The sequence below is a fragment of the Amblyomma americanum genome, chromosome 4, assembly GCF_052857255.1.
Source record: "Amblyomma americanum isolate KBUSLIRL-KWMA chromosome 4, ASM5285725v1, whole genome shotgun sequence".
NCBI classification, from domain to species: Eukaryota; Metazoa; Arthropoda; class Arachnida; order Ixodida; family Ixodidae; genus Amblyomma; species Amblyomma americanum.
In genome coordinates, this window is record NC_135500.1 from 84,913,805 (window position 1) to 84,985,893 (window position 72,089).

The window sequence follows — 72,089 nt, forward strand, 5'->3', positions numbered from 1 at the left end:
CGCTACTTGCACTAATGTTCTCCTGTATCATTCTACAGGACCAGAACATGCAAGAAAGCCCGGCTAAAGCACCACTGCAGAATAAATTTTCTTCCACCGCCACTTATTTTGTATCGCTATGTAATGGCGTACATTTATTTTCAAATTGCCTGCTTCTATGGACTCTGGAAGTGTGCTGCAGTTGAACGTGAGGACTGTGTTTTGTTGGGATTTCTTTGTCCTTTTTTCTTACCTTTGTACGGTGTACGTTTATGACGATTTGGTCCTTGAGGCCCTCCAGCATCTCTTCCTCAGTGAGGTGGATTAAATGTGTTTCAGAAATCACACCACGGACGGTGTTCAAGGATCGGTGTGCAGTGATAGACACAATGTTGTCCCCAATTTGCACTTGGTTAGAAAGTTTGGAGTATTGGACGATGTCTTTTAGTTCAAGTAGTAGGTCACCATTGGGCATTTTTGATAGTTTGTAGCCTGGACCGATGGCATCAGTCAGACATTTTGAGACTAAGAATGGGGACATAGTTCTTGCAGATTTTTCTGTTTCCTCACTATGGAGGACATGAAATTTTGGAAATGATTCCTTCGTTTTCCTGAAGTTTCCTGAATAGTCATATCTTCGGTCCGCCCTCTTTTATGAGAGCGATCAGGTTTTGAAAGGGCGGGAGCCATAAAAAAAGTTTGGTGTTCTGCAGCGGTGCTAGCCGCACACCGCCACTATAACCTAATACGGCATAACACAGGGTTGTCAGCCACACATGGTTAACCCTCGCCGCCTATTAAAAGTGAAAAAACCGAGAACGGAGGGGACAGGAAAGTTGTAAGAAAGAGATAGGAAAGTGAAAGATGGAGGGCAGGACAGGAAAAGGCGACTGCCGATTTCCCCCGGTCGGGTCAGGCAAAGCCTCCTCGAATTTTTTAAGGCCTCCGCACTTTCCTCCTTGCACCCTTTGACGTCACCCCACCTTGACCGGTCTGGCGGTAGGGTGACTGGTCAAACAAGTTGGTGCACTACCGCCTAGGCTTGTCAGTACACACGTGCAGTGTCCTGTCACGGCAGCTTGACTCTGAAGCTAAGCACGTGTTTCTTTTCGTAGCGTGGTCCGATTTCCTTCTGCAAACGTGTGTTGTGTGCTGCATATCTGCGTCGTGAAAGTGTCAGTGAAAGTTCCGGCAGTCCAGGATGGGCCGCTGTTGCGTGCCGAACTGCCGTGGAAATTATGACGGCGGTCCGAAGGTCCGTGTCTTCTCATTCCCAAAAGACGACCGGAGGATAAAATGGAAGCAGGCCATCCGGCGTGATGATTTGGACATCGACACACTGCGGGATCCAAAGGTAATATAATTTTCCCATATATCAATCACTGTTAATGTCAAATGATAATATACATTCGGATGCATTAAGCATACGGCATGCAACCAGTTCGATACACGGCGTGCTGCAGTTGATGGCAGTTAACTGACATACAGCAGCACTTATAAGCAGCACCAATAGCAGTAATTAGCCAATCTGTGGTAGTAACAACAGCACTTACATCGCAAAAGAAAAAAAGAAAACAGGACGTAGAAAAATTTCATATACTCAAAGGGAACATTCCTCTTTTATGCTGGTGTGCGAGCTCCATTTTAAGCCCAAATACCTCCGGTCTACAACATCGTACACAGGTGCTGATGGAAAGACAATAGAAGTTGCGATGAACCTCACCCGACTCACTCCTGACGCGGTACCTACGATACTGCCAAATTGCGCATCATACTTGTCTAATTCTGCACCGATTCGCGAGGAGCCCGATGCAAAACGGAGACGACGCGAAGCAACTCGTCTGCAAGACGCCATCGAGATGTCACTTGCGACACATGAAGAAGAGGAGCGCAGGAACAAAGTCTCGTCGTATGGGCAACTTCTGTCTCTCCTTGAAAATCTTCACGTCTCAGACTTCTGGGTGATGCGAAAAACTGACGCCGCCGTAGCATTCTTTCACGTCAACGAGAATTCAGCGCCCCCAGAAATCGAACGCTCCGTGGTAGTAAATAATTCGTTGAAGGTGTCAGCCTTTTGGAGAAAAGTTGAGCTGCGCGGTGATGAAATGACAGTTCCCGACAGACTTGAAGACATGCGCAGTTTGGAATCCGTCCTGAAAAGTGTGCAGCAGTTCAAAGCACCCGACCGTTGCGAGAAAGACGAAAAACTGAAAGCCTGCTTTCAATTACTTTTTTCTCTTCTTGATGATCTTTCAAGTGATGACCTTCTGCCAGTGGGAAATATGGAAACCCTAAGATTTCTAAAAGAACAGCTTCATCTGCTCAACAGAGAACGGACTGCATTTAGATATTCTTCAGAGCTTGTCATCTTGTCAAGCATATTTTTCACAATTTCCCCACATGCGTACAAATTTGTTCGCAGCTCTGGAAAATTGATCTTGCCTCATCCCTGTACAATCACCAGACTCTGTAACAAATACAACGTTAGCCCTGCGGCAGAGCAAAGTGATCAGGGTTTTTTAAGTTATATAAGAAAAAAAGCAAATCTTCTGAAACCCCATGAGAGGACGGTAACACTTATGATGGATGAGATCCATATACAGCAATGTTTTGAGTATAAGGGAGGTTCCCTCACGGGAACAGCATCCAACTCCTCTGAAGCTGCCAAAGTTTGCGCACGTATTTATGACGCAGTCGTTGCTTTCTGGACACAAAGATGTGGCACATATCTTGCCAGTTTTCAGCATTGAGGCAAGTGACTTGCATGAAGTCCTCAAAAAGGTTATTTTAGGGCTTGAAAAAGCCGGTCTCAAGGTTATTGCGGTTGTAAGCGATAACAATTCTATAAACAGAAAAGTAATGTCATTATTTTCCAAGAAAAAAGCAATTGACATAGTGTATCCTCATCCGGCAGACAATGCACGGCCGTTGTTTTTTTCGGTGGATCCTGTGCACCTGTTAAAGTGCATTAGGAACAATTGGCTCAATCAAAAAAATCCAGATACATCTTTTCTTTATCCAGAGTTTAAAAGCACAGAATCAAAGCTTGACATAAAAAAAGCTTCGTTTCAGACGCTTCGGGACCTGTATACTTCAGAGCGACACAACCTGTCTAAATTTGCCTATGGACTAACATACAAGGCCTTGCACCCAACAAATATTGAGCGTCAAAATGTGAAACTTGCGCTCAAAGTAATCAATCCTTTTGTAGCACAAGCTCTGAAGACTCCCGGTACGAAACCCGGCTTTCCTTATGCCGCTGATACTGCGGAGTTCATTGATTTAATACACAGGTGGTGGTGCATCGTGAACACAAAAACACCATCAAAGGGCCGACACCTCAGAGATCCTTATCAGGAGCCTGTCAGAAACATGACTGGTGTGCAGCTGCAATTTCTTGGTGAATTTGTAGACTGGTTGGACACATGGAATGACCTGAAGATGAGTGGCAGCCGTTCTGGTTCACTGACTCCAGAAACTCATGCAGCACTCCGGCTGACATCATATGCGTTGATAGAACTCAGCAGGTACTGTCTCGAAGAGCTTAATTTTGAATATGTCTTGCTGGGGAAATTTCAAACAGATAGTTTGGAGAGCAGGTTTGGACGTTACCGCCGGCTTGCTGGATCCAATTATCATATTTCTGTTCAGCAAATATTTGAGTCGGAAACCAAACTGCGTCTTCAAGACTCACTGGTATTTCCAGATATGAAAGAACTCTCAGAGTCCAGCACCATCACATTTGAAGGCAGAAAATTGCAAGACCAATACAACATCACGGTTACATGGGATGACATCAATTCAAAGAAACAAAGTTTGCCCGCAATAATTTACATAGCTGGTTTCTGCGCCCACGCCGCCTTGAACAAACTTCCTTGCGAAGCTTGTGCAAGAAACCTGACTAGAGAGGACAGGGACATTCCACCGGACGAGAACTGTCTAATTCAAGGGCTCACTAGAGGAGCGCTCAAATTTCCGCAGCCTGTCGTTGTGAACGCTGTTCTGCACACAGAAATTGTGCTTGAAAAATTGACGACAAAAGAAAACGCCGCGCAGTTCCATTCCACACGCCATCAGAGAGAGCAGCTCCTTTGCTTACTGAAGCACTTCTTGAGCGATGACGAAGAGTTGGATGTTTGCTGCAAACGACATCACCCAGACAAAGTGATTTCCAACATTTTGTGGGCTGCCACGAACACCTACATGAAAAATTACGTCCAGATGAAGACGGACCTGCTAACGGCTAAGAAGGCCGCAGCTCAAGAGAGAAAATTAAAAAAGTTTAGATGTTTAGAGCTATGCGTGCGACGCCGGCAGATGCTTTCCCGCACTGCTCGGTCAAGGTGCGTGACGTCACGGAGCGAGTGCGCAGGCCTGAAAGTATTCTAGGAGGCTTTGGGTCAGGCCGGAGGTGCCGTGTACAGGAAGCTGGGGCCAAAGTGGTTTGTTGCCTCCACCGAGGGGCCTTAAAGGTCCAAACGCTCCGCATCGGCTCAACCACCAGGATCCCCTTTTCCCCGGACACGGCGATGCCACGCACAGCGAGGCGCGGGTGCTCGGGTCCGTGGTGATGCACTGTTCACCATCATCCCCCTGCGGGGATGTCCCTGCGGATGCTCGGGAACCCGCGGTGTCGCCACTCGCCGACGCCTGCAAGCTGCAGATGCCCCCCTGCGGGGTAACTAATAAAATGAATTAATCCTAGGAAGACATCAACCGACACTCAAGCTTGAAGACTTCATCAGCCGACGCGCAAGCCTTCGACATAGCATACAGACTCGCTGGGTAGAAAACACGTTCGAAGCGCCGCGGCAGCCTCGGACGGCCCGTCATGACACGTGACGCGCAGGCCTGAAACTAGTTTAGGAGGCGTTGGCCCATCACCCCCTCCACACTTCCTCAGGCGTACGCGCTATGTCACCGTCGTCACGTGATTATGGCTAACACTATTAAACTCCGTAGCATTTTTTCGAGCCACGTTTCGTTAGCTAGAGTGACAATGGTTCAGTTCGAGTCCAGCCTCTCCGGTTCCAAAATGACGCACTTGCTTGTCAAATGGCAAGAAAAGGAAAAATGGGATGTGTACGCGATCCGCGCCGTAGACGCTGACGTTGGTATGCAGCTTTTAGCAGGAGAAAGCGCCATAGAAGAACTGCGCGGCAGAACGGTGATGGTTGATTGGGAAGCCGGCCAGCCACCAGCGTCGGCAACCCTTCTGGGTTTCGGTGTCATCATTTACTTTTGGGTCACATTTATGAATGCCAGGAATCTGCCATAATTTAGTGCGTCGCACTAAATAACGGCACGAAGCGCGCAATGGAGCGGCAAAGAACGCGGCTTGCTCTGGAAGCAGAAGTAGGCGCCGTCCCGAACTCTCCCGATACAGAGACCGAGAACGGAACGCAGCCGCCAACGAAGAGACCAAAGGTATGTGTGGTTTTCGTCATCCCCAACTTTGTCTTCACCTATTTTGCTTCGGTAACCTGTAACGCTGTAATATATCGTGAACAAAGCATGGTGTCTGCCTCAGAAAGAACATTAATTCAATGTTGAGACAAATAGACAACCAGTTTTTCTGGAATGGTAAGCAATGTGGACATACGATGAACAAAAAATTGCTACTGGCTGACGAATGGAGCGAGTAAATCGCGATAAGTGGAGGTTAAGATTGCCCTGGACACCGGCAGCAGAGTAACCCCTCGTATAAGAGATATCATCGTCATCAGGCAGACTACACCCACTCCAAACGAAAGCCTCTCCCACATTCCTCCAATTAACCTGGACCTGTGCTGCATCCACTTGACCCCTGCAAACTTCTTGTATTCCAATGAGGTTGAGAAATGATGAGGTTAAGAGATGATGTAAAGGTAAAGAAAAGTTCGAAGTAACATGCAATACAGAAAACACAAAAAATGGTAACTCTTCAAGAGCAGGATTTCAGGAAAGTGTATATTGTATTGGAGGCCAGCTGAAAACCTGGGTTGAAATTCGTCTTCTTGTTGTCTACTGAGGATGCCATAGGAACAGCTTTCTTGTGATTTTATTTTGGCATCGATTCTGCCGAGAAAGTTCGTTTTGAGCGATGCCGGCAGCAGTACGGGACTGACCCACCTCTTTGCCAGAGATCGGCAGCAGCCCAAGAGTCGTCCATCCGTTATTTCTTTCGGTCATCCTGGTCTAGTGACAACTTCGGAGTGCTGAGCTTAAATTACCATTGCGCCTGGAGACAGCCAAAATGGAAGAACAAATATTAGTCTGGGCCAAGTATGACAAAGCGTTCAGGGTAGTGGTCAAATGTCGAGAGTAGTGCAAGTCTGTAGCCCGATAATTAAGCTAATTTTGTAGGTTGTTCCCCTTCCTCGTTTTCTCTTTTACTCTTTATATTGTCACCGGCGAAAATACAGAGAACCAAACTGTTCACTCGGGCGAGGTTTGCCAACACCGCCGCGCTCGTTCTGGACAAAAAAGACGTTCGGCCACGCGCTCGGGAACACAGTTCGACCTCCAGGTGGCGCCGGCAGAAAGTCAGCAGCGTGGCATTGCCCCTCCCATCTAAGAGGCATCGACTCGATGCCGCACGTGAGGGGAAGAAAAAAAAATAAGGCGAAAGGTAATGGCGGGGTTCGGTCCGGGGCTAACGGGAATAAAACGGCTTCATTCGCGCCACGTGGACGACCTCGGACGTCGGGTGTCGAGAGGACCGGGCAGTTCCTTGAGGGAGCACCTCGTAGGTCACCGCGCTGAGGCGGCGTAACACCTGGTACGGACCAAAGTAACGGCGAAGAAGCTTCTCGGAGCGCCCTCGCAAACGGATTGGGCTCCACACCCAGACTTGGTCACCGGGTGTGTAAATCACCTCCCTGCGGCGGAGGTTGTAACGCTCGGCGTCGCGTTGTTGTTGGCACCGGATTCGCTGTCGAGCAACTTGGCGAGCAACTTCGGCGTCACGGACAAATTGGTCGGCATCCACGACAGAAGAGGGAGCAGGATCCGGAAGAAGCATGGCGTCCAGCATGGTCAAGGCTTCGCGACCGTGCACCAAATGGAAAGGAGTGAAGCGCGTCGTTTCGTGAAGCGCAGTGTTGTACGCGAACGTTATGTAAGGAAGTATCCGGTCCCAGTTCGCGTGGTCATCGGCGACATACATAGAGAGCATATCGGCAATTGTCTTGTTAAGCCGCTCAGTCAGTCCGTTGGTTTGCGGATGGTAAGCCGTTGTCTTTCGATGACTGGTGCCACTGAGTCGAAGTACCTCGTTCGTAAGTGCCGACGTAAACGGGGTTCCCCTGTCAGTTAATACGACCGTTGGAGCTCCGTGACGAAGCACAATGTTATGAATGAAAAAACTTGCGACCTCGGCGGCGGTACCACGGGGAAGAGCCTTGGTCTCACAGTAGCGGCTGAGATAGTCAGTGGCAACAGCAATGTACCGGTTACCCATGGAAGACTCCGGAAACGGACCGAGTAAGTCCATGCCGACCTGATGAAATGGGAGGCGCGGGGGATCGATAGGCTGCAGGAGCCCGGCTTGTTTGGTCGGTGGCGTCTTCCGGCGCTGACATTCTCGGCAGGTTCGGACGTAACGGCGGACAACCGCAGCAAGCTTGGGCCAGTAGTACTTGGTGCGTATGCGCGCCAACGTGCGGGAAAACCCGAGATGGCCCGAAGAAAGGTCGTCGTGGCACGCGCGCAGAACTTCGTCGCGAAGCGCAGCTGGCACTGCAAGCAGATAGACAGTGTCCGTTGGGCCGTAGTTCTTTTTGTAGAGTACCCCATCGCGCAAGCAAAACGATGACAGTCCGCGCTTGAAGAGCCGAGGTGGAGATGGGGCGATTCCTTCAAGGTATTCTATGAGGGGCAGCAGGTCAGAATCGGCCCTTTGTTGTTGGGCAAGGGTGGACGTGGTGAGAGCACCAAGAAAAGCGGAATCGTCGTCGGACTCGTCAGTGGGGCACAGGATTGGGGCGCGGGATAGACAGTCAGCATCGCTGTGTTTCTGGCCAGACTTGTGCACGATGGTGACATCAAATTCTTGTAACCGAAGACTCCATCGAGCAAGCCGCCCCGAGGGATCCTTCAGGTTCGCCAACCAACAGAGTGAATGGTGGTCGCTCACGACCCGAAACGGGCGGCCATACAAGTACGGACGAAATTTCGTAACGGCCCACAGCACAGCTAGACATTCCTTTTCCGTTGTGGAATAATTGACTTCTGAACGGGACAAAGTGCGACTGGCGTAAGCAATCACGCGTTCTAGACCATCCTGCCGCTGAACAAGGACCGCGCCGAGGCCAACGTTACTAGCATCAGTGTGCAGTTCAGTGTCGGCCTCTTCGTCGAAGTGGCCAAGCACAGGCGTACACTGCAGACGGGACTTGAGTTCTGTGAAGGCGCTGTCCTGGTCTTGGCCCCAGATGAAGGATTCAGAATCCTTCGTTAGGCGGGTCAAAGGCTCTGCTAGCCGGGAGAAATTGGGAACAAACCGGCGATAGTACGCGCAGAGGCCCAAGAAACGACGCAGGCTCCGTTTGTCTGTTGGCTTAGGGAAGGCAGCTACGGCGGCCGTCTTTTCGGGATCTGGACTAACACCTCGTGCGCTGACAATGTGACCAAGAAACTTCAGCTCTTGAAATGCGAAGTGACATTTCTCTGGCTTGAGAGAGAGACCAGCGGAACGTATGGCCTCGAAAACAGCACGCAAGCGTTTCAGGTGCTCATCAAACGTGTCAGAGAAGATCACGACATCGTCAAGATATACGAGGCATGTCTGCCACTTCAGACCGGACAGCACGGTGTCCATCATTCGTTGGAACGTGGCAGGGGCCGAGCACAAGCCAAAAGGGAGTACCTTAAACTCGTATAAACCGTCTGGCGTAATAAAGGCGGTCTTCTCTCGGTCGCGTTCGTCGACCTCTATTTGCCAATACCCACTGCGGAGGTCGAGGGATGAAAAGAAGGTGGCATGGCGCAGGCGGTCTAGCAATGCGGGGCAGAGGGTACACATCTTTTTTCGTGACGGTATTCAGGCGCCTGTAATCGACGCAGAACCTGAGGGTGCCATCTTTCTTCGTGACGAGAACAACAGGCGATGCCCAGGGGCTCGTGGAAGGTTGGATGACGTCGTCCTGGAGCATCTGTGTAACTTGGCGGCGGATGGAATCGCGTTCTTTGGAAGACACGCGATAAGGACGCTGGCAAATTGGTCTTTGGTCGTCAGCAACGACAATTCGATGCTTGGTAAGCGGCGTCTGTCGGACCTTGGAAGTTTCCGCAAAACAGTCGCGGAAGGAATAGATTAGGCTTTGCACGCAGTTTTTCTGACTGGCCGAGAGGTGCGGGTTCACGTCAGTCGGAATGGCTGTAGCCGTCGCGTCGGCGAGGTCTGACGTGGTGGATAAAGAGCACTGCCTCGTACACTCTCCAAGCTCGTCAAAATAAGCGACGACTTCTGACTTCGTCAAATGTTGCGGTTCACGAGTAAAGTTCGTGACTAAGATTTCGGTACGACCATTGGCAAGGTCTACTAGGCCTCGGGCGACACAAACTTGCCGAGCGAGTAGCAGGGACATGTTCGCTTCAGCAATGCCAAGAGCGCCGGTGCTGTCAGTACACTCGACTGTGACGAACTTGCTGGCTCGCGGAGGGATTGTTATGTGGTCGTCACATATGCGCAACATTACTTTACAGGGCTCGGTGGTTGTGTTAACGGCTCGCTGGGCGGAAAAAGATACCATGAGTTCCTGAAGGTTTATGATCGCACCATACTCGTGAAGGAAATCCATGCCCAGTATGAGGTCCTTTGAACAGTCAGCTAACACGGCAAAGGAGCCGGTGAAAGTAAGACCACGGATTTGGATGCGGCAAGTGCAGACGCCGATTGGTGTCACGACATGGCCACCGGCAGTGCGGATCACGGGTCCACACCAAGGCGTCAGAACCTTACGGAGTGTCATGGCTAGCTCCCTGCTCATCACAGAAAAATCAGCGCCGGTATCGACGAGTGCGGTCAGTTCATAACTGTCGACGGTTACTAAAATTTCAGCGGAAACTAATCGTTCGCAGCACGTCGGTGGGGTCGTCGGATCGGGTCGTTGACGCTCGGGCCGTCGCGTCCAATCGTCGGGTGGAGGCTGTTGACTTCGTGCAGCGGCGGCGGCCCTACCCCCGGAGGACGCCGTCTTCAGTTTTCCCGCCGAGGGGACGTGCCTCCGAACTGACCGGAGGTTGAGGGCCGACTGGGCGTAGCAAAGCGCCTCGAGGATGGCGATCGCGACTGTCGCCGCTGTGAGGTCGGGGGCGGCACTTGAGAGTTCAGGTACTCCTCTATGTCCCGCGGTCTTTCACCATAGCGCGGTCGAGGCGCGTCCGGTGGGAATCCTCTCAGACCCATCCGCCGGTACGGGCAATTCCGCAGAACATGGCCGGGCTCCCCGCAGTGGTAGCAGAGCGGACGATCGTTGGACGTTCGCCACACGTACGCTTTGCGGAATGGAGGGCACGGGTCCTGCTGCTGCTCGATGGGACGCACGTGACGATGGGGTGGTGGGGGTTCGGCAACGGGGCGAAACGCTTGCGGCGCCGGGGCAGGTCGGCGCAGGGCATCGCTGTAGGACATTACGTGCGGCTCCGAAAGGGGTGCTGGGGGTGGCTGCACCGCTCGCCGGATTTCGTCACGGAGAACATCGCCTGTCGAAGGTACGCTTTCTGACGGAGCACTCAAGTGGAGGTGTCGCAGTTCTTCGCGGACAATGCTCCGCACAAGCGCTCGCAGCGCCTCATCCCCGGGGCCTGGCAAGGACGTGCAGTACTGAGCGGCCGCTACATTTGCCTCACGGCCGTATTGGGCACTCCGTTCCTGCAAGGAACGTTCTATGGTCGTCGCTTCCTTGGCAAAGGCGGCGACAGTTCTCGGAGGGTCGCGCATGAGGCCAGCGAACAGCTGCTCCTTTACCCCACGCATAAGGTGCCTCACCTTTGTAGCTTCGGGCATGGCTGGGTCTGCCCGATTGAAGAGGCGGGTCATGTCCTCAATAAACATGGCCACGCTCTCGTTGGACTGCTGTGACCTGGAGCGAAGGGCAAGCTCGGCATTCTCCTTTCGCTCGCTCGATCTGAACGTGGCGAGCACCTCGCGGCGAAAATCTGCCCAGTTAGAGAAGGACGCCTCGTGGTTCTAGAACCACGTTTTCGCCGAGTCTTGCAGTGCGAAGTACACGTTCAGCAGCTTTCGCTCGTCGTCCCATTGGTTGAACGCGGCCACACGGTCAAAACCGGCCAACCAATCTTCTACATCCTCGAACCGGTCGCCGTGGAAGGATGGTGGCGACCGAGGTGCAAGAAAGACGAACGGCGGGGCACTGCCGAAGGACTGACCTCTCTGGCTGCCAGTGGCGGAAGTCATGGCCCGAGCAGGAATCGTGAGTGGCTCAAATTCGGGTTGCAGGCCTCGCAGGCGACGGCTAGCTTTGTGGACAGGTGTGGCGTCTGCTCGTCGGGGAGAAGCGTCAGGGCTATCGTCCCGGTCAGCGTACATGGGATGATACCCAGCACCTCCACCAAAAATGTCACCGGCGAAAATACAGAGAACCAAACTGTTCACTCGGGCGAGGTTTGCCAACACCGCCGCGCTCGTTCTGGACAAAAAAGACGTTCGGCCACGCGCTCGGGAACACAGTTCGACCTCCAGGTGGCGCCGGCAGAAAGTCAGCAGCGTGGCAATATTATTCTTCGGTTAGAACGCAAACCATAAACCGAAAAAAGTAACGTGTTACCGGTAACGCCGTTACATTTACCGCGTTACCACCAACACCGCTTTTAAATCACTTCCGAAAGCATATCTGACAAGCTTGAAACTCGATGGCCGCGACAACAGGTTTAGGGCGGAAGGAGCTTGTTAGTCAAGATGGGCAACCTGCTTACATACTTTCAATCTTCTATAGTCGGGTACAACTTTAGAAGACAGGAGAGGCCCTGCCCAGATGACCGAAGTGCAGCAGCCAATTGCCTCCGCGACTAAAGAAATAGTCCCGCTCAAAAAATTGTGACTGCTTCTAAAACGCGTATTTCTCTGTATAAATAAGATTTGTGTATCTTGATGAGTGGTTTAGTAAAACTATCATGATGCAAATGCTTCAGCACATGCCGGATCGCGAGAGAAAAATAACTCCGTGCCTTCTACAACGCTGTGCGTCGTCTGCTACGGAGCGAGATCAACGGCACCGGGCGTGTAACTACAAAACAGTCTGGCTCAATAGCATAGGATTCACATGTACTTTTTGTTTGTCTCCACAAGCTAATTTTTTTTAATGTGTGAGGCTTATTTTTCAATTGCTACTTGTTTCTTTTTTTTGCGGTTGCGAACCTACAATCTCGTGAGTTCACGCACGTTCGCGCACGGCATTCCGTACCTCTTTTCCGCCATGGAGCCCAGCGAGGTGACGTCGGAACGCGAGCCTTTGTTGCCGAACGAGCCTTGTGTCGCATCGATGATCACACCACCAAGGAGCCTCGGCAAGAGCGGCCGCATCCTAAACAGCGATTCACGCAACATGATCTTCCACTGCTACACGTTTTGGCGTAACAGGGAGCCTGAACGCAGCGTAGAGGAGACGAGCAAGTTTGTCGCTGACATGCTCGGTGTCAGCGAAAGGACTGTGTTCAGGGTGAGTAAGGAAGTTAAAAACTTCGCATTTTTCGGGTGGAAAGCTGACGACGCCGTCCCGAAAGCGCCCACGCAATGCGGAGAAGAGAAGACGCGGCGCGAAGTTTGACAGCTTCACGTTGTGCGCGCTGAGGTCATGTGTGCACGATTTCTTTCGCCGCAACGAGATACCGACGGTCGAGAAGATCACTTACGAATTCTCGGAACGTATGGAACTCCCATCACTAAGGCGGTGGACTGTGCGTCGCCTGCTTGCCGAGATCGGCTTCAAGCACGAAAAGAGAAGCCGCAACTCGCTGCTTATCGACCAGGATGACATCACTGATTGGCGGAATAGCTACCTCCGTGACGTGGAGCGCTACCGAGCGGAAGGCCGAAAGATCTTCTACCTGGACGAGACATGGGTGACGGCGGGACACACTCGGTCGATCGTGTGGACAGACACCGTGGTGCAGAAGCGCGGACGCCTGTTCGCTCGAGCAAATGGCCTAACGACGGGTCTAAAACAACCTTCTGGGAAAGGTCAGCGCCTGATCGTCACGCACATCGGCTGCTTGGATGTATTCCGAGGCCAAAAGACAGGCGACTACCATGAGGAAATGGACGGCAATCGCTTTGAGGGCTGGTTTAATGGCGTTCTGCAGAAGTTGCCAGCTGGTAGCGTCATTGTTTTAGACAATGCACATTACCATAGCCGGCGAGAAGAGAAATTGCCAACGACGGCCTGGAAGAAGGAGAAGCTACAGGAGTGGCTCACAAGCAAGAAGATCACCTACGCTGAAAGGATGATAAAGAAGCCGCTGCTTGAGCTGGTGGCATCTGTAAAGTCACACTTTCTCAGCTAGATCGTAGACAATACAGCTGTAAGCGCCGGTTGCATTGTACTCAGGCTCCCGCCGTACCACTGCGAATTTAGTCCCATTGAGCTTGTTTGGGCCAAGGTCAAAAATGGCATCGCTGCGGACAACAGAGACTTCAAGCTGTCCACGGTCGACGCCATCTTGAGGGAGAAAATCAAGCACGTAGCGGTAGGAGACTGGGCGAAGAGCATTCAGCACGTGATGGACTTGGAGGCAAACAAAGTTCAGACTTGACATGTCTGGGAGTGAGCACATTCAACCCATCATCATCCAGCTGGGTGAAGATGAGACTGAAGAAAGCGACTCCGACTGCGAGCTGTCTGGCATTGAGCCACTCGACGAAGCATAACGGCTTCTTTTAACGAAAAAACAGCCTTTATTAGGGCTACCAAAATTTTTCCCGTTGGTTCGCAACAGACAACCATCCATTCCGTGACCTCTGAAATAAATAAGCAATTCCATTTATGGCGTATTCCTTATAACAGAAGCTCAATTCTGATAAGCAACGTCCAGCACACATTGTGCTCGATTTAAGAAGTGGCACAGAAACATGTTTAAATGCTGGTATACCTGAATTGAAACACAACTGTTAACTCTGATTATCTTTGGCGGGCTCAAAATGCAGATCAAAAGTATACGTATCAACTGAGGCGCTACGCGCCCACTGTTGCTATGTGCTTGCTATAATGTGCTAACTTGGTAAGTGTTTTGATCAATTTGGCTTTCATTGCAGACAGACCCGGCCTTGACAAACGTAGTAGCAGGATCCAACGCTGTTAAAACAATTATCACATGGCCCACCTCGACTACCAATACACAAAAGCCGGGTAAGACCAAGTTCGGGACGCATCACCTCGAACGCTGTACGACGAACGGTTGCACTAAATTGTTATGGGAATGTAGTCGATAATACCACCATCACATTTGAGGTCAGCCAGTGATGACATCGCTTGATTTAATCTACAGCTTCTTGAATTACGGGGTGGGGATGGAGGACACGGTACGACGTCACATTACAGCGTTGCCATACCACCTGATATGACGTTAAATTACACTTTTGTCACGTGAGAAGGTATAATGTCACATAACATCAATCTCGGCTATCATCATTCTCATCGCTTGATTCGTCGGCTTGCGACGTCGCATGATGCCGTTTCGTGTGGAAACTTTTTTTTGGGGGACATGACTTTGAGATTAAGCTTTCTAATCCTTCGGCATTAATAATAAATTAACCGGCTGACGCGGAGGTGGTGAAACCGTCCGTGCCATGCGGTTATTCGAAAGTCTCGTCTTTTGAAGAACTACAGACCAGTTGCAAGAGAATATTTGGGCTTGGCTGGGTATCATCAGGAGCCCGGGCGTTTCCTCCACGGGCTACGCATGAACGCGCCGATTACCTGCGATACCACTTGGTCCAAGGATACGGGTAGTGTTGAACTGGGCAAAAGTGTAGGGCGGAGCACTTTCTCGTACATGTGCCACCATGGAGTACTTCTGAAGTTGATAGATTGGCGACAGCGCGATGAGACGTCAGTAAAAAGCAAGACGGCCTGGCGCAAACACAGGCAGGTAGGAGCACTGGTGCGGAAAACGGGAATCATTTTCGGGTTGGTGTTTGTAGGTTCTGACATAGGATGCACGTAAAAGACGTTGGCAGCCTTGAGCGTTTGTCGCTAATCAAATCAGGACAGCCTTAGAACTCAATCAACCGAAACACTGGGGATGCTTTTGTAAAGGCTACTAGGCAATCGAAATGAGCTGTGCCAAATACGCAGAATGTATCTCACCACTGCATATAACCTTCATAGATTACAAGAAACGATTTGGTTCAGTCGAAACCTCAGCAGTTACAGAGGTATTCCGGAACAGGGGGTTGTAGAAGTGCCATATGGAAAAATATTGAAAGATATATCTAGCAGACGCAAAGCCACCATTGGCTTCCATAAATTAATGTAAATCTATACATGGAAGGACATCACGCTAGGAGACGCGATCTCTCCGATGGCGTTCACCACTTGTTTACAGGAGACTGGGAAGTACTGGGGATATGAGTTTATTGATAATACCTTAGCAATCTGCAATTCACTGATGACACTGACTTGCTAAGCACCTTAGGGGACAAATTCCAAAGCGTGTTAAATGACCCAGACAGGCAAAGCAGAACGAAGAGTCTAAACATTGCTAACTCTACTTCGATACCGGTGCTAGCCGCGAGTTTCGGTTCAGCAAGGACACCCACTTTTGGGTACTGAAGGAAAGCGACAGCCTGACTACTAAGTAGCCTATATGTTCTAGCGATTAGCGGTGCGGCAAGGTGGGCAGCTTCGGGACTAATAGTGGTCTTACTCTTTCAGGCTGCTATCGTTGGTCACAGAACTGAAAAAGTCCTGTACCGTGGCGTCAAGAACAAGATATGAGGAATGTGTGGTCGGGCTCCACAAGGTGCCGCCCCAAAACAGCGTCAGTGCCACAAGAACTGGCGGGGGAGCTCAACGAGCATGGAGCAAGGTATTGTTGTTGAGGGCTTGAAGGAAAGCGTTGAGCTAAATGGCATCAATTATACAAAACTTATTGTTGATGCTGATTCCAGCACTTACCGGTCTATTATAGCAGCAGCACCATATCGCAAACAGCGGGTTGAAAAAATTGAGTGCAGAAGCACCTACTTTGACTCGAAACTATAACAAAAATCGCAATATCACTCGGAAGAAGCGGCTTGAAACTATTCATTCTGAAGTTAAAAAACTCTTCAAGCAGCTGTGCGCCTAAGGCATGGAGTTGCAACAGCAATAAAAGCTAGATCTGAAAACACATCGTTTTCTGAAAAACTAGACCATCTTTTTCGTGGCACTAATAAAAGTGTAAACCATAGGTTTTTTAAGCCACACCAACTTCTCTGATTACTTCTCTTCCCGAAGCAAAGCGGAGAAAACATATTTCCTGAAATAGTTCAAACAAGCATCATAGAAGAAATTTGTTCCGATGAGCACAGTGGCTGCAAACGCGCCGAGCCTAATAATGGACGTTGATAACAATGCTGCCGAGCAGTACAACTCCATTGCGGCAAAATTTGTAGAAGGAAAGAGAATAAACTATTCTTTGAAAGGATCCTTTAAGACAATGTGTTTTGCTGCCTCCTTATCGCTGAACTGACAAGGTACCTACCGCTAAAATATCGCGCTCAGGATTTCCCCAGGGAAGCTTAGAAAGTGCACAGCATCATTTTGTGAAGGCATTAAATTCTAGGGGGAATTCAAAGCGAAATGCACCGAAAAAGAAGCTATCAACCACCCCACGGTGCCAGCGCGGACAATATGAGTAACATATTTGTGCTGATGCTGATTACGGTGTACGAGACATGGAGCATGATGCTTTGCATCTGCTTCCGGCAACTTCCTGAAATCGCTTTGCTATCGGCAACAACATTGAAGATCAGCAGCCAGCATATCAAATCAGAGTGGATGCAGTCTGTAAAGAGCTTGACAACATCATTGTTTGGTGCTGTTTGTAAAATGAAACCAACGACGGTATGACGACGGATAGTTGGCGACATCCTGTAAATGGAAATAGCTTCTAAAGCCATTCGGTATGGCAAAGAACACGAGTGCTTGACACTCAAACAAGTCGAGAATGAGTGAAACATCGTGGTGAAGGAGCGCGGCCTGTTTGTTGACCAAGAAAACTTTTCTTGGCTCTTGCTCGGACGCACTTGTAGGGGCGGACATTCGTGTTGAAGTCAAGTGCCCGTAGCAGGCAAGAAAACTTGCTCAACTAAAAGGATTTTGCGCAAGAAAAAACGTGCTCTGAAGAAAACGAGGATGAGAGAACTGAAGAGAAACAGTAGTTATGGGCAACAAAGCGCAAAGATAGCTCAATATTGCTTGCCGTGAGAAGTGCCTATTTGTGTTGTGGACTCAAAAAAGCTCCAACACTGAGATGATTTCAGGCACCAATCGCATTAGGAGGACGACATCTTGCTGCGGTTCAAAAAATTTTATGTATACTGCTTGCTGCCAGAGCTAGCGGACCCAAGGATGAGCTGTGGCCTTCCAATTTGTGAGCCTTATTACACTGTCGAAGCAGAAAAGACTTGCTTGCTCAAGCAATCTTTAAAGGAAATATCTACAAATGACAGTAGCCAAGAAATTGCCTAGCACACCCATCCTGACTTGAGCGCGTATTTCGTTTTTCCTTCTTCCCCTGCCTCCATTACTCCGTCCCGCACAACACAGAGGGACTGCGTTCACTGCGCAGCTGACACAAGCCACCCTGCACTATAGAAAAGCAGGAGATACATATGCGAAAACTTGGCCGGTTCGCCGCACCGGAGGCAGCATGCAAACTGCAACCCCAATGCAAGCAGGGACGCACGGAGCAGCAAGCGTCGATGCACCGCTGGACTCGAGCAGCCTTCGAGATTAAGGTCCGCCATCGCTGTATCAGAGGAGTGACGGCGCACGTGAAGAGAAAGTCCACTTTTATCCTCTCCCCTCCTACTGATCCTACTTATCGACTCAACACCGTTTACAAGCACATTGGGTCAGGGTCGAGTGAATCAACCTACCCCTTGCGGCGGAGTTAACTGGACCAGACCCGTCGACTTCCGACCCAACTCGTCACGCGATTACATGAACCCCAGTACCAGTTTTCGGCCCGATAACTCAACAAAAAGGCCGTGTTGGATTCATGTAAGCTCCGCTATTGGCTCAAGGGCCTCCTATGAGGAATATTTGCAGCTGCATTTTTTACTTGTACCATCACCTGGGTCACTGCGCCCTTGCGCTGGGGAAGGAAGGAACATTGTTGTTCTAGAATCTTCTGAATAAGGAGCCTCCTTCCTCTATTTTGGTACTACAGTTAAACCTGTCTATAACGAACCTCCGTACAACGAATTCCTCGATTTTACGAAGTTTTTCTATTCCCCGTCTCCAGTCCCATAGAAATCCATGTATTTGTGACCTCAAAGTAACAAAGTGGCCGTGCGAGAGAACCTCCAAATAACGAATTTGCCCCGTCGACCGCCTCGTCTTTTTTCCCCATATTTTAAGAACATAGAGCTAAATTGTGCCAATTGCTTCGTTAGTTAATGATCAAGAACGATGAACGCCTCAAAAAAACATTCGCAGCGGCGGCGAGCGAGCATCATCACCCGTCCGCTCGGTGGTGATGATGATAATGCACAGGCGCCGCTTTATTGCTTCCGCGCCGGCAGCGCCACTCTTTGGCCGCTGGAGAAATCACTTCACTTCACACTAGGTGGCACTACACGCGTTTCTAAAAAAAACTTGTTTTCAGCTGGCGCTTTCCGAACCTGTTTCTTTGTTCCCTTCGCCGTGCCGGCGTGTGCGTGCTTTGTTCTCGACTTCGTATATCTGTGCGCCGGGTCGCGTTAGTGCTTTGACACATCGAGAATGAATGCGTCTACGAAGAAACGGAAAATATTGTCTCTTGAGGACAAAATTGCTATTCTGGACGCCGTTGCTGCAGGCGAAAAAAAGAAGGATGTAGCTGCCAGATTTGAAATCCCAGCCAGCTCTCTCTCTACGATACTCAACGCGAAAGATGCGATTCGCGGTGCAGTGGAGTCCGGTACTAGCGGCAAAAAGAAGAAGCTAAAGCCGTCAACATACACCGACGTGGACAAGACTGTGTTCACATGGTTCATGGACATGAGAGCTAGAAATCTTCCTATCAGCGGCGCTCTCTTGCAGCAAAAGGCACGGGATTACGCCTGTATCTTGGGATTTCATGACCTAAAGGCGAGAAACGGATGGCTTCAAGGCTTCAAAAACAGGTATGGCATCGTTGGAAAGATAATAAGTGGTGAGTCCTCTTCTGCGGACAGCGATGCTGCCAATTCTTGGGTCGAAAAGAAACTGCCAGCAATTTTGGAGCGCTACGACGCGACCGAAGTGTACAACTGTGACGAGACCGCTCTTTTTTATCAGTTGCTTCCAAACCGCACCCTGAGCCTGAAAGGCGACGTCTGCCATGGAGGCAAGCAGAGTAAACTTCGTTTAACTGTTTTGCTGTGTGTTAACTCGGACGGGACTGACAAGCGCGTCCCACTGGTTATCGGTAAGAGTGCCCGCCCCAGGTGCTTCAAAGGAACACACCGGATGCCCGGGAAATACGTAGCCAACACGAAAGCGTGGATGACGCGAGCCATATTTGGTGACTGGCTGAAAGCGTTTAAGGCCCAGCTCATAAGGAGTGGGCGCAAGCTCACCCCACAACTCACCGAGTCTTACCTCGGGTGGGTGTGGTGGCAGTCACTGAACGGAAGGCAGCGCTGCAGCGACCCCTTCTTGCGACTCGTGGAGGCCATAGCACGGCACTACCCAATGTGAAATGGGCCATTTTCCTGCCATATTCGACCCCCTCCAAGACTCAAAACTGCTTTGGCAGCTTTTTTTTTTTAACGGTCCCTCCCTCTCGGGGCCACCAATCGCGCTTCGGCAGGGCAGGCACGATGCTTACCACTGTCTCTCACTCGAGCTCCTGTCTCTAACCCAGTCGCCTATGCGCACACTTGGTGCAGTCGTTTCGAGCCACGCACTTCCACGTGCGCGGCGACGTAAGAATATTCGTGTTACGTCATAAAAATAATTGTGATATGAGGTATAAAGTGTTGTAGGCGTTACCGGAAAAAAGGGAACAAAATACGTTACTCTTTAGGCTAAAAATAAAGTAACGCGTTACCATTACCGAAAAAAAGCACCGCTCGTTACTTTTCCGTTACTTGATGGCAATAAATTTTAATTACTGCGTATTCGCCTGAAGAACTCACGACAACAATTTTACAGAGCTCATATTTCACATAAAACGCCTAGCTGCAACAACTATTTCACGAGAAATCCTGATTTAACGAGAATAACTTGCACAAACGTGCAGGAGCTTAGCAATTTTAGTGGCCTAAAGTTGACAATAAACACAAAATGACACTTTATCATCAATTATAACTTCAAAGAAAACATGGCTGAACAAATTTACAGTAATTCTGAAAAATATGATGTACCTAAATGCTCGGCATGCTTGCACTCTAGAAATAGTTGTGTGGCAACGCCAGCTAGGCAGTATCAAGACTATTCGTTGAAGCGCACTCGAGCATTTAATTATGCAACGCCAGCTAGGCGGCAGCAAGCTCGCGAGAGGGCCGACCTATAAGCGCGCTAGCGGTCGAAAGCATATCAGCCCTAGGGCGCCTTACAGCCGACATTTTGTCATCGCAGGGGTCTGTTGAACCTCGAGTAGCAGTATCAAGACGATTTGTTGAAGCGCACTTGAAACATTTAATTATGCAACGCCAGGTAGGCGGTAGCAAGCTCGCGAGAGCGCCGAGCTAGCATGGTGGTGGTGGTTGTTGCTATGAAGTGGGTGGGAGGGGGATAATGGTGTAAGAATAACATACTTGCACCGTGGTTGGCCCTTAGGGCCGTTGTACGATCCTTTCGGAGCGCCTTCCGCCTCGTCCGCTTCGCGAGCGGTCCGCCAGTTTCCGGCCGCCAGGCGGACGTGAGGCGGAAAGGTGTTGTACGATCACTATGGCGCTTGCGAGCGAGGCGGATGGTCCCAGCATGCCGATTGGCGCGCCGGGCATATCCGTCTGTCCAATAGCCTTCTCCGGCTGATGGCAACGTAGCCGGCGCGAGCGCACCGCCAGCATCGCTCCTTCCCGTCTGGACCTTCGAGGAGTGTGGATGTCTCCTGCCTCTCCTCTCGAGACGTGTTCGTTCCCTTCGACGACGACGTCTCGCCTCCGCCGCGCCCGGCGCACCCTCCTGCCCGCCCTTTGGACGATCGCAAGGAGCACCGAGCGCGGCCAGCGCCGTACGGCGCACATCCCAAGGAGCTACTAGGCCGCCCCGCCGGCCCGTCGCCCGCTTAGGGTCCCGTCGCCCTACTCCTCGTAGGCCTACTTGCCCGGCGGCCGGGTAACCCTCGCCAGCCGGGAGAGCCTCTTCGGGCCGTCGTCGTCAGCTGCAGCGGCCCATATTTCCTGTAAACACCCCAGCAGCCGGCGCACCTGATGACGTTGGCGGCGGCTTGTTCGCCACCTTGACTGCTGCTGTGCTGCCCTGGACGTGAGCGCGGTTTCCCTGCTGCCCTCCGCCCTCCCCGCGCGCACTTGTGCGTGAGGGGCCCCGACGCGCCGTCTTCATGGCGGTATCCAGCGTTTCTTCCCCCTGCTGCTGTCCTGACGCAGCCCCCGGCGGTACGGCCAGGCCCGCATCCCGAGATCCTGGACACGGCCGCCGGTCCTTGTGCGCCAGCCCGCTGACGCCCTGCTGTCATCACAGCCCCTGCGCGCCGCCGGCAACGGCGGTTCTCAGCGCACCCCGCCGCGCTGCCTCCCAGCAGTCTACCTGCGGTCTTCACCGGCCACCCATCGGTGGGGCTCTCTGCAGGCAGGCCTTGCAGCCTTCGCCTGCCCTGGTCGGCTTTCCGGCTGCTCCGGGGTGACGGCTCCTTGCCTCCGGCAAGCCCCCGACGTGCGCACGCCACTCCCAGCGCGCGCCGTTCATCTTCCCCTCCCCAGCGAGTCGGCTGCTGCAGCGTGCCTGGTGCCTCGGGTGTTGTCTTCGGTGTCCTTGTGAAGTGTTGTCCCTGTCCTGTGCCACCACCCCAATCCCCTTCCCCTGGCCCCCAAGAGTGATGCCCACGAGGCCAACATACGTCGGGGCCAGTATCCCCCTCCCCAGAATATCCCTTAGCAACAACAACAACATCGCTCCGCGCGCCGAAACGGACTCCCGCATCCCAAGGGACAGATCGGTATGCGCCCGACTACCTTCTCCCTTGCCTCCTTTCCTGCCCCCCTCTCCAAACCCCGATATCCCTGCACGCTGCGCTTCCCCCCCCCCTTTCCTACCTACTTCCCGTACGAGCGCCCCCCAAATAATAACCTCTTTTCGTGGTCACGTGGTACTTCTTTCCGTTCCTCGGCGACCTGCACCTAGGCTTAGTAGGCTGCGCTTCGGCATCGCCATGGTGTGCGTGTTGAAGTTCCTGCTGTTGTCGGCGGCTCTTGTCAGAAACCAGATGAGTAGCTCTTGTGTAGAGATTTTGCGTGGGTACATGGCCAACACAAACAGGGCGAACTGGCAATTAGTTGCACAATTCGTCGCTGCCGACGCAATCATCCAGCTGCAGCGTAGGCGTAGACGCAAGCCTATACGACGTCTTCTGCGAGATCGACGCCACTTTAGTCCGGGACATGAGAAATGGAGATGGCACAGACTTCTTCCAGTACTTCCGGATGTCTGTGGAAAGGTAGAGTGCGCAAGTTCATACCTTCCTTGCCTTTTTCGTACGTGTGTTCGCGTTGTCACATGGACGCTCTCGACGGGTGCAGATGCCGATACTCGCGGTAATGCGGGAGCGCGTTTTCGCGTCATGTGAACACTTTATAACAAGTAAATTTAGTATAAAGAAGCAAGCCTAGAATGGAAAACGTGTTCACGCGCGCAAACATTTGTTACATAGGCATTGACGTCTTTGCATCGTTAAGTTAGTGAGCACACACCGCGTAGGCAGGCTCGAGAGTGGTCCTCATGAAAAAAGACCAGAGTTGACAGCGGTTCCTTAAGTTTGTTGCTTTAATTTCAAATTTTCTGGCTTGGCCGCACGGCATCATGCGTTCAGCAGTGCCGCGGCTTCAGCAGTAATAAATGTGGGCTGATACGCGGTCGATATAGCGTGCATATACCACTGCATTTCGACACTCGTTGCTGGGTGCACCATACAGCACCGCATATGCAGTATTTGTCTGCATAAAATGCTTGATATTCATTTCATTAATCTGTTTAATTTTGCAGCCAAGTGTTTCATTCCGCTCATGTGATTGTGCAGGTTTTACCGTCTCGTGGAGCTGCTCAGACCCCTAATCGAGCCACGCAGAAGCACGGTAGTCAGTTTGTCGGCCGGAGAGAAGCTTGCATTCTTGTCAAGGTGGGCTAATGTTACATTTCTTCAACCTTCTGTACAGTGCCATTAAGTATCGTGCCATGAACAGTACATATTGCATAATGAAAACTTAAGACATGTACATGCCGGTCCTTTCCTGTAGTGTTCCACATGTAGGTAAATATTGTCATTTATTGTCCACTTCTGGCCGACAGTTCACAGTAGACAATTTAATGTGTAAAATGTCTTGTTCTGCTTGTGTCCTATGTACATACAGCTGGAGGTCTAGCCTTCCAATGGCAGCCAGTGTATACTTAACAACTGCATTTTTTTTTAACTTTTGCAATGTAAGAGTGCTCACGGTATGATTTTTCGAACATGCTGATGATTAGCTCCTGTGAGCTGCCTAAGTGTGCTCATTCTTTCAGCATGCCAACAGCTTTAGCTCAGAGTTAAGGCTGCAGTAACGCTGTTTTCAGTCGACTGCCTTCATTTTACGATGTTTACAAAACAGTTTCTCCACCACTGTGCTCACTAGCGCATTCCAAAGTGCCCTTGTGTGAGGTTAACATAGGTCTTCCTTTTCTTCACATCTGCGAGTTGTATCTGCTTCAGTCAAGGAAGTGGTTGTGTTATCTCAACCTTTCAAAGTGGTAAATGAAATCTGATGCCTCACTATTAGCAGAGATATTTCTGAGTGACCTATGTTCGGGCATTGAACCTTATGCATCCAATATCACTGGAAAACCTTGCTGGGTTCTCGTCCTCGACCGCTTAGCCCATGTGCTCACTGGTTTGTTCAGCAGCAGACCACTTCTGTGATGTGAGGTAGAGGTGAAACAGGCAGCAGTTAGCTGCAAGAAGCCCAACAGATCAGTCCTATATTGCAGCTCGTGACAAGGCTGCTGAAGTAGTAGTCTGGTGAATACAAGAATAATGCTGCTGGAGGTATATTTTATGTTCACCTGACCTGTTTGAGACTCATCTGAAGGTTGGCGCCATGCATGTGCTTGCATTTCTTGCTTACACCCTTCAACAGCAAAACCTGCCCTTGCTTATTCATTTAGTAACATATGGGCTTAAATATGTGTTTAATGTGGGTTCAGTGTTTTCGATTCATCCTTCTCACTAAGCTTTCTGTACTTCCAGGTACCTGGCACATGGTTCCACGATGAGGATAATAGCAAAGTCGTACAGGATCTCTGACAGCATGGCTGGCCGTATAGTGAGGCAAACCTGCCTTGCCTTGCGGCAAGTTCTCGAGCCCTTGTACCTTCCACACCCAACAGCTGCCGACTGGAGACGTGTAGCTGCCGAATTTGAAAGAGAGTGGAACTTTCCAAACTTCATTGGAGCAATTGACGGCAAACACATTGATATAGAGGTGCCTGGTAACTCTGGAAGTCTATTCCATAACTACAAGGGCACTTTCAGCACAGTCTTGCTGTGTGTGATGCCAAATATCGGTTCACCTTAGTAGACGTTGGAGAGTGTGGTTCTCGTGGGGACACTGGCTTATTCAATGACTCTGACTTTGGGAAGAAGTTAAAAGCAGGCCACCTGTCCATACCACAGCCAAGGCAGCTCCCAGGCACTTCTTTAACACTTCCCTATGTCATGGTTGGAGATGAGGCCTTCCCCCTCTCTGAAAATCTCATGAGGCCTTTCCCAGGAGCAAACTTAAATTCAAAAAGAAGGATATTTAACTACAGGCTTTCTCGAGCTAGGCGAACTGTAGAGAATGCATTTGGTATTTTGGCTAACCGGTGGAGGATCCTTCATCAGGATATCAGGGCCTCTACAACATCATTGGATGCTATAGTATACGCCGTTGTAGTTTTGCACAACTACCTGAGGACACTGGATGACGAAGAGGACACTATTTTTCAGTGTTGCTCTCCAGCAGATGTTGACAGGGTGGGGAAGGATGGGCAAGTGATTCATGGCCAGTGGAGATCTGATGCCTACACAGGTCCCTCCTTTTCAGATGTACGGAAGTGCGGCAGCAACAACTACACAGTTCGGGCGAAAACAGTGCGAGAACAGTTCATGCAGTACTTTCTCAGTGATCATGGCCGTGTACCATGGCAGGACAAAGTACTAGAATCTGGCTTTGTACGTCCTAAATAGCAGGGTACACTTGCCTGGAACATGAACTCTGTCGCCACTGCCATTTTCTGGCCCGAGCCTGGTTCAACGGGCTCTTTCAGAGGCGCTCGGATGGCCCAGGTTCAGGCCAGCCGGCCACATTTGGTGCCCTGGTTTGCCTGCAGAGTTCGTACCACATCTGCGTTTGTTCTGTGCGCTGCATTTAGAAATTCAAGCAATGTCTGGCTTGCAGTGGCAGCACAGCGCTAGGATGCTACATGTGTTGACCACTTGTAGGCTCGGTTCCCATTTCTTAATCCGTAAAGATGCTGTTGTTCTGCTGCCGCCACCAGTTTTTGGACTGAGTCCGGTTCAACGGGCTCTTTCAGAGGCGCTCGGATGGCCCAGGTTCAGGCCAGCCGGCCACATTTGGTGCCCTGGCATGGCTGCAGAGCTCTCGTCTGTCTCGTGTAGATGTGCTTATCAGTCTGTCCTGTGAAAGTTGCCTGTACGTTTTCATCTTTTTCGTGTGGCATGCCTCATAACGTCATTTCATTTGTTTCATTCCTTTGTCTGTTTGTGCCTGTGTCTGTCGGTTTGTACCTCTGTTGCTTTTCAGGCTGGTGGCAAAGGTCGCTGTTAAGCTGTACGGAGGTGTTGCAGTCCACAGTGCAGCCGTGTGCATATCCTTTTCCAAGATTGTTGCCAATGTATATGCCACTCCTCTTGATCTTTGGGCTGTGTCGACTATCACCTTGGCCGGCACCATTGTTTATATGCCATAATTATGTGTTTGTGTGCTTTACGTTTCCACCTTCCTATCCTTTCAACGGCTGGGAAACCAGACCATGCAATGGCACTCTCGGCAGAACCTGCCTGCTAGAGAGCGCGGTCCCCAGGTGGCGGATAGGGGACCTGCTGTACGGCAGTGCGATGACAAGCACAGTCTACAGCAGTGGTGCTTGTACCTCGCGGACCAACAGGCAGATGCAGTTTCCCTTAGGAGCGCCACAGGCAACCATCTCACAGTGTCCTCTCGCCTTACAAACTGAATAAACATGTAGTTTGCAACATCTATTCCTCATGTTTCAGATTGTTTCTTCTTTATGAATGAAGCTTTGTGCTCTGGTTTGTTTTAGTGACACCCGTGTAGCATCACATGTGCCCGTAAGGTTCCTTATAGTGGGCGTGTACAGCAAAAACCAATTCAAGAGAAGCTCGTTAATGCAGAACACTCCTATGAGTGTATAAATAAGTGTTCCCAAGATACTGCATTGTGGACTGGGCACGTTTGCGTGGCTATGGGCAGCGCATCAGCCTTTTGGTTCTTTTGACACTGCTAGCTGGGAGCCTACTGAGGTGATGTATAACTGCTACGGTCATGATGAACATAAAAACATTGCAGTGACCTTGCACCGTGCCCTTTTCAAAAGATGCCACAGTGATGTCATTTTGCTTTATGTCGCAGTACATTTCCAGCAAGGGTGACAACCTAAAATTATTTGTGTGCAATCTAATGTTTCCACTCTAGCACCAACCTCCATGGGCTGCTAATTTCTGCAACTGTAGTGTCACGCCTGTGGCGCCAAGCTTGGTGTTCTTGAAACCAGAAAACATGCACTACACCACTTCCACATTTATTGACAGTCTGCAAGGTGAAAACAGACTGACTTCTATGTTAGCTGTTTTCATGCATATACGAAGGATGCATGTCGAAGGAGACAGATGCCCCTGAAACGCCATCCAGTGTCTCCCGCATTTAAGATTCACAAACAATTGTGTACTTAATCAACATCTTAACCACACATCAGTGACACAAGCAGCAACACAGCACTGAAGGTTTTCACGTCACCGCACTTTAGGTCAACAAAGTGCCCCCCTGAATTTTCTTTTCTCATGTTAGTCTGCACAGCCGTGTGAACAAAATCTCAGCTCTGCTAACAAGACAATAATGCACAGTGCAGAGAGTGTTACAAATGTTTTGATTTGAGTGGACAAGCCAAACACAGACTAAATCATATAAATTTGTTGCACTGGTTCTTCATACCATTCTTGCCTTAAACCCATAACTGCCAGGCACACTGATTGCTCCTGCTCACACTCTTTCTGGTTGCCAAAGCACTTCTCTTTCTGGTATCAAAATCACGACCACAGCTCGGCCACTCGCCACCTGGTACACACTACTCATTTCACAAAACAAATAAATCTGCTGAAGAAGAAAAGAACAGAACTGCTTGCTTACATTAAAACATTTATAACCTCGGAGATGACTCCCCGCAGCCCACAACGTTAAGTTTAAACACAGCGCACTAAGAGACGAAAAATGCAATGCTCTGGTTTCAGGTATGCACATTAGGCAGAAACAGAACTTTGTTCCAGTGCAAAGTGGAGAATCTGTGAATGCTAATGACCACAACCATTTCAGCCGATCCAAGGAGACATGGAGCCGATCCAAGGAGACATATGCAACGGCAGGCAGGCTTGGCCCAAAAAATGCGCACAAAAATACGAAAAAAAAAACAAAACGCGACAATTAAAGGAAGAGGGAACAAATACGGTTAACAGACGTGAAAGAAAAAACGCGGGAAGACAAGACACGACCATAAGCAGGAAGGGAAAGAGGGAATTAAAAGGTGAACGAATGCACACGACAAAACGCGGGAAAACAAAACACGGCAATGAGAAATGGAGAGAAAAGAACCAGTGGGCTCGGCAGCACGCCAGCGATGGCCCGTGCTAACGTTCTACGCTTCTTGGTGCAGTTCCTCGGACTCTCGAGCTCGCAGCTGCTGGAGTGTTCGAGCCCCCGGGTCCCGTACCTAGCATCTGTCGTCAACTCCAGTCCAGACGCAACACTACTGCTTTCCGGACTTCACACGGTTGAGCCTTTCTCGGCTACGAATGGCCAGCCCATCGACAACGCATCCCGGTCCGCGCAATTTCTACACGGCCACGGACCATATCTTCAAGCATCATGGCTTTCCCTGAGCCGCCTGAACGCCGGAACCGCCCCTGTACATCCTGCGCATGCGTGGACTTGTGCTAAAAAGGCAGCTCGGAGCGGCGCGCCCTTCAGTGGGCTCGGCAGCACGCCAGCGATGGCCCGTGCTAACGTTCTACGCTTCTTGGTGTAGGTAATGAAACCTTATTGCCTTTACACTAAGCCAAGTAGCTACCGTGCACTCTTGGTGCTGCCGAGCCCACGGCGTTTCCGGTCCATCATGTATGACTGTGCGCATATGTTGTTAAAACTTCTTATGGTAGCTGGTGATATAGAATCTAACCCCGGCCCTAACAAAGAGATTCTTGATGCTTTGAAGGAAATTCAAACTGGGCAGACAGCAATGCTAGCGCAGCTAAAGTCGATTGAAATGAAACTAGTTGATCATGATAAAACATTTTGCTAGATTAAGGCGCGGCTAGATAAAATTGAGACAGCATGTGTTGGTATTGATGACATGCAGACTGAATTGAAAGAACTGCATGGAATCAGCACTGAGAACACGGCGCAGATAAATGCTCTGTCTGCCCGGGTAAATGATGCAGAAAATCGGTCCAGACGAAACAACCTTGTTTTCTACAGCCTTGAAGATATAGATAAAGAAACATGGTCAGATTCTGAAAATATCATCATTGCACACATTAATCAGTATTTAGACATCCAGTTAGAGCCACGCGACATTGAGCGTGCACATCGCCTTGGGACTTTCTAAACTGGTAGGTGCAGACCTATAATTGTGAGATTTGCTCACTTTAAAGACAAAGAGCAAGTCCTGTCTTCCGCTCGGAAATTCAAAGACACAGGATATGCGGTTGCTCAAGATCTTTCTCCCAGCACGCGCCTTGCCCAGAAACATCTCATCAAATTTGGAAAGGCTCGAAAACTGAAATACAAGTTGCGAAATGAAAAGCTTGTCATAAGTGAAAAAACGTACCATTTCGACCATGTTTCTAACCATGTCGTTGAGGACAGCTTGTAGCCACCATTAAAACCAAATTGTGAACCCCGTTCGCCGAATCGTCACCCTTTATCATTTCTGCTTGCTAACATTCGAAGTGTTGTTCCCAAGCGCGATTCATTGTGCAGTTTAATAGCTTCATCTTCATGCGATATCTTACTAACTGAAACATGGCTTAACGCATCAGTTCACGATTCTGAGATTCTTCCATTTCTCCCAGATTTTGAGATATTCCGGAAGGATAGACCCGATAATTCGCGCGGTGGGGGTGTATTGCTCGCCACTAAACGGGATCTGCATTGTTCATTTGTTAACCTCCCTTCACAACTGGAAATGATTTGGCTTCGCTGCACTACTACACATCCGCCCATCCTCATTGGTATTTGTTACCGCCCTCCTAATGCTGACAGTTCTTTCACCCCCTTATTTCATGATGCCTTAAATGTGTTAACTAAAACATATCCACTTAGCCCTATCCTTCTCTTCGGTGATTTTAATTTTCCCACAATAGATTGGTCTAATCCCGCCGCTACATTATCGAAAAGCAGCCCGGCTAGCGATTTCTTAAACACGTGTATGACTTTTGGCTTAACTCCACACGTCACTGATCCCACACGCGTTACTGACCACTCGTCCAACGTTCTAGATCTCGTATTAACAACGCATCCTGATAATTTTACTCCTATCACCTTGTTGCGCGGTCTCAGCGATCATTTGACGATACATACTTCTTTTTATTGCAACGTACTAAAGAAACAAAAAAATAAAAAAACACTTACGCTTTATGATAAAGGAGACTATGCCAGCATGAACCGTGAATTATCAGATTACTTCGACACCTTCGCTGCTAACTTTCCACTACATTCTCTCGAGTCAAACTGGTTACTTTTCAAAACAGAGATGCATCGGCTTATAAGTCTTTACATTCCAACCATTACTATATCAGAAAGAATAACATCACCATGGTTTAATGTATCACTCAAACGACTCAATAATAAGAAAAAACGCCTGTTCCGGTCGGCCAAGCTGTCTAACTCTTCTTCCACATGGCAGAAGTATCATGCTGTCGCAAAAGAATACGACAAGTTAACCGCTCAGACTAAACGGAAGTTTTTTTCTACTAGTTTACCATCTATGCTGCAGACTAACCCAAAACGATTTTGGAAAACCATTAGCCCTAATCAATGTAATGAGATTTCACTTAACAGTAGCTCTGGATCTCCTATTCCCGACTCTGAGGTTGCAGATGTTCTTAACACAGTATTCAGTTCGGTCTTTACTAATGAACCCCTTGACAATCTTCCAGATCCACCATATTTTACGCACCCGCTCATGCAAAATATCACATTTCATCCCGTCGGCATAGTCAAGGTAATTGAGTCACTGAAGAACTCGTCATCTACTGGAGTGGACGGTATCAACGCCAAAGTGCTAAAAAATACTAAACATACGTGTAGCCTGTTCTTATCGCTCATATTCCAGGAATCCCTGAACACCGGTTCGATTCCACGTGACTGGCAGGTGGGCAAGGTCATCCCAGTCTTCAAGAAAGGAAGCCGATCATCGCCGAGTAACTACCGCCCGATTTCCATAACAAGCGTTTCTTGTAAAATAATGGAGCATGTTTCATACTCGCATATTGCTACCTTCCTATCGTCCGTTCATTTTTTTTTCACTCAAGCCAGCATGGTTTTCGCAAGAATCATTCCTGTGACACCCAACTGGCACTCTTCCTGCACGACTTACATTTAAACCTTGATCGTAATATCCCGACTGATGCAGTGTTTTTAGACTTCGAAAAAGCATTCGATAAGGTTCCCCATGGTCGTCTCTTACTAAAGTTATCGCGCCTTAATATTCATCCATGTGTTCTGAACTGGATTCGAGGGTTTTTATCTAACGGTCAGCAGTTCGTATATGCCAATTCACACTCTTCATCCTTAACACCTGTGCTCTCAGGGGTACCTCAAGGAACGGTACTCGGGCCCCTCCTTTTCTTGATATATATTAATGACCTACCGTGTAACATTTCTTCTCATATCCGACTCTTTGCCGATGACTGTGTCGTTTACCGAAGCATTACTAACTCCACCGCACATCTCGCATTACAAACTGACCTTATTCGCATACAGGACTGGTGTAAAACATGGCTCATGTCATTAAATATTTCTAAAACCGTGTTAATGTCCATTCACCGTCGTCGTAATTACGTAGCGCCTAATTATAATATTAATAACCTGCAGATTGGAACATCCAAATCATTCAAATATCTTGGTGTGCATATCTCGCGTGACCTAACTTGGACCTGTCATATTAATCACATAATAAATTCTGCTAACTGTGCTCTAGGATATTTATGCCGTAACCTTTCACTCGCTCCTCCCCCTATTAAACAGCTTGCTTTTCAAACCTTTGTGCGTCCCAAGCTTGAGTATGCTAACGCTATTTTTGATCCGCACCACGTTAATCTTACTAACGCCCTCGAATTGGTTCAGAACCGCGCAACACGATTCATTCTATCAAATTATTCCTACCACTCAAGCATCTCAGCACTAAAACCTCGAATCAACTTGCCCCCCTAGCCTCGCGCCGTAAGATAGCACGTCTTAACCTTTTTCATAAATTTTTCCATTCTTTGCCTCTTGATAACCCCTACATAAAAAGAGCCCACCGCATCGCCCGGTTCAGCCACAGTAACGCAGTGTATCCCCTACAAGCCCATACTGTGACATTTCAGCAGTCATTTTTTCAGCGTACTGCACGAGACTGGAATGACCTGCCCACCGAAGTTGCCATTATCATCAACCCACTAGAATTCAAGCGGAGCGTCGCCAACCTTTCATCTTAACATTTTTTTACCATTGTTTGCCAGATACCGTCCACTCCCTCATGTAATGTCTCAATCGAGACCTTTGAGGAAATAAATAAATAAATAAATAAATACGCACGAAAAACACGAAAAAAACACGACAATGAGAAAAGGAAAAGAGAAGAAAAACGGTTAACAAATGCAAACGAAAAAACGCGGGGAAAACAATACGGGACAATGAGAGCGAGAAAGATAATGAGAACGAGGAAGAAAAAGAAACGGTTAACAAATGGACAAGAAAAAATAGCAGACGACAAACAATGAACAGGTAGTGAACAAAAGGGTTAAGACAGACTCGCGTTAGGCATGTCGCAATTATGAGGCTGGCTGGATAACTCCACTAGCTGAACGAATACTAAGGAACTGCAGCCGGGATACCTATCCTACACCCCGCTGCCTGGTTTGGACTCCGGGCCATCAGGGCCTAGCAGGAAACGAAGCTGCAGACACGGCGGCCCGAGCACTCATTCACCGGGCGTTCCCATTGGCTCCTGAGCGCCTGGAACCTGAAGGTAGCTACTTACTCTCCTTCAAAGCTATCACATCCTATTATAAGGATAGGCATCGCCTCTACCCGGCCCCTGCAAAGGGACTGGGGAAAGCAAACGAACGCGTTCTACTCCGATTATTCACGAACACAATGCTGTGCCCGGCAGTACTAAAGCACTTCGATCCCGCGTTCAGTGGCAGATGCAAACAACACTGAGGGGAGGTGGCTGACACCTACCACATGGTTTGGGCTTGCCAGCGCAACTCAGCTCCCCCCCCCCCCCCCCCCAGCCCTACCAGAGTGGAATGGGAGGCGGCCCTGCTTGGCTGTTCGGACCTTCAGTCCCAAAAGGCTTTGGTCAAGAGGGCTAAGCTGGCGGCTTCGACCAATGGGGTCCCGGAATAAGGACTCCACCCATTGCGGGGCTCTTTAAAGAGCCTCACCTCTTTCATTAAATAAAGGCTTTTCACCACCACCACCGCCGAAAGCGAAAGGAGAGGAGTAAGCTCAATGGCGAGGCGGGAGGTTAAAAAAAAAGGAATGGAGCGAAGAGCGGAACGGCTGTGAAAGAGAACAAACAGGCGAGGAGGCGGAGGAAAAGAAAATATAGAGAAAAAAGAGGGCGAGGAGGGTACAGGAGGAGGAGAGGCGCCGTTGCGAGAGGTTTCGGCCAACACCACCTACCCCCGTATTCACAAACCGACCTTTACCTTCCCTTTCGAGGTCCTTACCTTTACTGCTCCTTTCCGGGCTTCAGAAACTAACCTTACCCTAAAACTGCACCTTTAGCTGCCCGTTCGGCCTCGGAAAGGGCGCGTTCGCAAAGGTAGCTCCTGGTCTACCTTTAGCAGCTCCTTTCGTCAATTCAACATGGAAACAGAGTACGATCGATGACCGCTTTTCTGATTTATCAAGTTCACAGTGTTAATGAGAAATCGATCAGGTGCCCCATCGTGCGAAGCCGGCACGGCGAGTGCTGAGGGATCGCCAGTACCCGATGGAGCTGTTCGACGACGAGCCTCTCGCGAGGTACCGCTTTTCGAAGCCTGCCGTGCTGGAACTCTTGTCCAGGGACTCCGGAACAGGGGGGGGGGGGGGGGGGGGGGGGGCGGTCGCCCCCCCCCCCAACATTTATCTAGGGGGGGCGCCCCCCCCCCCCTCCTCACTTTCCGACCGCTTACGCTGAAATCGAATTTTCGATAAGTGCTGAAGTTCTAGTGCTTTATAATTTTAAAGAATATTGACATAGTACAGAGATGGCCAACAAACAAACAAATATCATTCAGCACACACAAATGCCAAATTCCCATCATAGGAAACAAATGTAACCTTCCCCCCCCCCCCCGCCAAAAAAAAACAATATATCCTTGATATATTGAAAAAGTTAAATATACTAAACTCTCCTTTCCTATCTCACAACGAATCCAAGAAAAAATCTCAACACTAACAATTAACCTCAGCCGATTCACAGGACACACTTGAGGTATGGCACCAAAACACCTAAAGGATGTTTACACCAGGGCGACTGAACGCTTCATTCTGTACTCCAAGTCTGGTACAAACAAACATCACAAGTGCGCAGGAAACTACAAACTATCCAACGCTTCCCTCAGAATCACCAAAGCCTTCAGAATAACACCTAACATAGCCCTCCCAATACTTGCAAACGTACCCACCATTCACAATATTCGAAAGATAAAACGCACTTTTCAACGCCCTTAATAACAACCCTTCCTTTACAAACGACACCCTCACTATCCCCCCTTCAGTCATCACCACGAAAACGGACCTCCACCTCACCCACCCAACGCAACGCATCAAAATCAACTACTCTTCCGGGCCCCTTACACCATCAGACCTGCATATTTACACCGACGGATCGAAAACAGAGGCATGCTGTGGCCTAGCATATAACGTTCTCACAAAAAAAGAATTGAATCACACAGTATAAACTATTTAAACTTTCTGAATACAGCTCTAACTTTGAGGCCGAGGCTGTGGCCATCATCAAAGCCATAGAATACACAAAAGCCACCACTTCCCAATCAAAACACCATCCTCGCCGACAGCCTCTCAACACTAAAAGGGGCATTTGAAAAGGGGCAATCGTGCCAGGGGCTTCTGAACTCGGGGCTTTTGAAAACGGGGCAAATGCAGCGGGGCATTCGGCGCGGGGCATTTGAAACGGGGCTTCTGACATCGGGTGCTTTCGTGCACCACCCGGTGGAAATATCAAGTGCAGAGATACGTTTACTGCAGCAGCAGCAGCACTGCGGGCAATGTTTAAAAGAAAGATACATGTATCAATTTAAAATAGAAACCAAGGCATTTATTAAAAGGGAAATTTTTCTTGAATAATGAAAAAAATAACAAAGAACCATAGTGCCAGGTATATAAAACAATGCATCGAGCAAATAGGAATTATTAAAACAAATGTCAAGTACAAACAGTTGAAAGAAGGTGGTCTAATAATACTTTTAAAGGAACGAATAGTTTTAAAATCCTGAGATAAGGTGTAATGAACGGGAGTTTGATTAAAAACTGAGGGAGTATGAGTATGAGGGCGTGTGAGTCTGAGGAAGTATGCGTCACGTTTAATGAATTTTGTATTGAAATAATTCAAGTTTGACTTTATTTCTTTGGAAACAAACAGCAGTTCGAAGTAAAATTATGTCTTCTAAACGAAGTATTTTGGAATCTACTAAGTAATGCAACGTGTGATCTTCAGTTCTTAAACACTAAATGGCACGAATCGCCCTTTTTTTTTTTACAAAGAGGAATGAAGTAGTATTCTGTTTTGTCGTGGTGCACCAAACTAACAAACAATACTGGAGTCGAGATTCTATAAGCAAATAGTACAGGAATGTTTTAAGCCAGACAGGTAAAAGATTTCTATATTTGTTGATGATACCGAAGGACCTTGAGAGGCTATTTTAAGTTCGCTACGTGGGCATTGGAATGCACGTGGCGTAAGTTTTTGCGGGCGCCAGGCGACGCGCTTTAGACGGAGCGGCGAGCGCCGCTGTTCCGTCGGCTAGCCAGAGAGACCCATTCTTGGGGACAAAACAGGTTGTTGACCCTACGGTGGTGGCGGGACGTGCTCTTCTGGGAACAGGGGGACGGAAAGGACGCAAGGGAGAAGATGAGGTTGTAGAGACAAGGTCCGATGTCATTCATCACACCCGACCGCAATGTCTCCACCAGACGAGCGAGTAACAACGAAGAGTGTACGAAGAGATCAGCTCGCGAGGGTCAGGGGCGCCGCACCGCCATGCCAATACGCAGCCGTCGACAGATGCTCTACGAGGAGCGTACAACCTCAGACAGCCGCCATATCTGCACTTTGACCAAGTGGGGATGCAATTACCCTGGAGCGTGGTTGACAGGGGTGGGGTCTGCTGGCTTTGCGCCGCCCCCCCCCCCCCCCTTTTCTTTCCGTTGACTCGAACGTGGGAAGCGCACGTGCGTGTAGGCGCAGAGACGCGCCCCGGGCGTAGAAAAGGAATTTTGTTCTATTTTTCTTTTACCTTGAGAAAGGGTTGAAACACGTAGTAACCAACAATTTTGGTTGTTCATTCTGATTGAATGCTGGTTGGAATGTAGCCTGGACACAGAGGCCAGCAGTGCCAGCACGCTACGCTTCCACGCGGTTGCGCTTTCTGTTTGTGGTTGTTTGTTCCTTTACGCTCACGTGTGCGCGCGCACAGTGTAGAACGCCCGCACTGGAGAGGAGGCGCGGGACTAAAGAGAAAAAAAAATTACGCTAGCCTATGGGGCTTAACAGTGGCGCGTTTCATTTTTATTGCACTTCTTTTTTCTACAGCGGCGCGCGGGCTGCTGTGCGCGTAGCTCCGCTTTTTTCGTTTGTTTGTGTACAGCGTGCGCCCAAGTGGAAGCATTTTTTTTTTACCGTGCGCCTGCCTGCTGATTTAACTGCAGATTTACAATGCCGTTGCCTCGGAAGATGCCGGGGTCTCAAAAAAAGATCGACAACTTCTTCGTGCCGGCACAGAAGCGTTTATGCCTTGGAATTGAGGGTTCACAAGGTATATTGCGCCACATTTTTGTCGCCATTTTGTTTATTAATATGTTTCTAATGCCCCTTTGTATTTGTCTTCGGGCTGGCAGCGGGAAACGATTCTCACGAAAGTCAGCCAGCTGACCGTGCGATAGGAGCAACAAGTATTAACGGTACGTCTTTGCAATATTTTGTTTATACCATGCTCTTCATGAGCAGTTCAGGAACATTTAGCGCTTGATGCATTTTTTTAACTTCTCTTACTATTTCTTTGAAGGGATAATAAAAATAAAAGATCCATACAGTGGTCGGCTAAGAATTCCTTTTATCTCACTTATTGCAGAGAACCCAGCAGAGGTTGTACTAGATGGAGAGCCCTCCTTTGCAACAGACTTGGACCGGACTACATCGAATTCCGGCGCCTGCGCTCTGGTGGAAACCGCAAGACGCGACGACTCGCCCCAGGATGTCCCATCACTGCCTCCCAAGGGCTACAAATTTCCAAGCAACCAAACCGGAAGGTCCTGTAAATTTGCATGGTTCCAGAAATTCACATGGTTGTCGTACGACTATGAGCGCGACGTCGTCTTTTGCACTGTGTGCCTCATAGCCTTCAAAGAAAGAGGAGGAAACGTTGCAGGAGTGGAACCATGTTTTATTCGCGCTGGTTTCAATAACTGGAAAAAGGCTATCGAAAAGTTTCAGTGCCACGAGAAGAGCCAATTTCACTGCGTCTCCGCAAGTCGCCAACTGTCGAGAGAAAAAGGAATGCACGTAGTGCAGCTATTATCTCAACACAGCAGCAGACAGCAAGAGGAAGCCAGGCAGGCACTGCGCGCTATAGTAAGCTCAGTCCGCTACTTATGCCGCACAGGCCAAGCTTTGCAAGGGCAAACAAAGGATGACGGAAACCTTCTTGATCTGCTAGATGAACGATCACAAGACGTGCCTGCTTTGAAGAGATGGATGGAGCAGCGAGATAGATGGCTGAGCAGCGACATACAGAACGAGCTCATAGAAATTATGGCTCACAGCGTTCAGCGGGGCATCATAAGAGACATCAGATGTATTCCCTTCTATGGGATAATCGCTGACGGCACTACCGATGTAACAGGGAATGAGCAATTCAAATTTTGTGTGCGGTGGGTAGATGGGATTACACTGGAAGTTCGTGAGGAATTTCTTGGCATGTACAATGCACCAGACAGTAGAGCTGAGACCTTGTATAGAGCCGTGAAGGACATGATTTTGCGTTTAGGTCTGGACTTCCATAACCTAAGGGGGCACTGTTTTGATGGGGCCGCGAATATGGCAGGCAGATTTACCGGCGTGCAGAAAAGGATCACGGACTCTGAACCGTGGTCAATATTTGTACACTGCAGTAACCACTGTCTAGACTTGGCACTCCAGGAGGTCGCAAGGAACTGCGAGGCTGTCGGCGATGCTCTGAACATTGTAAAAGATGTTTCCCATGCAATACTCGAATCTAAAAACAGGAAGACTGTTTATTCGAACGTTGTCCTTCCTCCGGGTAATGATGCCAATGAGCAGGATTGTTCCAGGCCGAACACTTTGCTACCATTGTGTCCAACGAGGTGGACAGTAAGAGTGAAATCAATGGAAAGGTTTATCGAGAACTATGAAAGGGTGCAGGCAACATTGCAGGAACTGGTACAAGTTCAAAGCTCTCTCATTGGCACCAGCAAGACAGCACTGAAAGGATATGAGAAAGTATTGGGGAAGTTCGAAACTTTATTGGGCATCAACCTTTCTATAGCCCTATTTGGCCCATGCGAGGAGATAGCGAGGATGCCTCAACGCCCAGTTTATCGCGCTGCAGGAGCAAAAGAGGCAGCAGAGGCTCTTTGTGACAGCTTGTACAGGCTACGGTCTGACACCGCATTTGGCGTCCTATGGCAGCGGACGCACTCAAGAGCAACACAGTTAGGGCTAAAGGAGCCTCGAGTGCCGCGAGTCTCGCAGCTGCTGAGAAGGATTCAATTCACAGACAAGCCTCAGGAGCCTGCAGCGCTTGACTGCAAGTCATTACATAGAAAAGTTTTTTGCCGCTATCGATCGGATTACCAGCGAGAGCCGAAGGCGATTCGAACAGCCTGGCATGGAGCAGCTGATTAGTCTGGAGCGCATTCTGACTGACGCTGCTGGAGGTCGAAACTTCGCGGCACACGACTTAAATGAGCTTTTAGGGGCACACGCTGCAGATTTTGACACCAGTAGACTTTCAGCGCAACTCGTGCTTCTCCCAACGCTCCTGCGTGACCAGGGCCCGGCCGCAAGCGAACGCATTTTGCAAATTCTACAGGGGAAGTCTGCAGACATGCGTGAAATGATGGATCAAGTTGTACGGTACCTGCAACTCGTGTTCTCTGTACCTGCGTCAGCTGCTTCAGGAGAGCGCTCTTTCAGTGCCCTGAGGTGAGTAAAAACATTTTTGCGCAATCGAATGACGCAGAGGAGGCTGACGCACCTTCTCCTGCTGCACGTGCACAAGAGGAGAGCTGCGGACCTGCAACTGGATGCATTATGAAAGAGTTCGTGTCCAGAACGGCAGAACGAACAGCAACTTTTCGCCTCCTTTGATATCCTCTCCTGCCCGACACCCCCTTGTCATACCAGCCACGAAGCTCATCAATGCGTGGGAATTTTCTTGTACTTAGTGCCTAAGCTTTACCTTACTGTGGGAGCGAATGCAGAATCAAATAAAAGACTTTTTTCAGCTTTCGCACCCGTTCGTTTTTCGTTTCGAACGCGTCATTTGCTTAGTCTGCGCATGGTTTGGGAACTTCAGAAATTTCAAACCATTTTTAAAGTGCATGATAATGCAGAATAAGCAAGAATGCAAATATCTAAAATTTAATACTGTTGAAATTACTCAATTAATAATAATATTAATTAATAATATTATTAACATTATCATTAATGAAATGTAACATAAATAAATAACAATAGAATATTATAATTATAAAATATTGACACAAAAATAAATACATAAGTAAATACGGCATAGAAACACGACCAGGCTTGCCCCCCCCCCCCCCCCCCCACTCCCAAAAAAGTTCCGGAGTCCCTGCTCTTGTCTGTGCTGCCGCCGCACCGCGGCCGTAACGGACGAGGTTGCCCCGTGCCGCTGCGACTGCTTACCACCCTTCGCTTTTACGGTGCGGGAACTTTCCAAGTTGGCTACCCTGTCGATGTATCTTTACCGGTGGTATCGATCGTATCCGCCGCAATCGTAGCAACATTGTTTCCGGCACTGGTCAAGTTTCCCTGAACCGAAGATATGCAAAAACTAAAGCAGGAGAGACATGTGCGAAAACTTCGTCGGTGCGTCGCGCTGGTCGCCGCTTGCGAACTGCCGCCCCACTGCAAGCATCGATGCGCAGCTCGGCTCAAGCGCCGCTCACGGCCGGTGTCACGCTTTGAAGTTCGCACCAGAAAAGACAAAACATCTATATTATCATAAAGACTGCCTGCTATCGTCGAGCAGCGACAAAGCATGCCTGAGCAAGTAGCCAGCTTTCGGCTACAGCACCACCCGCGGGCACGCCGCGCTACGAACTGCGCCCGGCTGCCCTGATCGCCGCTAGGCCTATAGCCTGTTTCGCATCAATGCAGCAGCGCACAGCGCTTCAGTAGTCGCCTGCGCTGTAATAATGAAGCACTATTTATATCACTCTGCTGTCAACAGCTACATCTCGCAATAAACTAAAAATATGGCCGATTTGCACGACGCCTTCGGCACTGGAGCTGGCGGACGCCAAGCGAGCCGGACCGCAACGGCGGGCCAACGGAAGCTGCGAAGCGGTTCTCGCAAGAAATTTGCTCGCATCTCAGTTGACACCTTTACCAGCAACTCAGTATTGGCCAGCACTCCACAAAAATGATACATTGTTGACATTTTTCTATCCCATGTTTTATTATTTACGTCAAGAACAGCTCATTTTTTGACGCCGGCGCACGGGATTCAGCTAGGCCGGCCGGCTAGCCGGCCAGCCGGCTTGGTGTACTTCACGTTCGCACCAGAAAAAACAGAACAGCCATACTATCAGAAAGTCTGTCTGCAATATTCGAACAATGGCAGCATGCCTGCACAAGAGCCCACTTTCCGACAGCGACACCGCCTACGGGCGCGCCGGGCGACGGACTACGCTGCTTCCTGACTGCCCTGCTCGTCGCTAAGCCTAGCTATTTTCGCATCGATGCTGTAGCTGAAGGCGCTTCGGAACGGGCCAGCGCTATAATAAAAATACTACTCTCGTCACCCCTTCACTGTGAGCCTGTCCCATAATAAAATAAAGATATGCCCGATTTCCGCGACGCCTTCAGCAGTGGATCTTGCGAAAGCCTAGGCCGAGCCGCACAAGGCAGCAGCAAAGCAGCTATGGGATGAAATCTCCTTGTATCGCAGTTGTCCCTTCTACCAGCATCTCCGCATTGGTCAACAATCCTCAGAAAAGGTACAGTACACTCTTGACGTTCAGCGCTAAACAACAAACGCGCACAAGCACAACACACCACAATAGAGGCACACGAAAGTAAACAAACACCGACGTCGACTCAACAAAGCTTCTTGTAGCGACGGCTGCCTGTCACTGTGGCTAGACCAAGAGGAAAGATGCGTAAAAATTTGAGCCAGGCTAGTTAATTTCGTCTACTGAATGATTATGACAGCTCCAGTATAAGTTTAACTGCTTTCTATAGTATACAAAACAAGTTATCAGTACATCCACTGAGGCGACAAACAATAATATTCCTTTAGGCTCGTTACCATACCTCTCACTTCTGTGGGTAAGGGCGCTTTCCGTAAGGCTGCCGAAAGGTGGATTTCTGAAACACAGCTTGGCCTTTCCCTTCCCTTTCACTTTCAGTGACCTTTCTGAAAGTCGCCCTTCGCGTTAAAGTAAGGTAAAGGTAAGGCCAGTTTGTGAATACGGGGGCTAGACTTTCAAGGCCTCTCCACGATTTCTCCTATGACGCGTGACGTCACCGCACTACGACGCGGGAGCAGCCACCGCCGACCGCTGCGGCAGCACCTCCTGGCGGCCGCGGTTCTCCTCCCGCGCTGTTTCAAATTGTTGAAGTGCGGAGTACTCCGAGGCGTATTTGCGTACAGCAAATTGAAGATAACGAATTTCATCGTTTTAAAAGACATGAAAGATATCTGGTTCAATGTAACAATCTTCGTTCGCATTTCTGGAAACTGTTCAATCTTCTAAAAGCTTACTTTGTGCAGTTTTTCTAGTAAATTGTTGAAAGCAATCATTTGAAAGGAGACATCGCGATTGCTGTAAACATCACTACCGTCGTGTTTGAACATGTGCTGCACGTGTCGTGTGTTACATGCTGTTCCTCCGCCGTTCTTTCTTTCTGTGTCATTTGCTGAAGCTTCCTTGCGGGCTGTGAATACTCGAAGTGCAATCCTGGGAAACGTCTGTGAAAGTGCTGTGCGCGTGTGACAGTTCCTGAGTCGTTTGTTAAAATGCCAGGACACTGTTGTGTTCCCGGCTGCCGTGGGAATTACGATGGAGAAAAGACTGTGCGCGTCTTCACTTTCCCAGCTGATGCTGACAGAAGGAGGCAATGGTTGAAAGCCATTCCATGTGCTGATTTCGAACCCGGAAAGCGCTCAGTGGTAAGTCGAAAAAGCGTGATATTTATTCCGCGACGTAGCTGTGTGTACATAATGCGCTACAACATGGCCTAGTGGGCGAGCTGGAAATATTCTAAATTTGAAATATTTCACTGCGCTAATTGCTATTGCACCCATGGAATTAATCATCTTAAATATGCTAACCTTATCTGCGCTGGACTTTGCAGGTCTGCGAGCGGCACTTTAAAGAATCAGACATTCGGACTTCTTCTAAGTATGTGGACTCAAAAACGGGCAAAGTCGTCGAGGCAAAATTGAAGATTGCTCGTCTCAGCTCCGACGCCATTCCCAGTGTATTCCCGAACTGTCCCGCGTACCTTTCTGCGCCCGCCACTACGTCCCGAGAAGCACCGACTGAAAAGAGAATGCGTCTTGAAGCAGCTTCTTTACGAGGTGCCATCGCCATGTCACTCCAGAAACGAGGAGGAAGAAGCAAAGAATAAGATTGACACATTCCAAGTTCTACTGGAGTGCCTTCCTCAAATCAAGCTTTCTGATTTTTGGAATGTTATTTCTCGACCTGCCTGCGTCCTTTTTTTCAATCTTGCTGTTGATGACGTCCCTCGTGTTCTGTCGTCAGTCACGGTCTTAGAGAACCTCACGGTGAAAGTTCATTACCGAAATGTGCAGCTGACCACAATTGATGGCATAGATACACACACACGTGTGTGAGAGAATGGTGAGAAAAGGCTGGGTGAAATTCCTTTCAGCAGGTGGTGTCAGGTGCAGGAGAAGAAGGCAGCAGGAATTCCTTTCTGCATGTGGGGCCAGGTGCCAACCATAACATATATGTATATATAGCTCAGCCTGCGAGTTTTCAGCGTTCATTCGTGTCATCCTGCACCGCTCCTTTTGGCACTAGCATCAGAGCTATATGGCGAGTGCAAGAATCGACCCATCGGTTGGCGAGGTCCATCTGGCCATCAGAAGCTTCGAGTCGGAGCAAGCGTTCCTCCGGGAACTGAAGCTGACGCCGGAGTCGACCCTTGCTCGACCATCGAACAACCAGCGAGGCCGGCCTGCGACATCGGAGTTTTGGGGTGTCTGCAAGGACCTTGGTTTTAACTCCCAAGAGTCCTAGCTGCGAAGGCGAAGTGGTGACTTTTAATAGGAAATCTGAGAAAGGGAAGCGACCCAGCTTCCGCTGCAACAAGTGTAGAAGGCAGCTATCGCCTTGAGCGCCGTTTTGCAAGGCGACGGCTCTTTTTTTGCATGCAAAGACCGCCTCGGACGCCCCAATGTCAAGTTGGCAACGAGGGAAATACCGTATTTATTCGAATCTAAGCCGATGGTTTTTACTGAAATTCCGAATACGAAACTGAGGTGTCGGCTTAGATTCGAGGATGTGGCTGCGCAAGCACCATCGCCATCGCCATCACGGTTTTTTTTTTTCTCCATTTGCGTTGGGGGCTTTGTGGCTAGTGGACTCTCCGTGCGGTGCGGTTCTTTTGTGCACTTCGTCGACTTCGGTTCACGACGCGATGGCGCCGACAAATAAGCGGTGTCATTATACCGCTGCTTTCAGGCGAAAAGTTGTGCTTGCGGCGGAAAGTTCGTCCAACCTTCAAGCACAGCGAGAGTACGGCGTGGACGAAACAAATATCCGCCGCTGGCGAAAACAACGGGGCCAGTTATTGAACTGCGCTGCAACCCGAATGGCATTTTCCGGACCCCGCAAAGGCCGTCACCATGCGGTGGAAGATGAAGTCGCAAAGTTTATTAGGACGCAGAGGGCCGGAGCACTTCCTGTTACGACCGGAATTATTCAGGCGAAGGCAAGGGAGGTCGCGAAAGCACGCGGCATTCCCCGCACTACGTTCAAGGCAAGCAGAGGCTGGCTTCAAAGGTTTATGAAGCGGTTTGGCTTCAGCCTGCGGCGACGAACGTCAGTGTGCCAGAAGCTGCCCGGAGATTTTGAAGAAAAATTAATTTCTTTTCAACGGTATGTCATAAAGAAGAGGCTTGAGAAAGGGTATGGACTTGGGCAAATTGGCAATGCAGACCAAACCCCCGTTTACTTCGACATGCCCATGGCGTACACAGTGGCCGAAAAGGGGTCAAAAGAAGTAAGACTGCGTACTGCGGGCTACGAGAAGGCACGTTCGACTGTGATGCTCTGCTGCACTGCCGATGGACGGAAGATGCCACCTTATATAGTCTTCAAGCGGAAGACACTTCCTGCGAAGGAAGAGTTTCCTAAAAACGTCATCGTTCGTGCGCACGAAAACGGATGGATGACCGCGGCAATGGTCGAAGAATGGATTAGGCTGGTTTGGCAACGTCGACCAGGTGCATTGTTGTGTCGAGATTCCCTCCTGGTCTTAGACTCGTACAGCGGACACCTGACGGACGGCGTGAAGGCTGCACTCTCACGAGGTGGGACAGATTTGGCTATAATACCCGGCGGCATGACCAGTCAACTTCAGCCACTCGATGTCGCCATCAACAAGCCCTTTAAATCTAGAGTGCGCAAATATTACACAGATTGGCTGACTGAGCAAGATCACGAGCTTACTCCGGCAGGTCGAATTAAACGCGCATCGCTGAGTCAAGTGGCCAAATGGGTTGCAGCAGCGTGGGAAGATATTCCCGCGGAGATGATCGTGCGATCATTCCGGAAATGCAGCATCTCAAACGCGCTGGATGGTACCGAGGACAGCGCGCTGTGGGATGAAGATAGTGAGAAGGAAACCTCCAGCGAGGAAGACGACGCCGAGTGATCAGTCGGTCTCGTGAAGAGCACAGCCAGCTTTTATTTCAATACATGTCTTTCTTGTTCAGGATGGTCTCTTTCTGTCGGCTTGCATTCGAGTTTTTTTTTTTTTTCGGGTTCGCGAGTTTTGGGGTGGTCGGCTTGCAATCGCGGCCGGCTTAGATTCGAGCAAATACGGTAATATGGATAACATATTGTATGGCAAAGGGCCTCACTTCTACCCAGACACGGGAGCTCGTGTTGAAGGATTTCAAGCTGAGGAACGACGCCAGGAGCGACTGGCGGAACTACATCTGAGAAGTTCTCGAGCAAGAGCTCCAAGCGCGGCCCCCCATGGGAGGAGTCGGCCAGGAGGTGCAGATAGACGAGACACTTTTGCGGGGGAAGCGAAAGGCGAACAGAGGTCGGCTCCTGACCGGCGATGCAGTACCCCCGAGGCACCGCAACAATTACGGTGGTGTGGCCAAGGGCCCGTGGGTGTTCGGGATGGTGTGGTGCACAGACTGGAGAGCTAAGACTTTTCCAAGTGGAGAAAAGAGACGCCGCAACGTTGGGCCCAATCATCGCCGCCAACATCATGCCAGGCACCACCGTCTACAGCGACGAATGGGCCGCCTACAACTGCATCCCCAGCCTGCAAGACGGGAACGGAGCTCCCTTAAACTTAGACTGGCACACAGTCAACCACACCACCAATTTCGTCGACCCGCTCACAGGGGCCAACACTCAGAGGATCGAGAGTGCGTGGCAGAAGGTGAAGCGTAAGCTTGTGCGGAACGGGCAGAAGGCCTCCCGGGCCCTGCTGCAGTCGCACCTATCCTGGCAGTGGTGACAATCCATCAACGGTCGCACCAAGTGCCAGGACCCGTTTCTGCGGCTGATGGAGGCGATTGCACGACGCTACCCGCTCTAAACCATCGCCACGCTGCCGCTGTCGCCGATCTGCACTCCCCATTGAAGTCGATCTGCAACTCTGACTTCAGCGACAGCGCCCGCTGTCGCTATTTTTTTTTACCGGCTCCTCTCGGAGCCACCAAGAGCTGCCTAGGCAGAGGCGCTGCTGCCCGCTCCGCCCGAATTCTCTCTCATGCCACAGTGCAATTTCTTGCCGCTCTCAATTATGCAATCTCACATCAGAGGCGAGTAAAACACAATCATTTTACTCTCAGTGCCTTGCAGGCTCGTTAGAGCGCAGTGGGTATGCACGGACAAAAACATTATAAGATCACCGATTCGTCTAATGTATGCAATCTTTCATAACCATCCACGAAAGAAGCTAGCACATACAAAATTTCCTGCATTTTAAAAAGTGGTTAAAATGCTGTAGTAATTGAGGTTCTGGGAATTGAGCTTCTGAGCGCCGGTCCTGTTGTCTTCTTTCTTTGTCCCTCGTCTCAGCGCTGTTATTCCCAGAAGTGTGCACCAACTAGCTCAAATATCAGTTTTTTTTTTAAGTAAGCCAGTATGCGTACACCGCCTAGCGGCTCACCGGCTCAGGCTTAAATTGGGAGTTCCCGAGACTGTCGGAAGCGTGCAGGAATTATGCAACGCCTGCCGGATTCGTGTGCATGCTCGCTATAGCGGCCGCGCAGAGCGAAAGTTTCGGTCGTGTCAGAGCAGTGGAGCTTAAATTGGGAGTTCCCGAGACTGTCGGAAGCGAGCAGGAATTATGCAACGCCTGCCGGATTCGTGTGCATGCCGGCTATTGCGGCCGCGCAGAGCGAAAGTTTCGGTCGTGTCAGAGCAGTGGAGCTTAAATTGGGAGTTCCCGAGACTGTCGGAAGCGAGCAGGAATTATGCAACGCCTGCCGGATTCGTGTGCATGCCGGCTATTGCGGCCGCGCAGAGCGAAAGTTTCGGTCGTGTCAGAGCAGTGGAGCTTAAATTGGGAGTTCCCGAGACTGTCGGAAGCGTGCAGGAATTATGCAACGCCTGCCGGATTCGTGTGCATGCTCGCTATAGCGGCCGCGCAGAGCGAAAGTTTCGGTCGTGTCAGAGCAGTGGAGCTTAAATTGGGAGTTCCCGAGACTGTCGGAAGCGAGCAGGAATTATGCAACGCCTGCCGGATTCGTGTGCATGCCGGCTATTGCGGCCGCGGCGAGCGAAAGTTTCGGTCGCGCCAGAGCAGTGCAGCTTAAATTGGGAGTTCCCGAGACCGTCGGAAGCGTGCAGGAATTATGCAACACCTGCCCAGAGACCGTCGGAAGCGTGCCTGGTATAGCGACCGCACCCTTCGCGAAGGGTGCTAGAATTATCCACGGCATCTGAAAGCCCAGCGGCGAACACGCTACAACGCGCGCCTTACGTAGCGTGAAATACGGTATCTGAAAGGGGATGGAGAGGGTGTGAGGGGGGGGGGGGGCGTGTGTATGAGGAGGAGGATGGAGAGAAAGTGGCAACACTGGGCCTCTTCGATTATCCACCTCTGGCAGCCCGCAGGCAGCCCGCGGGCTACCAGAGCGCGCCGCCAGGCGCTCGATTTTCTCGGGCTGCTCCGCCCACTTCCGGTGGCTAGATACAGAAGTGTTTGGGTGCAGGTGGGCTGGAAACGCTGATTGGTCGATGGGATGCGCTTCTCCGTGACGTTTTTCTGCTTCTCCCTCGTTCTCAACCGGATGTGGGGTCGCCGTGCCTCTCTCGGCCTGTCCCTAGACGGCCTAGGGAATCGCTAGGTCCGGCCGTCCGCCGTGCTTGCGTGGTGCGCGAGCATTCGCTTCGTGAACTTAGGCGGCGGCGGGCGCGTTTCGGGAGCTGTCCAGGTATGGCTTTTTTGCGTGGTGCGCTCGTCGGCGACAGCCAGCTGAAATTTCTGTGCAGTTCTCGCTTACGGCTTTCGCCGTTAGTGAGAACATGCACTTTCAGCTTTAGCGGCCACGACGCAATCAGCCTAGCTGAAATGATTCGAGAGACATGCTTTCGGCACGCCGATTTAACAATCTCGACAGAGGGGATGACCCGCGAGAAATCGCCAGCCACATAAAGGTACGCATTTTATCTCAAATTTCGCTTCCAGCCACATAAAGGTAGGCATTTTATCTCAAATTTCGCTTCATGAAGTGCTGTACCGCTTACCTACATGTCTTGCGCATTCCAGGACCTCGTTTTGCTGCTGCAGGAGAACGTGGCCAGTGTCGTGCTGGTCTTCAAAGTCTTGCCACGCCATTTCGATGAGCCACGTAAGGCGCAATTTTGAGGACCGCCGGCGTCGCCAGCTGAACCGCCGTCTGTCAGCCACGCTGAAGCGCTTGTCGGGCGTGCACATTCTCAACCCCGAGGTAAGGGTTGAACAACATTTGCGCAAGTTTTCTCGAGCAGAACTCACCAAATTGCGGCGCTTGTAACGTAACTTTTTTTGCAGCATCGTTTCCTGGATGCTTCTGGCAAGCCGATGCTGTCCTTGTTTGCCGCAGACCGATATCACGTGGCGAGAGACCGGGGCATCGACCAGATGTCAAAGATTATCGTCGCTGCCCTCGTCAAGATCTACGGACCAGGGATAGCGTCGGCTTCAAGGGCAAGACCAGGAGAGGTGTACGTCGTGCACCGGTGTCGTCGGTGCGGAGCCAAAGGGCACAAGACGGACCACTGTGGGCCTACTGCTCACCGCGCCGCCACGCCGCTGCAGGTCGCGGTTGAAGTGCTCCTGCAAACGGCCCTTTTTAGGGCCACCTCATTGTTTCCTGGCAGATCGCGAGCGTCCCGTTTCGTGCCCGTATTCCCTCTCTGTCGAAATCGACGCCAGACATCAAAATCGCGCGGTGTGAGCTAGTAAATCGCTGGTAGAGACAAAAACTCGTGCTTGTATACAGACTTACCCATCTCCAGTGCGCCTTTGTTTATTTCCGTAGGCACTACTCGCGCTTTGTAGAAATCGACGCCAGCCGCGAAATTTTACATGTTAGACCTCGCTACAGCATTAACGCAGCGTGCCTTCGTCTCTTTACGTTCTAACTTTTATGCAGCGCACCTTTGTTTGCTCGTTACTTTTGTTCTTTTCAGTCGTGTCCTGAATCCGTCCAAAGAGCCGGGCTAAATGGATGATTATGGAACCACATGGCGATCGCACTGCATACAGCACGACTTTGGTCCCTGTGTTTTTAAATAAAAACATCAGATGTCGAAGGTCATGGTCGTGTCCGAGGATGGCTTCCACAGCTGGAGCCTAACCATAGGGACCGCACACGCTTTGTCGTCGTTGCCAAGTGGAGAGGCCCAAGATGGCTGGCATCCTTAATAAAGATCCCTTCTCGGGGCCGCTTTAGTGTTTCCTGGCAGATCACGCGCTTTCCACCCTGTGCACATGCTCTCATTTCCAATTAAAAAGGTCCTTTAAACCCTGCAGAAGGCATGAATTAGCAAGTGCTAATAACAAGATGTTGCATGGTACTTGAACAATAGCGGCTACAATGACAAAGGTGAAGAAGTGCTGGAGTTACACGGAAATAAAAAAGGTTGGGGGTGCCCACATAACAACGTGAAATGGTTTTGGACAGGACTCCTAGTTAATTGCATTTGGAAGAGAAAGACAAGGTTTAATTTTGCAGTGTAAGCTTGCTTCTCTAGAATGAACAGAGAACGTTGCCTCACACTGCTTGCGCCACCTTCCTTGACCCCATGAAAAAAAAAAAAAACATGATGCCTCTGGGAAACTATTTGCGGAATCTCCGCCCCCCCCATTCAGGAGGGAAGGGTGGGTGGGGGCAAAAAAAGTATTTAGAGGGTGTTGGTGGGGGGGGGGGGGGTGACGGCCTCCTCTTTGTCGGGCTCGGCGCGACGCACGATGGACAAGACGGCGAAAGGAAGGGGGCTGTCAGTGACGCATGTTCCGCGCTCTTCGCTTAGCCAGCGTACAAGTCCCTTCGACAGCCTGAAATGCCTTCGGTGGGCATCGTCACGCATGTCGAAAGGATTGTCATGCACGTGCGACCGCCGATAACATTCCTTGCAAGCTTATTCATTGCCGTGAAAATCACGTCCGCCCCGTATCTCGCCCCAATTTTTTTGAGCCGGTGTGAAATTCAATGGATGTATGGAATGCCCACCACTTGTCTACGTCCACCGTCCTCTTTTTTACTAGCATGGGCCTCCCTCCTTTGAACAGGATCCTTTCGGAGATCTGAGCCAACTCAGATCAGGATACCCGGCTTCTTTCAACCTCTCTACCTGCCCCAGGAAGCTAGCCTCCGCTCTGTTGTGTACAGGATTTCCCAAGAGCTCTTTTAAGCATGAAGTCGCTATACCCGCCTTGACGAGTGTGGAATGCCCCTAACTGACGTTCAAGAGAGGTTTTTTTTTGTCCTAGGGTGATATTCCCAACAGACCCTGCTCTCTAGATAATGGATCCTGAGGTATAAAACCTTTTTTTTTATGGCGCAAGGGCATCTATGGCCAAATACGCCTTGACAGAAGGTATTTTCTTTTTCTCAAGGTGGGGTCATAGACCCATTTCCCAAGCATTTCACCCTAAATAAGCCGAGCACCAGACCAGGGAAAAGCTTGTACCCATTGTATCCCCGGTGGGTACCCGGCGGCACTGGGGATCGAACCCCGCACCTCCCGCATGCGAGGCGGATGCTCAACCACTTGGCCACCGCTGCGGTCGGTCTAAAAACTGTAGGGTAGCTGAGCTGGGTAGTTCGAAGGTGAATCTCAGGCCACTATCTGTATCTTTGAAGATTTTGACGACGTCCGAAACTGCCCTGGGAGAGTTCGACTTAATGATTAAAAAATCATCGACGTAACGGAACACATTTAGCGCGAGGTCAACAAGATTTTGTGCCAGTTCTTGATCCATCCTGCTCAAGTAAATATCGCTCAAAACGGGTGCCACACGGGAGCCGATGCACACACCCGATTTTTGGACGTACACCTTTTCGGCCCGCCCAACAACGGTTGACTCTAGGTAAAATGATAGCAGCTCCAGGAAACTTTCTATGGAAACCCCCGCACCCCGCCACGAACACCAACTCGTCATTGTCTTTTACAATGCAGTCTTTCACTCTCTTCATGAGCTGAGCATGGGGTAGCGAATAAAATAAGTCCTCCACATCGATGCTGAAGGTAGAGTGCTTTTTCTTATCCAGCCCAGACAGGTACTTAACCACACTTGCGGAATTGTTCACCAAGAAAGGATCCGAAAGCTTGAGTGAGCTCAAATGTCGCTGTAGAAATCCCGACACAACATGCTGCCAAGTGTTGCGCTCGGATATGATTGTCCTGAACGTTCAGGGAATGGAATTTCACACCGGCTCAAAAAAGTTGGGGCGAGATACGGGGCGGACGTGATTTTCATGGCAAAGAATAAGCTTTCAAGGATTTGTAGTGCTGTGCGAAAGAAGCTCGAGCCTGAGAGCAATCGTGCTGGAGCTGAGTGCTCGATAGCGCACAGACGGAAAACCAGGCTCACAGAGTGTAAGACTGGAGTCGTATACGAAGTCCCCCTCTCGTGTGGGAAGGAGTACATCGGCCAGACGGGTCGATGTATTAACGAGATGTTAGCAGAGCATCGCAGGTCGTTGAAGGGCGCACCTTCCTCTAATCTCGCCTTGCACTGCAAAGAGTGCAAAGATTGCTTCCCACGATTGAACAAGACCAGCGTCTTGTTTAAACACAGGGATCAGGTTTGCAGGGAGTTGGTGGAAGCGTACCAGATCAAGAAGGAATCAGATGACTGTGTAGCATCACCATCTGTAGGCCTCATTGATGGGGAGATACCTTTTTTGCGCAGTTTCTTTAGCGCAAGCAGGCGGTGTGGAGCGCTAGCTTGGCAGGAGTGTGCCTGTGAGTTCGCTGTTTGTTTTGTATCTTGTCTCTGACGATGCGGAGATTGCTTTTAGGTTGTGATCAATGGCATCACGTTACATGTGCCAAGATGGTGTGTGATAGGGTTTGCGCTTTCGGGTTTTTAGCATGTTTTTCGAGGGATGAAGATGCATATACAGGCCTTTTTTCCTTGAATAAAAAATCGGTTGATAGTCTGCGCTCGTGTCGTGCCTTCTTGTTCTCTGTCTTCGTTTCTTTGCGCAGATGCGCCTTTGTTTATCTCCGTAGCGACTACTTGCGCTTTGTGGAAATCCACGCCAGCCATGAAAATTTACATATTAGACCTCGCTACAGCATTATCCCAGCGCAGCGCGCCTTCGTTTCTTTGCGTTCTAACTTTTATGCAGCGCACCTTTGTTTGCTCGTTACTTTTGTTCTTTTCAGTCGTTTCCTGAATCCGTCCAAAGAGCCGGGCTAGGTGGATGATTATGGAACCACATGGCGATCGCACTGCATACAGCACGACTTTGGTCCCTGTGTTTTTAAATAAAAACATCAGATGTCGAAGGTCATGGTCGTGTCCGAGGATGGCTTCCACAGCTGGGGCCTAACCATAGGGACCGCACACGCTGTGTCGTCGTTGCCAAGAGGCCCAAGATGGCTGTCATCCTTAATAAAGATCCCTTCTCGGGGCCGCTTTAGTGTTTCCTGGCAGATCACGCGCTTTCCACCCTGTGCACATGTTCTCATTTCCAATTAAAAAGGTCCTTCAAACCCTGCAGAAGGCTTGAATTAGCAACTGCTAATAACAAGATGTTGCATGGTACTTGAGAAACAATAGCGGCTACAATGACCAAGGTGAAGAAGGGCTGCGAGTTACACGGAAATAAAAAATGGTTGGGGGTGCCCACATAACAAGCTGGAATGGTTGGACAGGACTCCTAGTTAATTGCATTTGGAAGAGAAAGACAAGGTTTAATTTTGCAGTGTAAGCTTGCTTCTCTAGAATGAACAGAGAACTTTGCCTCGCACTGTTTGGGCCACCTTCCTTGACCCCATGAAAAAAAAAGACAGGATGCCTCTGGGAAACTATTTGCGGAATCTCCGCCCCCCCCCCCCCCCCCCATTCAGGAGGGAAGGGTGGGGGGGGGGGGGGTGACCGCCTTTTCTTTGTCGGGCTCGGCGCGACGCACGATGGACAAGACGGCGAAAGGAAGGGGGCTGTCAGTGACGCATGTTCTGCGCTGTCATTAGGACGAGCTGCCCGGCCTCTCCGCGGCAGCTCCCCTTTGAACCCCCCGCCTGTTCAATCGGAGGCGGGCGACGGCGGGGTGGTGCTGAAAAGGAGCGCCCTTGAAGTCAAGTGCCCCCCCCCCTCATAGAGACAGAGACGGCCGAGCGCTTTGAATCTCGCGTATTGTTCGCGCCCGAACCGAACAAGACGCGGCGCGCGGCTGAGACCAATTTGAGTCAAACCAGGTCCAGATGTGGCGGTGGCCAGCCGGTTTACCGGCTTCGGGCTAAGCCGCGCGCGAGCAACGCGCAATTCCCCTGGAAGGTCAAGACAAGCGGTCATGCGGGCACAGCGAAAGCGCCTCGCGACAGACGATCTGGCGACACAGCTAATTGAATACAGCGGGAGCGGCCGATCGTCAGCGAAAATCAGTCGCACGTGTGCGCGCGATATGCAGATATGCAGCTAGTGGTGCTCTTGTAGCGTGTTTCGTCTTTGTTATTGTTTGCATAGGTCGTGATCGCTTATGCATCTTTTTCGAACCTCAAACGTAGTACTTGCCCAGAAGATGGCACGATCAAAAATGGCAGATGGCAAATGGGGCAAAAAGAGAACATTAAAAAAATAATCGCTTCACTAGCAAGAAGGACAGTGGTAAACCGGCACGATAAAGCGCAAGCTTCACGAAACCTGGTGAGAGGATCGGTGGTGAATCCTTCGATGTAGATGGCTCAAGTACAACTGGCTACGTCTCATCGACTTTTCTCTTCCCTGCAGCTTCATGCAAGATGTTGCTGTGAACAACATATCTAATACACATGCAGCAGGGGATTCCTCCTTTCTGTTTTGTTCATACGCTTCGATCAGTGATTTGATGCTCCCCTGCTCCACGCGTTTTATAAATACTGTCGAAAATCGTACTCGAATATAACAACTTCGAATTCATCAATCAACACTATTCACAAATTAACGGCACAGCCATGGGTACAAGGATGGCCCACACCTACGTCAACATCTTCATGCATAGTAATAAGTAAATTTTTGAAAGATTGTCCCATTAAGCCCACCCTATACAAACGCTACTTGGATGACATCTTTTTAATTTGGACTGACACACCTCGTCCACCCCAACATATCTTTCACTTACACGTGCGCCCACACCACAATTAACTTCCTAGATGTTGAGATTTTGGTAAACGAAAGCTCACTCACCACCAGTGTATATAGAAAACCGACGGACCGTCAACAATACGTACACTTCCAAAGCTGCCATCCTCGTCACTCTAAAACAAGCATCCCATACTCTCAGGCACATCGATCTAAAGGAATATGTTCCCAAGATGAAGACTTCGTAAAAAATTCCAAACGCATGCAAGAAGTCCTCATTAAGCAGCGATACCCGTCGCCATTTGCCGACGATGCCATTCAAAGGACATCTAAACCCAACCGAGAGCAAATACTGGAGTGACGTCGATACAGCGAGCAAACGGACCATCAGGCAAATCTCGTACTTCCCTTCACCAGTAACCCAGCCGCCTAACGTACGTAAACAAAATCTTCAAAAAAACATTTCAACATTCTCAAACAAAGCGAGCTAGCGCCTCGCCAAAATTTTCACTGCTCTCCCTCATGCAGTCTACAGACGACCGAAAAACATTCGAAACATTCTAATACACTCAGTCACATAAAGAGCCGGTTTTGGGGTGTCGACCTTGTGGAAAAAGTAGATTCCAGGTCTGCAAACACATTACAAACATCAAGCTGTGAAATAAGCACAGCTTCAGGATTCAAATGGAAAATTAATGACAACTCTGCCACACCCTGCAGTCTTTCCTCGCCGCGACCACGTTAACAAAATAAAACGCGTCACATGCCGTTCATTGCTCTACTCGAAATCATTCATTCCTCGCACTATAATAGATTGGAATAACTTGCCATCACACATAGCTACTGAGGTTAACCCACAATCGTTTCAGCATTCGTTAAAACAAACCATGGACTAACAGATTTGGTATTTTTGTTGTATTATGTGCATTTACTGAGTATTTTCTTCTGCGTTGTTTGTTGTTGTTATTTGTGTACATTACTAGTTTTTAATTAATTATTACGTGTATTTTGCTTCTAATGCCTGTGCCATATTTTTATGCTAGTATCGCCCCCCCCCCCTATGTAATACCCTCGCACGAGGGCCCTTAGGGGTATTGTAAATAAATAAATAAATAAATAAACTCTGATTGGGATTTCTGCAACGTAATATACCTCCTAGGATGCAGTGTGTGCAGTACGCAGTACATTGGGCAGACCGTTAACTTTATACGAATTCGCTTTAATAACCACCGCGCGCATATTTTATCCCTACCTCCCCTTGTTAAAACACATATATTAATGAGAAAAACGACCCATTTGATGCAATTGAGTTAACAGTCCTACAGGGTGGGTTCCACAACAAAGAGATCCCGAGCAACGCAAGTCGTACTTTATTTACAAATTTAATAACAATTCCTCACGGCATTAATGAAAGTCCGGGTGTATTGACCTCCATCGCCCCTTGCAGAGCCAATGCTGACCTTAGGAATTCCGGCGCGACAAACCTCGGTCGTTTGTCGCCAGCGGCATCTTTTTCAAGCTTTGCTGCCCGCTTACACAAAGCTCTGAATTCATCTCCCACCCCTGTCTTGCCAGTTCGACGCACCACCTTGCCGAGCGGGGTGCAATTGAAGAACCAAGAACCCTTGATGGGCACAAAAGAAAGATACTAGAAAAAGGAGAAAGAAATAAAGAGAAAAAGAAAAACGCTTTGTCCCCTGCCGCCCAGCGAGCTTGCGCGGGAGGCCAGCCCGGGGGAAAAAAGGAATAACGAGGGGAGGGAGGGCATCCGGGCCCTCAAAGCAACAATAACAGACTTTGGCGGAGTCCCGGAGCAGATAAGAATCATAGATGCATGTACTGCCCGTGCCGCCGGCCAAAACGAGCAAACAAATAAACAATAAATTCAGACAGGGCAGGAGACGTTCCAGGAGCGTCTTCGGTACGAATAGTGAAGGCGGAATCAGCGGCGCAGTTAGCTTAACTACACACACGTGCACTGTGCATGAAACACACACACAAAGGAAAAAGAAAAAAGGCGGCAAAACATACGAGTTCGCGAAAGTGTCCTGTGGGGGGGGGGGGGGGGGGTAAAGGTGAATGGCAGGAGCATTTAATCAAGGGTTCTTGGTTCTTCAATTGCACCCCGCTCGACAAGGTGGTACGTCGAACTGGGAAGACAGGGGTGGGGGATGAATTAAGAGCTTTGTGTAAGCGGACGGGCAGCGAAGCTTGAAAAAGATGCCGCTGGCGACAAACGACCGAGGTTTGACGCGCCGGCACTCCTAAGGTCACCACTGGCTCTGAAAGGGGCGATGGAGGTCAATAAACCCGGACTTTCATTAATGCCGTGAGGAATTGTTACAAATTTGTAAATAAAGTACGACTCCCGTTGCTCTCTTTGTTGTGGAACCCACCCTGTAGGACTGTGAACTTAATTGCATCAAATGGGTCGTTTTTCTCATTAATATATGTGTTCTGACAAAGGGATGATGGGTAGGAATAAGATATTTACTTATGCAAGAGTGACTAGCTATGCGCAAAAATTTCCGTGTTTCAATTTTCAAAACTGCGAACTTTGACCGCAGCGTCCCGGACAAATAATTCCAACTCCCGACCGCGTTTTTAAATTCATTCTAAACGGGGTACGTGTTTACTGGTACCTGCAGTGGTCGGCTGCGCAACTATATATATATAAGCTATCGCGTGCAGCTGTCATATTATAAAAGAAAATCCGCACAAAACAAAAATTACGCAGCAACGGGCTGTGGCGAATGATTGCGCGCAATATTTTTTCGCGGGTTAGCGAAACGAACAGTTTTGTTTTAAATCACGAGAGTTGTATCAAAAGCCTTTATATGTCGTCATTAATTACGATAGGTACGACGACACAGTGAATAGGAGTTTATATAGACTGTCGTCCTTCAAAGACCCAATGCTTTTCTCCTCCAAAACGTCGCGCAGAAAAAAACCGGACCGCCAAATTTTGACACGGTTGTACGAAATTTCTGCACTAACGAAAGCTATGAGTGTAGTCTCCTGCATGTAGAGAATGTAGAATACAAGGAAAAATTATAATATGTATGCTCTAGGTCAGGTTCATAGTCCTACAGCACTCGATTGTAAATGCAGGCACTCGACGGAGCGCTGATAGACGGGCGTGGTCACCTGTAGGCGCATTTGCGTGGCTTTGCATGGATAGTACGTGTTTAACCTCTCAGGTCTGCAAAAGCTGTATCGGGTCCGCCAGGCAGTGGCGATTATAATAAATGCACAACGAAGCGCGCCGTTCGAGCGCACTAAAATAATACACCAGCAGTTCAAGGATATCATATATAATAAAAATATAGAAACGCGCATGCAGTGTGTGAAAGCGCGGCGCATCAGGTGCGCTTTTTGAACCCGCGCGCGCTGTCAAAAACGTGGGGAATTCCGAGAAAAATCTAAGGAAAATATGTCTCTTCCCAACCGGACATGACGTCATTAAAAGTCACGTGACCATAACGTCACGTGACGTTTTAAGCATGACGTCACATTTTGTTTGACCAATCAGCGTTTCCAGCCCACCTGCCCGCAAACGCTTGTCCCAGAACGCGTTCGATTTTCTCTGGCTGGGCGGTTTCGGGCTGCCAGCTGACAGCCAGACTCGCCAAGACGATTTTGTGCTGGCAGCGTCGTCTGCTAGTTCCACAGCTCTCCGCTCTGGCGGCTAGCAGACGACAAAATGGAGGGAGGCGCATTCGCGACAGCTTGGGTGGTTAATAGCTAGGGCGCAGAAACGGCGTTCGCGTTCGTATCTGTGCTGTTTTCCTAACCGTATCTTATTTCGAGTGGAATCTCCGAGCCGTATCCTGTTTACTCGTTTCAACTGACGCTTCCTATTTCGGCATCTCCGCGCGGCGTCTCGCGCGAAGCGTTGTTTCCTCTCTTGATTACTTGAGAAGATAGGTTGGTTTCCGGTCGTATTTTATTTTACTATGTTCACGTCGGCATCTCTCTAAACTGCATGCATGCATGAGTGCTCTTGTACGCTGGCTTGCAGCTGGTAACCTTCTCTTCTTGCGGCGTCTACGATATATCTATTCTTGAATCAGCCGTATTTATCTTTGTTGCGTGTCTTGCAGGTTCAGCGGACGCTCCCGATTTGTTTTTCGAACGACGATGGCCGCGCTTCGGATATCATATCGCAAATTTCGGCAGTTCTGCGTGGCGTCTCAAACGGGCGCGCCGTTATCTCTCTCAAACTCGTTAGCGCGCTTATATCTTTTCGTTTGCGCGGTGGGTACAGCTGTATTGTATATATTTGCTTTTTTTTTCTCTTGCAAGCTCAGCGACCGCTAACGACGCCTGTTTCGTTCGCACCTCTGGGTTTCGGCTCGATCGTATCGGCATGCGCGCTCCGAGCGTCCCGTACACACGCGTGAGACGCGGTTCACGAGATAATTAACGGATGCATCGTATATATGAGACACGGGCGTCTCATATACGATATGCACCCGTTATCTCGTGAACTCCACGCGGTTGGTTTCCGGTCTTGTTTTATTGCAGCACATGTACGCGCGTGTCGGCGCGCTCCTCTGATGTGCATGCAAGCATATGTGCCGGCGTGCATGCGTTGTAGCGCTTTTTGCTGCTGGCTTAAGTGGTATCTAATTCTTAGTTTGTGGCGTCTACGATATCGATATCTCTCTTCTGGTATCAACATATCTTAAATTTGGTTCGTCTCTTGCAGAGCTTGAGCAATATCGTTCTGTTTCGGACAGCACTTCGGCATCCAGCTCTGCTCGGCACCCGTGCGGCATCACTTTGGTGCCGACATGCATGCGTGCGCGTGTAAGCTTACGGGTAGTATCTTATTCTGTTTCTTTGGCGGTTTACGTATGTCTAGCAGGAGTCATTCGTTCTGCATGCTATCTTTTGCATCTTCTTCGGCCCTTATTTATACGTCACCTCCCTTCCAACGCTTTCACTTCATACGTTCATTTCGGAGGAGATGGCCACGCCGCTGAGAATCACATTGGAAGGTGTGGAGAGAGAAATTTTTGAGGCAGTCGACGACACCGGTGCACCCATTGTCCACGGAAACCAGCGCCTTTATGCGACAGCAGGTACGTACGTACGTGTACCTTTCTCGCTTGTATGTATATGCAATATTTGATCAGTACTTAATGCGCAACATATATATGCTCTCCTTTGGTTGCAGACAACGTGCAGGTTTGGCTGAATGCGCCGGCAGCCCCCGTCCCACATACCATCGAGCCCGAGGAGTTGTGGCCTCGGGCCAAAGTTCTTTTCCTGATTCAAGAATATAAAAATTTCAAATCAGACCCTTCTAAACGCCTAAAAACTAAAAGACAACTCTGGGAAAATTTGGCAGATTTAGTGAATTCCAAATTCGGTTGCCATTTGACCCATTCGCAAATTGAGAACAAGTGGAGAAACCTAGAGAGAATATAAAACGGTGCGACAGCATAATAGCCAGTCAGGGGCGGACCGGAGAACATGCAAGTTTGAAGAGTAAGTATACGTAGATTATGATCTCAGTAGAGATAATTAACTTCTACTGAATGGAAAACTTTGTTTTCCTGATTCTACATACGTGACTTTTGCCCCTGAAGCAGTTTAGTCATTCCACAAACCTGTGAATTAAGAATGTTGCAGCATTTTTTTACTTTTTTGGTGCAGGTAGATATTGTGACAGAATAATTAACTGTACCAATTTTGGACATCTTTTGTCTAAATAATGTAATTCCTGTTGTAATTTTAGGGTGTTATAGATTACACAGCAACATTTGGGCAGATAAATTGACTGTCTTTTTGTCAATTGCATACAGCTGCTGAGAGGCATGAACCCGGACTTTGTGCTCATGTCAACAGCTTTGCTGCTGGGCAACTATCGGGCATTATGCATGCCGGCCATGGTTATAAGCTAGCTATACATGTGTCTTGCGTCGCTGAGTAGATATGTCAAGCTTTATGCATGAAATAATGTGTTTGTACACATATTAAGTGATGTCATATATATGTGTCAAATGGATCATAATTTTTTTTTGTCCTCAGGGAGCTCGCTGAAATTTTTGAAAAAGCTCACAGCATCAACCCACCCTACCTGCTGGGGCCAGGAATCGTCCGGAGCGTCCAAGAGTGAGTCTTTTTTTTTCTGCATTTGACAAGTGCGACACGGAATTTACATGCACTGTAGCACAGGCATTGCCGAAATAAGAACTAGTAAATTGGGTTTGCCTCCTAGCCATATAGCGGAATCCTTATGGCACCACTACACAGCAAATGGCTTCAGATAGTGAGGAATGTTTTCCTTAAAGATTTAAAGTTTAAGGGGTGCAATGTGCTCCATTACATGCCGGCAGTGCGCCTGAACAAATTGGCATCAAGAACACTACTCACTGATCTTCTCCACGAGGTTCTTTACGCATTCCACGGTAGAGAGCTCTTCAATGAACTTCATGAGCACATGTTCGACAACTCTCCACTCGACAATCATTACATACACCTTGTCAGAAGTGTTGCAGAAAATTACATCAACATGCGCTTGTTTCATGTTGGCAAGCAGGCAACCGAGAGCCTGCACACTGCTCAGGTCCGGCAGATGTTTAAAAAAATAACTCAATTCAAGGGGCAGTGACTGATGCGACAGTGAGAATTCAAAAATCAGACTTGGTTTTCGTCAGCACATGTCTTAATTTACCGTAGAGTATGAATGCAACCAGCTCATAGGGGTCCCATGCTTCATGTTGACACTGCAGCTTGCTGCCGCAATATGAGCTGAATAAGAATCTTACATGTAACAGACTTTCATGTCTGACTTTGTCAGAATAAAATTCTATTCAAACGGCCGCTCACAGTTTAGAGTACATTACAACCTGTCATACTGAGTATTGAAAAGAATAGTTTTTTAATGTGAATGCGTCATGTACACCACCGACTTAGGCTCATGCTTGATGGCAGTCACTGTCAGCTTTTTCAGGAGTAATCAGGGTTTTGATTTAGCTTGATTGCTACTGAATCAACCAGAAATTACCTGCTTCCTAAAATCAGATTTTCGTCTTTTGTGGTAAATGAACAATACGCACATTTTAAAAAAGAAGTCAGTTAAGTAAAATCAGTACATGTCCAGAGCGCAAATGCTAGTTCTTGTTCATGAATCTATATGCTGTAGATTCACAGATGGACATGTACTATTGGTCACTGATGTTCAAGAATAGGGGCTGCAGTTAGCAGTCTCCCAGAGCTTTCTTTACAGCGTGCCTGCACTACTGTCCTTTAGGGTACAGGGTGACTGAAGTATCTCGTATTTTGTAAAAAATATAGAGTGCATGTTTTTCATACTATAGAAGCCAGAATAATCAAGAGAGTAATTAGTGTACCATACTTACAATTTTAGTTCTAGATATTCAACACAACTGAAGATGATTTTGGCCTTTCAAAGTAATAGTGTCAAAAGGGGGTGATCATCCCACTGCACGCAGCAACAGAGTAAGCACTAGCATATAAGTTTTGCAACAAATTCATGTTCTTAAATGATGAAAACACTTTTCCACATGCACTTGGTACATTCATGCATACAGAGGACAACCTTATCATTCTACCAGCTGCAATTTGTACATTATATTAAACATTCTTTAGCTGTCATCATGCCTTAGTTGTGCACAGCTCAAATGCCCGACTTATGTGCAGACTATGTTGGTTGGCTCGTGGTTTTGACAAATATAAAACAGCATGTGCACACAAGTACCACATAGTACACAACAAACAGAACAGAAAATTGGACAGAAAACTATACTATTTCTATACTGTTTCAGGCTAGGCAGATAAGAGTCAAATACAACAATGCAACAATAGAAACAGTGTCAGCAGGGTGCTCTCTTTCTTTACATATATTACAGAAAGGAATACATGAAGCAGAAGGGAGGAAAATGATTCACTTTTTCCACTAGCTGCGACAACTGTTACCAATTTTTCAAGTCACTTCCATGCAGTGCTCCAATTACTTTGAATTTGCATCGCTTAAATTTTATCAACTTTGTGATGCAGAAACAACTACCGAGAAATGAAAGCTTTCACACAATTTGGCAAGATCGGTCCACAAATATTTTTCTGTCTCAAAGCCCCCATTTACTGCCTTCCTATATATGTTTTACTCTCTCTGTTCGAATGGTTCATGGTTGCAAAGTGATCTAATTCAGTTGTGCATTTCTTCTTCTGGTCTTTTTTGTTGAATCCTTTTTATGTGTGTTCTCCTTCCATGTGTTATCACTTTTGTTAAAAGATTTTGCTTGCTCAGGTAGCAAGCTATGTTTTGTAATAAGTGTTATGCTGTATCAAACCTTTTTAAAGCTCATATTTTGATTGTCCAATAAAATAAAAATTTTGGACTTCATTAATCCGTTTAATCAGCTGAATGCAAGAAAGTGCAACTCGGCGAGGTGGTCGCGAGTGTCGACTCGGCATCTCGGTAAACGGTAAGTTGCGAGGTACACTCAATCTTACAGAGGCATGGCCTTACACTTCACCACCCTTAAGCGCAAATGTTTTAAACCTAACACTGCGCCTCCTAAACCCAGCTATGTGTCCTTACGCTCGCACTACAGCACTCGTTCGAGACAGCAGCGCGGGTCGGTCGATCCACTGGGTCCATATCGGAGAAAACTTGCACGCAGTTGACATATCGCTCGCACAGCGTACAGTAAACATATGGTACGCTTCAGACTGCTTCGCGTATCGCTTTGCTGACGGATACCATCGCATGCGGCGCGGCTTCCTTGGCACTGCACGCTTCGGTGAGCACACCGCGGCCCACGCATATCGGTCGCCACCAGTTGTGACCGTCATGCATAGGGGAATGTAGACGCAACGGGTATGCTTACAAGGACACGGTCTGGATGAGTTTGTATTTATTCGTGGTTAAAACAGCGCGGGAAAAATACACAAAAATGAAGGAACACGCAGAACACGTATTCACACACAAAACAATTAAGCGCCGACTCGCACTTTTTCTTCCCGCGCTGCTGTAACCATAAACCAGCGTGTCACCGTCGTCTATCGCTTTATGAGCCGTCGGCACTGTCAATTTCTCCTTGGAACAAGGCTAGCAGCGTTGAGGGACGCAACCGCACAAAGCCGAAAGAGAATAGCGCCAAGCCAAGCCTTTTCAGAGAAAGCTGTCGCGGGCTTCCAAAACAACCGCTTTCGTCAAGACGGCATCCTGAATGAACTAAGCGCACAGCAATGAAGACCAGCACCGACTACAGGCCTCTGGAACTTTGTGCCTCCCGCGGACCACAACGATTGAATAAAAATGCAAATTTCCAACTCTACTCGACCGGTCTGCCGACATGGGTGATGCGTGAAGCAGACGACACCGCTGCGCCCAACGCTGCTATTGGCTGCGCCATCGGCCAACAAATCCCAGTAGGCCTTGCAAAACCACGTGACTTCCTGCACGTTTTTTGTCATGCGGCTTGGATAGCGAGGGCCTCTCCTATGGTTTCCTTCCTCCGTGCCGCCATTTAAGTTACGCCAGCCGGATCGCTGCCGAAAGCCATTCCACGTGCTGATTTCGAACCCGGAAAGCGCTCAGTGGTAAGTCGAAAAAGTGTGATATTTACTCCGCGACGTAGCTGTGTGTACATAATGCGCTACAACATGGCCTAGTGGGCGAGCTGGAAATATTCTAAATTTGAAATATTTCACTGCGCTAATTGCTATTGCACCCATGGAGTTAATCATCTTAAATATGCTAACCTTATCTGCGCTGGGCTTTGCAGGTCTGCGAGCGGCACTTTAAAGAATCAGACATTCGGACTTCTTCTAAGTATGTGGACTCAAAAATGGGCAAAGTCGTTCAGGCAAAATTGAAGATCGCTCGTCTCAGCTCCGACGCCATTCCCAGTGTATTCCCGAACTGTCCCGCGTACCTTTCTGCACCCGCCACTACGTCCCGAGAAGCACCAACTGAAAAGAGAATGCGTCTTGAAGCAGCTTCTTTACGAGATGCCATCGCCATGTCACTCCAGACACACGAGGAGGAAGAAGCAAAGAACAAGATTGACACTTTCCAAGTTCTACTGGAGTGCCTTCCTCAAATCAAGCTTTCTGATTTTTGTAATGTTATTTCTCGACCTGCCTGCGTCCTTTTTCTCAATCTTGCTGTTGATGACGTCCCTCGTGTTTTGCCGTCAGTCACGGTCTTAGAGAACCTCACGGTGAAAGTTCATTACCGAAATGTGCAGCTGACTGCAATTGATGGCATAGATACCATCCCTCACACAGTACATGATATCCGTTGCTTGATAGGTCTGCTGGATGCTGTAGAGTCGTTTCACGGAAAATTGTTGTCTAAGCATGAAGAAAAAATTGATGGTTTGCTTAAGTTGTCACTTTCCCTGCTTGAAGATGCCTTAAATTGTGAACTGGCAGAAGTTGAACAATCCAATGCAGTTAGTTTTTTGAAAGAGCAAGTTTCTCTTCTTGTCAAGCATAGCAGGTCATCCCGGTATTCTGCAGAGTTGCTGGTATTCTCAAGCATTTTATTTACAGTTTCTCCGCATGCTTATAGGTTCCTTCACAGTTCCGGAAACCTTAGATTACCCCATCAATCTACAATATGGCGTATATGTACATCCTACAGCGTAAGCCCGGCAGCTGAACAGCAAGGCACTTCTTTCCTATCGTATGCAAATAAGCTTGTCGCAGCAATGACGGAGCATGAAAAAATTGTTGTACTCATGATGGACGAAATTCACCTGCAGCCGTATTTTGATTATAAGGGAGGAGTAATTGTTGTTGCGGCTACAAATAGCCCTAATGCAGCAAAAACAGCCCATGTTTTTATGATGCAAAGCTTGCTTTCGCGTCAGAAGAATGTTGTGCACATACTGCCAGTAGAGCGCATCAACGCACAGCAGCTTCACACTATTCTGCATAGCATCATTACTCAGCTAGAGCATGTTAGGTTGCATATAATCGCAGTCATAGCTGACAATAACTCAATCAACCGGAAAACAATGTCACTTTTTGGGGCCCCCTGCAAACTTCAGAGTGTGTATCCACACCCTGCAGACTCTAAACGTCCTCTCTTTTTTCTGATTGATCCTGTACACTTAATAAAATGCGTCGGGAATAACTGGATCAATCAGCGAAATGCTGGAACATGCATGTTCTTTCCTAGCCCCACAGGACCTAATATAAAGCCACCTGTACTTACAGCTTCATTTAAAACACTTCGAGAACTTCACTCGAAAGAACAGGGTCAGCTGATTAAATCAGCACCAACACTTTCGTCTAAATCTCTGAACCCATCGAATATTGAGTGACAGAATGTCAAGCTTGCGCTAAGGATTTTCAGCTCGTCTACGGCAGCAGCTCTGCGAGCACATGGGCCCAGACTTGAGCTAGATCATGTGTCTGGTACTGCACAGTTCCTTGAAACTATAACAAAGTGGTGGAACGTTGTAAATGTAAAGACATGCAACAAGGGTACTCGACTTCGTGATGAGCTGCAGTCACCGATTACATCAGCGTCAAGTCCACAGATCCAGTTTCTGTTAAGTATAGTGGAGTGGCTAGATCTGTGGCAGTCTCTCAAATTTTACACAGGTATACTTACAAGAGAGACTCGCAGTGCGCTCTGACTCACGACAGACACCTTGGTGTAAAGGTGACTAGGTTTTGCATAGATGAAATGAACTTCGAGTATGTACTTTTAGGAAAGTTTCAGACTTATTGCTTGGAAGAGAGGTTTGGCAAATACCGCCAACTCTCCGGTGGTGCGTAATACCACATTTCCATAAGACAAGTCTATGAGTCGGAGCGAAAGCTTCGTCTGCAGAACATTCTGGAGCTCCCAGAGTTTGAGGCTGCAACAGATGCGGTGGCAGTAAACGATGCAGTACTTGAAGTGTTTGACATTGAGGTAACGGACGACGATTATGCGAAGGTGCAAATCTCCCATCAACCACTTACGTTGCTGGCTATTGTGCCCACGCTGCGTTCAAAAAGCTGTCATGCATGACTTGCAAAGAAAATTTAATGCTAGAAGATGGAATTGAAGTAGAAAGTGGGGAGTTAGTCAAGGCCATGACTCGTGGTAGTCTCAAGTTTCCACAGCCTGCCATAGTAAATGCTGTTCTTACTGCTGAGATAGTTCTTGACAAACTGAGAAGCGAACAGCATGCAACACAGTTTCATGCACTACCAAATCAAAAGGAGGCTCTCTTGGCACTCACACGATGTGTTAAACGACGGCATTGACTTTGATGTGTGTGAGAATGGGCACACTCCACAGTTGGTAATGCACTATGTCCTAAGTGCAGCAGCAAACACGCTTCTAAATAACCTTTGTAAAAGAAAAAATGATCAACTTATAGTTGAAAAGGCTGCAAAAGAAAAAGAGAGAAAATTGAAGACATTGAAGAATTGACTACTCTGTGTGCTTGTGACTGTTTTTGTTAGTTTTTTTTTTTGAAACCAGTTTTTGCGTTGTATTATTATATATTCTGCATATTTTCTTTTGCTTGCTTTCTGTTTACAGCTTTTCTGTTGTTGGCTTCACTTACTGCATTTTATGATTCAGTGCTGTAACAGTTTCCTTACCTCCTACTCCTACTGATCATGTTTCTCATCTGAAAATAAAATACGACTTGTGAAAGTCCTCTGCGTTGTTCATTTTCAATAAAAAAATATTACAAACGTATCTTCACACATGCGCACTTTGATATAAAGTCAGTAAAAGTCTGCTAAAATGTAACTGCTTATACTTTCAAAGAAACAAGAACAAAAAAAAAACATTCGTTTAGGGTGTGGGCAAGCAAAACACTATTTAAAAAAAAAGTAATTTTCTTTTCAAGAGACATAATCAGCACTTTGAAATGCTCGAAATGCGTGCGAGCGCGGAAGCCGAACCTACTGGGCCGTCGCAGTGCGGTGACGTCACGCAAACGTGGAGAGGCCTAGATGGTGTTGTTTCGGCACATCCGGAGTAGGAAGCAACGTGGCTGGGAGCTGCAGCGACTACGTCCGAAGCTAAGTGCTTTTGGTATTTACACTTGTATACATGCTGTCGGGCGGTAGTATTAGACCGAGTTAAGGGTAGGGAGGCCAGCGGAGGTGTGTGAGAATAATTTTTGGCGGGTTTTTACGTTGCGCAGGGTCGAGGGCTATCAGCATAGGAATTTTGGCGGGCTTTCACAAGGCGTAGTCGGCCGGACGATGGGTCGGCAAGCTAGGAAAGTTAAGGAGGACGAGGACGGGGAGTTAGTACAGTGCCAGGAGTGCGACCGTTGGTGTTATTTAGATGAGACTGGGTTCGGGAGCTTAGCCGAGGCGGATGAGGCTAGCTTCGTGTGTAAGATGTGCAAGCGGTTTGGGGACGCCATTCATGCGTTAAAAGCGGAATGGGAAGCGGGGTTTAATGCACTTAATGCGGACCAGCAGGTCGAACGAGAGGCACGGATTAAGCTGGAAGCTCAGGTCGCCGATTTGATTAAAAAGGAGGAGAATAATGCCACCCTGTTGAAGCGAATTGTGGGCAAGATTAAAGAGGAGCGGGAAAAGCGGACCCAGCTAGAAAAACAGGTTGAAGTGCTCAGGTCGCGGCCGGCTGGGCACCCCAGTTCGGAGAAGTGTCAGGTGGGAGACGAGGCTCGTCGATCGTACAGTGCTGTAGTGCAGCGAGCATTGAGTGAGAAAAATGAGAACGAAATGAAAAAGGTCAAAGCGGGCATGGAAACTCGCGACAATAGCGTACAGCGGCAGGAGAGTCAGCTAGAGCGATCCGGAGGCCAACAGATGGAATTAGGAAGCGAACGTTTGGCGCGCAGGAGAGTTCTGGTGGTTGGGGACTCGAATGTAGCGAGGGTTGAGGGAGGCGTTCTGACGGCAGTGAAGGCAGACAGGCGGGTGCAGGTGGAGGCTCAGTCGGGAAAGTGCATGGTGGATGCAATGGCCAGAGCCCGGGAGGTGGTGGTGGGCAGCATGGATGGCGAACACCTTGTGGTCATCCATGCTGGTCTCGATGTACTGCAGGGGAGGAGCCAGAATCTTGAGACCCAGTTGGAGGTGGGGATATATGCACATGCATATGCACAATCCCAGAGGTCCAGAGGCAGGCTCGCGAAACGGAAAGGAGGGTCGTGGAGACTAATCGGGTAATTAGGCTATTGAGTTGACGACTAAGATACGAGGTGATGGAGGTCAACAGGGAAGTGTACGAGATTAGGCCCCACCCTTTTGTACAGGACGGCATCCACTACGGTGGTGCTACTGGCAAGAAGGTTGGTAGTAGGATAGGTCGCCAGGCAACAGCTTTTTTGGGGGGACCCAGAGCTCTGAAGGAACCAGTGTAGAGAAGGAAGAATTAAGATCAAACGGACAATGGAACCATAGGGGAAGAAAGAGACGCAAGCGCCAGGGCCAAGTTAATTCAGATATAGGTTTCATTAACATGCAAGGTGGCAGGAATAGACTGAAATGGGAGGAAATAGAAGAACAGTTAAGACAGGAGGAATTAATGGTATATGGTTTAGCTGAAACACATCTTAGAGACATGGAGCAACCACCCTGTAACCCAGACTACGCATGGGAATATTGCAATAGAACAGAGGGCAGCAGAAAGGGAGGTGGAATTGGGGCATTCATTCATAAAATATGAATTTTCAAAGGGTTAGACTGGGATGCAGGGAACATTTATGGCTAAAAGGAACAGTGGCAGGCAAGCAAACACTCCTTGGCTTTGTATACCTGTGGACAGGGGTTAATGCCAAAGAGGAAAACAGGAAAATGTTAGAATGTATTGCAAGCGACATTGAGGAGCTAGGAGGACAGGGCGAGATAATTATATTAGGCGACATGAATGCACACATAGAAGACTAGGATGGGTACACGAATTCGACAGGAAGCATGCTGCAGGACATGTGTGACAGGCATGATTTAGTTGTATGCAACAGCACCGAGAAGTGTGAAGGGCTCATAACATGGGAGGCGGAGAATCTGCACTCGACGATAGATTATGCACTAATGTCACAGAGGATGTATAATAGATTAGGGGTAATGAGCATAGATGAAGATGGTTCCAGAAGTCTACGTAGTGACCACAAGCGTATCAAGTTGAGCTTTAGAAGAAAAAGCAATGTAGGACTGAAGCAAGATGAACAATCAGCGGGAAATTTTTACTCAGAAAAGCAATTGGAAGCAGCAGCCAAAGAAATCGAGAAAGTAATTTTTGAGGATAGTGAAACAGAATGGACTTATACCAAATTAACTCGATTACTGGAGCTAGAGCTAGCTAAGTTGCGAGTATAGCTAAAAGGGAAAAGATGCAAACCCAAGAGTTGGTGGGATGAGGAGGTCAAGAGGGCAATAGAAAAGCGTGAGGAAGCGTCAAGGGAACACAGATATTCCAAGAAGAGGGGGGAACCAAAACCCGAAGTAGACAGAAAATGGGATACCTTCATAAAGTGTAGAAGGGACGCATCCTATTTGATTAATGAGAAAATTAGAAGAAAGGGTGCCCAATGGATGTCAAAAGTAAATAACAAGGATAGAAAAGCAGCCCAAAAATTCTGGAAACATCTAAATGCAATGAGTAATAAAACTAGGCTAGAACAAAGGTTATTGTTACAGATGAGGGTATTCGACTAGAAGGGGATGAAGCAATAAAACGCATAGGAGCAAGGATGACAGAAAAATTTTCAGCATAGCACGTGGTACATAATTTATCGAAGGGGGATAGACCGGTTACAGCAATAGCTTCACTTGAGCAAGGAGAGTGGGAAAGGGCAGAGAAAAAGGTTCCTAGTGGCACATCAACAGGACCAGATGGTATCCCGATTATGTTGATAAAGAAGTTAGGACCAAAATCCAAGCAAACATTAATACAGGTAGTGAACAAAATGACAGTGGATGAGAAAGTCCCCGATGAATGGCGATTATGTAGACTGAACATGATATATAAGGGAAAGGGGGACAAAGCAGACGTAACTATCGCCCCATAACAGTGACATCTGTGGTTTACAGGGTGGTGATGCAAATTATAAAGGATAGACTGCAGGCTTGGGTGGAGAACGAGGGGGTGTTAGGGGAACTACAGAATGGGTTCCGGAAACAAAGGAGGTTGGAGGACAATCTATTTTCATTGACACAGTGTATAGAAATTGCGGAATAGGAACATAGGCCCTTATTGCTAGCACTTCTGGATATTAGGGGAGCCTATGACAACGTTACTCAGGAGCATTAGTGGGACATATTGGGCACATTGGATGTGGAAAATGGAGTAATTAATCTCTTAAAAGATATATATAGAGGTAACAGAGTGCTCATAAAATGGGGAAAAAATGTATCAGGGCCTGTAGAGATACAGCGGGGGCCTAGACAAGGATGTCCTCTGTCCCCATTGTTGTTCATGTTGTACCTGCAAGGTTTGGAGGCCAAGCTAGAGGGGAGCGGACTAGGCTTCAACCTATATTTTTTCAAGCGAGGAGAATTGATTAAACAGACATTACTGGGACTAATATACGCGGACGATATAGTGATAATGGCTGACAACAAGAAGACCTGCAGAAGTTGTTAGACATATGCAGTACAGAGGGAGATAGATTAGGCTTCAAGTATAGTAAGGAAAAATCTGCAGTCATGATATTTAATGAAGAGGGCGGCGAGCATAGAATACAGGAGTTCGTGCTAAAAGTAGTGAATGAGTACAAGTATCTTGGGGTGTGGATAAATAACAGTGTTGAGTATCTGAGAGAGCATGAAAAATATGTAATGAATAAAGCTAGTAGGAATGCAGCTGTCATGAAAAATAGGGCACTGTGGAATTACAATAGGTATGAGGTGGTAAGAGGGATCTGGAAAGGGGTGATGGTCCCTAGCCTGACCTTCGGGAATGCGGTCCTGTGTATGAGGCCAGATGTTCAAGCAAGGCTGGAAATTAGGCAACGGGGAGTAGGGAGGTTAGCTTTGGGAGCACATGGCAATACACCAAATGAGGGGGTACAGGGTGATATGGGATGGGCGTCTTTCGAGAGCAGAGAGGCTAGCAGTAAGATAGCATTTGAGGAACGAGTGAGAAAGGTGGAGGAAAAGCGGTGGGCTAGGAAAGTTTTCAGATACCTGTATATAAAGAATGTTGACACGAAATGGAGAAAGCGAACTAGAAAATTGAAAAGCAAATATCTGGACAGCAGTAAGGGGGCAAATCAGCAATTATCGGTTAAGAAAACGGAGTGTCTAGCGTTCCGTCCAGACAGAACATTTGCTGCTGCTGCAGTTCCGTCCAGACGGAAGTATTTACTGCAGCTAGAGTTCCGTCCATAAAATGTCCGTACTGTCCATACTACGCCTAGTGCATACCGTCCTAAAGTGTACTACAAACATTTATTGGTGCACGCTTATATTGCTTTTATTCTGGTTTAGAAGCGCTCAGGCGGACGCCTTTGCGATGATGATGATCATGACGATGCGATGCTCCTATTTATGTATTTATAAATATATATATTTATAATTATTTATAACTATATAGAAAATGGGGAAGAAATGAGACGCTTGAAACATAAGCCCCAACATCCAATCTAATCCAATCCAATCCGAAGTGGTTGTGGTTTGTAGCAGCGGTAGCACATGGTCAGACATCGCGTTATCCGTGTTGTCGCTACCACGTGCCAGCACCAGTTGCGCTATGAAGGTTGGCGAAAAGTTTTCGACGTTTGAGGAATTAGAGGATGCCGTGAAAGCGTACAGTGATGAAAACTACGTACAGTATTACAAGCGGGAGTCACG

The 72,089-nt window shown here is 48.7% G+C and overlaps 2 protein-coding genes, 1 long non-coding RNA gene and 2 pseudogenes across 3 annotated transcripts in view; all 5 read left to right on the top strand.

The window, feature by feature from the left end:
* Positions 1–1,120: 1,120 nt before the first annotated feature.
* Positions 1,121–26,279, top strand: LOC144129634 (uncharacterized). The gene is given in 6 exon segments (XM_077663751.1): positions 1,121–1,332; positions 1,607–2,651; positions 2,653–4,322; positions 23,353–23,451; positions 24,556–24,657; positions 26,114–26,279. Coding segments are annotated over 6 exon segments (3,234 nt in total). The 5' UTR covers positions 1,121–1,180.
* A 10,515-nt stretch (positions 26,280–36,794) lies between these two features.
* On the top strand, positions 36,795–37,211 carry LOC144130223 (uncharacterized). Its single transcript, XR_013314015.1, has 3 exons — positions 36,795–36,858; positions 36,941–37,003; positions 37,174–37,211. It is a non-coding gene; the product is annotated as an uncharacterized LOC144130223 (long non-coding RNA).
* An 8,336-nt stretch (positions 37,212–45,547) lies between these two features.
* On the top strand, positions 45,548–46,127 carry LOC144130224 (uncharacterized; annotated as a pseudogene).
* Positions 46,128–63,060: 16,933 nt separating this feature from the next.
* Positions 63,061–66,763, top strand: LOC144129635 (uncharacterized; annotated as a pseudogene).
* Positions 66,764–71,920: 5,157 nt separating this feature from the next.
* Positions 71,921–72,089, top strand: part of LOC144129636 (zinc finger SWIM domain-containing protein 3-like) — a 3,365-nt gene continuing 3,196 nt past the window's right edge. Inside the window, 1 exon segment of the mRNA XM_077663753.1 lies at positions 71,921–72,089. This exon segment is cut by the window's right edge and continues 135 nt beyond it. Within this exon segment, the coding sequence (XP_077519879.1) occupies positions 71,989–72,089 (101 nt within the window). The 5' untranslated portion in view covers positions 71,921–71,988.